The 72,089-nt window shown below is 36.6% G+C and overlaps 1 pseudogene; it reads left to right on the top strand.

Annotated features, from left to right (window-relative positions):
* The first annotated feature begins 62,553 nt into the window (after positions 1-62,553).
* On the top strand, positions 62,554-64,139 carry LOC101609786 (annotated as a pseudogene).
* Positions 64,140-72,089: the final 7,950 nt, after the last annotated feature.

Here is a 72,089-nt window from a genome sequence, read left to right as displayed (position 1 = left end):
AAGAGAGAGAGAGAAAGGACTTATGGTTAAGATGGCAGTGTAGGTACCACACCAAAGCAGCCTGGAAGGGGGGGGGAAACTAAAAAAAACTCAGCAAAATACACACTTTTACTAAAAAGTGATGTGTATAGGAAACTGAAGTGGCAGTGGAGAAGTAGAAAAGAGCCAGAGCATCCAGAGCATGCATAGGTTGGCAAAAGCGGCTCCGGCAGCTCCACCAACTGCAGCGGCGGTGCACCAGAAAGCTGCCAGGCTCAGCTCCAGCCACAGGAAAAGCCAGGTGCTGGGATTTTCTACTCACACCGGTGCTCTCCGAAACTCAAGAAACGTGAAGGGAAAGTGGCAGTGAGCAACAGAGGAGCAGATCATGAGGTAGAAGAACACATGGAGCAGCAAGAGAACTAGAGCAGCCGTGGCTCCCTCCCCTCCTCCACCACCTGAGCCCAGCTCCAGCAACAGAGCAGCGGTCTCGGGACCAGGCCACGCCAACTTGAGCTGACAGCGGGACCCAAGCAGGAGCAGAGTCCGGCAGCAACATCAGCAGCTCTGGCACCTGTAACAATGGTCCCAGCAGCAGCAGACCCAGTAGCAGCAACAGCGGCAGACCCAGCAGCAGCAGACTCAGGAGAAGCAGCAGTGGCAGATCCTGCAGCAGCAGCTTCAGTGGCAGCAGCAGCAGTCTACCCAGCAGCAGCAGTGTCAGCAGCGGTGGTGGCTCCAGCAGTGGCAGCTGCAGCAGTGGACCCAGCATCAGCAGCTTCAGCAGCAGCGGCTACAGACCCAGCAGCGACAGCTTTAGCAGCAGCAGTTCCAGTAGCAAGGGTGCTGATCTACAGGGCCACACTTGCTAGGCTTGGTTTGCCCCGCAGGAAAAGCCAGTGCCCAGCTCCAGAAATCAGAACAGCAGCCTGATGAACCAGGCAGCAACTTGACTGAGACCAAAATCATCCAAGGTAACTGGGTTTGCACCAGGGAAGGGTCTCACTTGGTCACAAGCTGACTTGGATCCCTCAACAGACCAGAAATCTTAACCTCTTTGTTGATAGAGGATCTGGTCATTATAATAACTACTCTTGCATACATACTTGGGGCTGTTTTTGATTGAATGTGTACAGTGTTTAGTTAAATTTCAGAATCTACCTGTATTTTATTCCACTCAGCCTACTTGAATACTCCCATAGCAGGGAAACTCAACCCCTAGGAACACTTTTGTAGGTACTCTGAAAGAGAGAGAGAAAAACAGAAACAAAAATAGGAGATTAAGGTCAGTCTTCATCATACCTTCTCCAGGACCTAGTGATTCAGGTGTTCCCTCTAAGGACCAGGGGAACTCAAAAACCTAAACAATAAAAAGCCAAGCAACCCACTCACAAAATGGAGAAAAGAACTGGATAGGGAGTTGTCAGAGGGAGAAATACAAATAACAAACACACACTTTAAGAAGATGTTCATCATCCTTAATTATCCGGAAAATGCTAATTAAAACAACTATTTGGTTCCACCTTACCCCAGTAAAGATATCAAACAATTAAAAAATCAAGTGAAAATAAATTATGGTGAGGATGTGGAGAAATAGGAACCCTCATCCAATGTTGGTGGGAATGTAAGATGGTACAAACACTTTGAAAAGCAATATGGAGACTGCTTAAAAAGTTAATATAGAGTTACCAACAGACCCAGTTATTCTCTTACTGGGCATGTACCCTAAAAGCTCCATGCCTCATTTCAGAGAGATTTGCTCAACCATGTTTATAGCTGCTCAATTCATAATAGCCTAGAGCTGGAATCAAGCCAGATGTCCATCATAGACAAACTGATAACTAAGATGTGGTATATCTACATGATGGAATTATGCACAGCAGTAAGGAACAATGACACAATGAAATTTGATGAAAAATGGTCAATTCTGGAACAGATCATTTTCAATGAACTCACCCAATCTCAGAAAGATAATTGCTACATAGTCTTATTCATCTATGGCTCCTAACCTGAATCTACCTGAGATGCCGACATACCCAGCAAGCATCTCTGGGACCAGAAACTAGGTGGGTGGGGAGGGAGGGGATAGTAAGGGAGAGCAAGGAGAACACAAAACTGGACCCAAATGGAAATGGCACCATAAAATTCTACATCCTAAGTGATAAGTTGTTTGTTTGTTTTTTTTAATAGAAAAAAACTTATTTAAATGGGAAAGAGGAATACTTTTCCTGCCATGATAGTTTATTTTGGTTATCAACCTGATTGAATCTAGAACTTCCAAGAAGACATATCCCTGGAAATGTTTGTGAGGGAATTTTAAGATTATGTTAACTGAGCTGAGAAAAGACCCCCACTAACTGTGATAACATCATTCTATGGGCTTGGATGGCATACTAACTAAGATTGAGCAGGTAGCTGAATACCAGTACTCCTCCCTTTCTGCTTCCTAACTGTATCTGCAATGTGCTCCTGCTTCTCCACCTTTCCCACAACAATGGATTCTATCTTCTTAAACCGTAAGCTGAAATACATGCCTGCTCTCTTAAGTTTCTCCTTCAGATATTTGGTCACAGCAATGAGAAAAATAAATAATACAACTATAAATCAAATTGTTCTGAAATATGTATGAGATGTCTACATGAATAAAAGTATAATACAAAATATGTATTATTTAGTATAACTTGCTTTGATTTCTTTTCAGGCATCTGTGAAGAATTTTTTGTTTGTTTGCTTGTTTTGTTTTTTATCAAGGCTATATTAACCAGTAAATTGAAAGGGTCATAAAATTCAATATCTGGTCATTACTAATGCAACTTTGAAGACCTTGAGAACTTATGCAAAATATATAAAAGTAATAATATCATGTTTTAAGGTATTTTCAAAAAAAAAAGAACCACAACAATAATATGACATTAAAATATACTTGGCTAAGATAGTGGTTGTCTATAAGTAAACAAGACAATGCTAATTTGCTTTGAATTATTTTTTGACTTTTTATTGACTATTTCCTTGATTATAGGCATTAAGCCATTTGAATTCCCTCCCCTACCCCACTTTTCCCTTCACAAATCCACTCTCCATCTTATCCTTTCCCCCTCTCAATTCTATGATGGCTAAAGATAGAGAAAGGCAAGCAAGAAACAGAGAATGGGGAAGAGTGCTATGGAATGCCATCGTCCAGACATAACCTGGCCATGGTAATCATCACTTCACAGTTGGTTTACCAAGCCTAGACAATATTGGTCCCATCAACATTACAACATGGGTGATGAAGGAAGAGTATGAATAAAAATGCAGAAAAACAGAAGAGGTTCAAGTTGCAGAGAAGCACAGGCTCATTAGAAGGAGAATAAAAACCCTAAAGAAGGTAACTGGCAGCGGAATTTGGTCAAATACATCTGTACATGTATGAAAATTGTCAGTGAAATGTAAGCAAAAGAAAAAAGGAAGAAAGGAACACTGGGAAAAAAATGATTGGCTATACACATGTATGTCTTCATCTCTATAGTGTTTTATTTTTTAATAATTATTTCATGTATTTATTTGAGAGAAAGGCAGGTAGAGAGAGAGAGAGAGAAAGAGATATAATGGGTGTGCTCAGGGTTTTAGCCACTGCAAACATACCCAGATGCATGTGCCACCTTGTGAATCTGGCTTACATGGGTGCTGAGGAATTAAACCTGGGTCTCTTGCTTTGCAGGCAAGTGAGTTAGCCATTAAGTCATCTCTCCAGATCAGTATTTTATTTTTAAAATATTTTATTACTTATTTATTTGAGAGATAGAAAAATAGGCAGGTAGCATGTGCATGAGAGAACCCATGTGCCAGGGCCTTCAGCCACTACAAACAAACTCCAGATGCTTGTGCCTTTTGTGCATCTGGCTTACATAGGTCCTGAGGAAATCAAACCTGGGTCCTTTGGCTTTTCATGTAAAAGCCTTAAACTCTAAACCATGTCTCCAGCCACAGTATTTTAATTTGTAAAGTGGCTTATAAATACAATTGCTATATAAGCCCAAGAATATAATAAAGTACAATGTTTTCTTATTTGAAAACAATTTGAGTGGTGTCTCTTTCCTTTGTTGGAACTTGCATTAAATAGGCTTAGTGTGGGTGGATAAGTCATTTTAGGAATAAATTATTGAAAATCTCAATTTTCTAGCAGATATAAAGTTATGTTCCAGTATTCTTGACTGCACTGTGAATATTACAATTGGATCTGAACTTAATTTTCAAACAAATAACAGAAAACAGTTACATACACTTGTTAATTTAAGCCTCCAAAGAATTGAAGTATGACTAAATGCATGCTAAAATTCAGGACTAATATAAAATATTTTTGATTCGATGTTCTTATGAACACTAGAATATAAATGATAAGAATACATGTAGAATATTGAGTGATGACAGCAAGACGGAGAATCAGGAAGCCAATTAGATCAACCATTAAAAAAATCTAAAATTTAAAGATGTGTTATTAAAAATTATTAAGGCCTAGGATATATTTTATTAATGAATAAGTGGAGAAATTCTCTAATGCTTCAATGAACTAAGAAAAACAAACCTAAGAAATAATAGAGTGAGCATTATGATTGGTCCCTCAGAAATAAAAATGTCCATAGGAAATGTATAAATAATAATCCATGAATAAATTAATAAAAAATAAAACTTTTGTGACATAGGACGTTTCTTGCAATTTTTAGTTTTGGAGGAATAGAAGTATAGGAAGAATATAACCATAACCACTTCAGAGACTGAATCCATAATTAAATCTTCCAAGCAAATGGCAGCTGAGTACAAGATGTCCACACCTGGACATTTCACCAAAATTTTAAAGAAGTGAATTTAAATAAATCACTACTTTATAAAGTTTAAAATAGAAGAGTTAAATCCATTTTTCCCAGATCTTTTAAAAACAGAAATAAAACAAATATTTCTAAACTCATTGGTGAATTCATCATCCCAAATCAAAGGAAGCTACTACTAGAAAGGAAAGGTATAGACTAGATTCCCAATGAATATAGATACAAAACTCCTCATGAAAAGAGAATGAATAGCTTTTTATTCAATGATGAAAACTGCATTTTTTTCTTTTAAAATTAAGAGTAATACCAGGGAGCTGACTCCTACCAATTCTAATTTATAGTATTGGAAACCAGTAGGGGAATTAGACAAAAATAAAAAATAAAAAAAAATCCAAGCTTTCCAAATTGGAAAGAATAATATTATCTATTTCATAGATAAAATGATCATATCTGTGGGAAATTATGAAGATTTTATATGAAATCTCCAATAATTAGTAAATGAATCCAGAAAAGTAGCAATAGATAAATATTAACTATCAAAAATCTGATTTGTATCTATAAATTAGCTATAAACTATCCATAAAAGAGATTTTATAAATTTTTATTCACAATAGCATCTAAAGAACAAAAACACCAATAAAAAAATGAACCACAAAAACAAAAGCTCTATATTCCTTAAACTATATATTATTTTTATAATAAATGAGTAGATACATACACAATATTCATTGAAAAAACAATACTAAAATGTCTATATTATACAAACCAATATGGAGATTTTACTAAATTATCAAGATGCCAATGACCTTTGATAAGCATAGAAAAAATTCTAAATATGATATTACCTTAAAGAACTTTGTATAGCCAAAATTATCTTCAGATAGAATAAAAAAGCTGAAAATTTAATTTCCTATTTTAAGTCTACTTCAGTGATGGAAAATTAGGAGCATCTAGATGTCTGAGTTATAGAAATCATGACACCATAGTACTAGAGGTAGAAGTGACAACTGATCAGAACAGAGATCTCAAAAATGAACCTAGATTAACAAATAGGTAGAAATTACTGATACAGACATAGATCTATGTTTGGTAAAATATTAAATGAAATAAACCACTTGAAACACACATAATGCATTATTTCATTTCTGTAACATATGTAAATATTCAAACCTGTAGGAACAGAATAAAACGGCTGTTGCCAAAGCCTGGAATTGGGGTTTCACAAAAAGGAACTTGTTTGCAGGATTTCAGATTCAGATTTGCAAGATGAAAACGTTCAAGAGGTCTGTTTCACACTGTTTACACAACTATTACTATTTACTTAATAATATTTACTTAACAAGGGTTATTTTTTCACAATCCATAAAATTAGTGTCTTGAGGAGTATTGTTGTTGTTTTCTTTCTAGATTATTTGCTGAGCCTCAAAACAAACTGTTATTATTCCTAAAACAGAGTTTCAGAAACTGGCAGAAATCACACAGCTGTCTATTAGGCTAACATCAAGCATTTTTTTTTTCCAGAAAGCTGTCCAGAGAGCCTTTGATATGCTTTGAAATTTTCCTGAAAATACTTGTGTCTACATTATTCTACAGATTTTTAACCAGCCACACTGTCCTGTGTTTGTGCTGTGACACTGAGCAAGAGTTAAGAGGCACACTGATTCCTCCTAGTAGAAATGGAGAACAGCCAAGACTAAGTAGCACGTGCCCTGCGAATGAGCCATGGAAGACAGAAGAGAAAATGAGGCCACTGGACCCATAGGAAGAAACAAAACAAAACAAAACTCTGAAAGGTTAATGACTCCATCATGGACAAAGAGAATCTGTGTACTGAAGAATAGCAGCAAAAGTCACTATTTTCTCTTTTTTATATCCTGATGGCTTATGAAGCTTTTAATCACAGAGAAGTATTTCTGGAATATTTTTGGAGAATTAAAAACATACAAACATTAAAAATATACAAACAGGGCTGGAGGACTTGCTTAGTGGTTAAGGTGCTTGGCTGCAAAGCCAGAGGACCCAGGTTCGATTCCCCAGGACCCACATAAGCCAGATGCACAAGGTGGTGCCTCATGTGTCTGGAGTTTGTTTGTAGTGCCTGGAGGCCCTGGTGTACCCATATTCTTTTTCTCTGTCTGAAATAAATAAACTTATTTTTAAAAAGACATTTTAAAAATATATACACAGAATATATGCAACAGTATTTGGAAGTAGTCTCTCTTCTCTCTTTCTCTCTCTCTCTCTCTCTCTCTCTCTATCTAAATATATATACTTGTACGAATATATGAATGTCACCTCATTATAAAACACTATGATAGGAAATGTTTAATGAAACAACTGTGTGGAAGGAAGAGATGTGAACAAATAATTTGAGCTAAATTAAGAAATGTATATCAAATATAAATAGTAAAATAATGATATAATTTATAAATAAAATTATATATGCCCAATAAGAGTAAATTGACATAAAGTGATTACAACTGCTATGAAGGAGAAAACCTAGATGAAAATCCAGAGTAGTTAAAATACCTTCTTATGCAGAATGTATTTCAGATATATTTCATGGGCCTTGATTCAAATGCATGTAAAACAGAGGAAGAAACAGTCCTCCCTAAACTACCAATCAGAGGAATCACTTTGCTATAACTTTGTGCAAATCAATGGACAGGTCAGCTCTTGGAATTGCAGTTCGTTTGGACCATGGTTATCTCTCACAGAAAAGAGTTTTCACCATTAGTTGCTGAGGAAAATGAAGCCCACACAAAAAAATCATGGTAGACAATAATATCTTTGATGTAAAGGTTGACTTTAAAGGAAGTCATTTCATCTTCTTTACTACAGAACAGACAATCTATTCAGCCAAGTGGATAAACTACAAAGAAAGAACGACTATTACCTATTATCAAATCAGAGAAATTCCATCTGTCATTTCTGAGGGCTTCATGTCTTTCTCAGGAAGTGGTGAGAAGGCATGAGTTTTTGGCAGCAAATAAAAGAAAATCCAACCATCTAATGCGCCATCATTGAAATAATGACTTAAGAAGTATCATTTCAGCCATTTCAGAAGTGAAATAGCTCAGTCGTTAATTGTGTAGCTACATTTACTTTTTCCACTGAACTTTCCGATATTTTTTTCATCATCTTTTACTTTGAGGTAGAAAGAAGTCTGCAATAATTCTAGATACAGGAAAATCATGATCCAACGAATGCATGGGCATAAGAAAGGGAAGAGGACAGGAGGGGGAAGATCCAAAAGGGAAGGAAGAAGATGATTTAATCTGTGCATCTCACATCATCAGCACCTCCCCCACAAGAAATACCCCACAAAAACAAAGCTATGATAAAGAAAATGAATATATATATATGTATATATTTGATATATACATTGGATATGCCAATTTTATGGTGCTATATTATAATTTTACTTGTTTTGTATATGTGTATATATGATGTATATCATATATATAGACACATACAAAATCAAGCATCATAACTTCCCTGTGCCTCACATAGAATGAGTACTCAGAACTGTTTCTTACTTTATGTATGCTGACCAACAAAGGACTTCTATGTCCTACAGAAGGTGTCCAAATGACATCTTACACTATAACACTTCCCTATGAGGATAAAAGTCAGTAAGCCTGTACTCTTAGGTGCCTCATCTATAAAATATATTACTTCAGCATATGTGTTATAGTATCAAATAATCACAAGTTTTTTTAAAATCTTTCAAGAGTTATAAAAATCACATTTAACATAACAACCTTTGTCCAAGTAAATTGCAGTCCATCATTATTCTCATAACATAACCATATACATCTACACATGTTCACACAGAGCTATTTTATGACTTTCTTAAGGGAGTAAAAATCACCATTATTTCTTCCTCCAAATGTATATGTCAAAATGAGCAAATTAATAAACAAGATTTTCATCAATATAGAATTGAAAATTGGCTTTGTTTTATTGGGAATATAAGCACAGAAAATTATTTGATACTTCCCAGAATCAATTACTTCACCACCAAAATAATGATGATGATATATATCTCAAAATAATTCCAGAAAACATGTAATATAAATTTACATCAATTAGCCTGTCCTTCTAGTAACAACACTTATCTTGGAGTGATAGAGATCAGGTGATTCTATGTAAAAGTAGTGAAGGTGTGAGATCATTTTCATATAAATGAAGAACGTAGTTTCTTATCCATTAAAACTTTATCTCTAGTTCATCACTCTTTCTGAAACAATATATGGCTTGAGATGCTAATATTCTAAACGTAGTGCATCATGGCTCTGTGCTGACTAAAGTGTAAGATAAAGCCATCAACAGATAAGGTCATTTGAGCATAAAGCATATATTTATCCTCCAGATTCTCTTCTCCTGACCTGTGAAGTCCTGTGTCAATATGACGTATCATATAAATTGTTTTCTGTTTAATGCTAGGAAACAGCATGCCTTTCCTCTCTTGACCTTGACATGTCACATCTATAGAATTTTGAGCACTGCTTTTTCAAAATACCTAATTAGGGCCTATGTCTTTTTTTTTCTTATAGTGGGTTTTCTAGTTGCCTCCTGACCATCACTGCTGGTTTGAATTTTTCAGAGTACTAACTTAGCCTGTACTTTTTAAAACTAACTTATATTCAAAGATATAATAATGTGCAATCTTTAAAAAGTATTTTTGTTTCTTTATTTGCAAACTGGAAAAGACAGAGAAGAGAGACAGAGAGGAATGAAAGAGAAGGAAGCAATCAGGGCCTCTAGCCCCTGCAAATAAACTCCATATGCATGAGTCATTTTGTACATCTAGTTACAGAATAATGGCTCACATAATTATTAACAGTTTAATTCACCCACTAAATAATCATTTGTATATTCCAGGGCAAAGACTATATACACTTATCCTGAGGTCCCAGAAGTACATGCCAAAAGCTGTGAAACCAGCAAGGTTTCACATCATTTTACAAATGATGTTTCTGAGAACATTGTGGATTAATTTTATAAGCATGATTATCAATAAAAATGTCCTTTATTGGAAATTGCTCTTATAATTTATTATCTAATTGAAAGACTTGAAAATAGAACGAGGCTATACTAAACAGTTATCTCTTAACATATCATTGAATTTATTCCAAAAACATAAAGTCAACTGGTTAATCACCAAGCTCATGTTCTTTCTACTGTGGCACATGGCCTCCACGCAAGTGTATGTTTTAATGCTACTCTTTAAAACACTGGACAGTATATGAGGGATGAAATGAATGTGTGTGTGTAGTAGACATTGCTTGGACAAAGGGATGGAATTAATAGTCCCCTGGTGAGCAGGGAATGTAGATTTTAGAAGAATCAGTTATGAAAGGGGTGCTCGTTTTAGTTTGATGACAGAGCAAGTAGCATATAAACATTTCCATGGCAATATATTTGCAAATCTGAAAACAAAACATTCCCTTAATCAAGTGACTACACTTTTAAAAAAAAGGTGAAAAATTTTCTGGGCCACAATATATTAGAAAAAAACTGCACTAAGTTCTCTGTGTGCTTGCTTGTCTGGGTGATTTTATTATCCTTGGACCCAAAATACTTGAATTTTCAGAAGTATAAGTGTGAAGATGAGACTTTGGGCTCATCTGAGACAGACGTGTAATGGAGACCATTTCCTGTCTCACTCTGAAGTGCAAATGCTCAGGAGTGTTTGTTCTCTTATGTGGCTGCTTTATTTTCTTGCTTTTGCAAATTAATGGGGGCACCATATATTTTAGAGAAATTATTACTTCATACAATGTAAAATAAAACAAACTGAAGTAGGGCATGGGGGATGGGCAAGAGTGCCTTTCAGAGAAGGATTGATTCCCCCTGAGTTCAATTTTCCAGCAGTTATTTACACAACTAGGTGCAGCTGTGCATGCACGCGACCCTAGTTCTGCAGGGAGCTGGGACTTGTGAATTTCTGGGGCTCTTTATTCTTCCAGTCTGACTGAAGAAATGTGCAGCACTAGGTTTAGTAAGAAACTCGGTCTAAAGTAAACACAAGGATAAGTTATAAGAGGAGAACATTTTAGGTTTTCCTCGGGTCTCCACACGTGTGAGCACAGGCACACATAACACACACACACACACCACAGAAAACTGAAATGTAAAGTATTATTTTAAAACATGAATATTAGAAATTTATTTGCTCATCAATTACAAGAATGGATCATAAAAAGAAATCCTTTTTAATTGTATGTGTTAATCACTATACACATGCAATTAATTATCAGTTTAAAATAAAAATTAGATATAATTGACTGGAGAGTTGGCTTAGTGGTCAAGGTGCTTGCCTGTGAAGCCCAAGGACTCATGTTAGACTCTCCAAGTCCCACAAAGTGATGCAAATGCACAATCCTGCATATGAACACAAGTGGATGCACAAGTCTGGAGTTCCAATACAGTGGCTAGAGGCTCTGGCATGCTAATTCTCTCTTTCTCTCATTCTTTCACATTAAAAAAAAAAAAAGTCCAGTCAGTCTGGCTTGCCTTAAAAACTTTACATATAAAATATTTAATCCCAACAATTCTTTATATTGTGTACATGCTTTGTATGGATACATGGTTATATCATGTGTTGGTACCATTTTTTCCTTCCTCCATGCCCCCATTCTACTGGGGGCACTCCTCAGTGGGGTTTCTGGTATTCTCCATGGGGTCAAAAATTTGCAGAAGTAATCAAATCCTAAAGCTCATGTGATAAAAGATGTATATTTTTATTAAAATATCTTAAATAATATACTTAAGAGACAAATGTATTTTAAATTTTAGCAACAATGCCATCTGTCCTTGAGAAGTTAAAGATAAGGGACTACAGAAATTAGCATATATCATCTGCGCTCTTTGATGTGTTTTTTTTTAGAGGAACATCTGTGGTATAAATAACAGCTCATATAAAAGCTCAGTCTGAGGTTCGCACTAATTAATATTCTGTATTCACAAAAATGTCAGCATTTTATTTTCTGCTTCCCTTTCTGGTAATCTTTATAATCCTCCCTGTGAATTATGTGTTAAATTTAATCATGAGAGAATATTCAGGGGAATTAATAATGGCATAGTGTTTGTAGTTGCACAAGTATCTGAGTATATAAAGCATGCCTGCCCTGCAGGATGGATCTACATACAGATTACCGACAAAGAATGAAAAAGATCTAACATGACCTAGGATTTCAGAATTAGTCTCTTACCATAATGATGCATCAGAATTTTGAAACTTTTATAGGTACTCATAATGTCTGGATATGTGGTCCATTTTGAATATGGCACACATCACAGGTAGTACCAGAGAACTTGTCATTTAGAGGTGATTGAGCCACTATGCACTGCATTTTTAATACTTTACTGTTCCCCTATGATTCCCAAGCTTCAGATTCTGACAAAGTTATTCCTCCTCTTCTTTCTCCTTGTCTTTCTTCTCCTCCTAATATTCTTTTTGTTTTGTTTTCCTCATCTTCTTCCTCCCCTTCTCTAACTCATTTGTAATTATTTCTATGAGTAACTTAACCTTTATTTCAGAAAATTGATTCCTTGCCATTGCAGAAGAATAGACTAACTTCAGGGAAATAATAAGACTTTACCAAGGTGATGGGTAGTAAGCACAGAATACCTGGTCTAATCCTATTTTAATATGTAGCATAAATGTCTCTTAACCTTTCTCACCAGCTGGATTTCTGGTTTGTCTGTTTACATTTCCCTGGCCTGTTTAACATATTTCCTTGTAACACTTTTCAAACATGTACTTTCTAGTTTTCTGAGTGTGGAGCACTAAAAGGAAAGAAGTCTGTTAGTCATTTTTTCTGTAACAATATTCTTTCTCTTCTAATTAATTCCAAACTGTAATTTGTTTCATTTATTGACTTTTGGGGAAGCAGTGTCTCACTATGAAGGACAAAGGGCAATGTAGCCCAACCTGTCCTCAAACTTGTGATCTTTTCTTCTTTCAATTACTTTATTTAATATATATGTGTGCATGGGTATATAAGTGTATATGTGCCATGATACCTGTGTGGAAGTCAGAGGACAATCTCAAGACATCTCTACTCTACCTTCTGAGACAGAATTTCTTGGTATACATTGTATATTGTCTTATGTGGGTGCTGGAGAATTGAACTTGGGCCATGGGAAATTGAACCTGGGTTATGGTAAAATGAGTATGTTCCAGCAGGCTTTGCAAGCAACACCCTATAACCACTGAGCCTTCACATCATAACCCTAAACTCATGATCGAATTGCCACAGTCTACTGAGTGCTGGTGTGCCCCAGTACATCAGCTACTTGTTGGGTTTTGCTATGCCTCTTTGGTCTGTTTGTCCAGGCTTGTCTTGCATTGAGGGACTATGCTACCCTTGAACAATACATAGAAACAATTTTATACTTTTTCTCAATTTAAGTAGGTTGGTAGTCATCCTGATATGATTCAAGTTGGATAAACTTGCAGAAATGCTCAACATTTAAGACAAGACTGTATCGATACCTGACAGTTACAGGATTTTCTTGGGACACACTAAATATGAGGCTTATATTCCTTTTTTTGCACAAAAAAGCATTGCTTTATTAACTGTGTTTTCCAACACATGAGGAGTACAGAGCTCTCTAAACACAGGCTCTGGAGGGGGCTGGGTCCAGAAACCCCCATGCATGAGCAGGACAGGTGGCACTGGGAGCCAGCAGCAGTGGCAAAATAAGATCATGCAAGGTGCAGTGGGCATTGGTCACATGGGGGCGATGATACATTTTATGCCAAACAAGGGTCGTGAACATGGACAATGTACAAAAGGAGAAATAGGTCTTTGCAGTGATGAATACACATTTTTTTTTTTACAAAGGAACTTTTCTAACAAAAAAAAAATGCAACATAAGCCAAAAATAATTTAAAATTGCTCTTTCCACTATATATTCAATATTTCTCTTGTATATTAACAAATAGCACCTCACTTTCTTTGACTAAAAGGCAGTGTCTCCTTGTGTGACATTCATATCACCTCCCCAACGCCACCCTCAAATGATTTGAAGCACAAAGGGTGCATCTGAGAAGGAAGACGGCAGGAAGTTCCTTAAAGAACAACAAAAGGTTTCAGAGTCCAAGCCTGGCTCTTCAGTCAATGTGGCCAATAGGGCCAAGGATACCAAAGAGGTGCCTTCTCCTCCTCCTCCTTATTCTCCTCCTCCTCCTCCTTCTCCTTCTTGTTCTCCTCCTTCTTTTCCAGAGCCTCATTACAGGGTTACAGACTGTTTGGCACAGCTTGAGGCATGGATGGGTAAAGGGTGGCCACAAGTAGCAAAGAGTAGGGAATTGCAAAGTCCAAGTGCTGCCGATGCTCTTCTAGAACTGAGCATGTGAATCTCTAGGCACTACCCCCACAAGCTCTATAGTAGTGTGTCTGTGCATGCACATGGATACAAGATATGCTCTGGTGCACACATGCACACACTCCAATGCCTATGTCTGAAAACCCTGGCAGCTTCTCCAAGGAACCTGAGGCCTTTACATTACAAATAATTGCACTTACTGTCATAAAGTCCAAGCTCATTTAATAACATAAATGAGCAGTCGACCTTTCTTCTCCTTATATGTTTCAAAATACATTTATGACACATAAAAATACTTTCCTTGGGGCTGGAGAGATGGCTTAGTGTTTAAGGCACTTGCCTGAAAAGCCTGAGGACATATATTTGACTCTCCAGAGCCCACTTAAGCACAAAGGTGAGGCAAAGTGCAAGGTCTCACATGGCCACTAGGTGGCGAAAGCATCTATAGTTCTATTGCAGTGGCTGAGGCCCTGGCTCACCAATTCTCTCTCTCTCTCTCTCTCTCTCTCTCTTTCTCTATCTATCTATCTATCTATCTATCTATCTATCTATCTATCTATCTATCTATCTATCTATCTATCTCTGTCTCTGTCTATCTCTCACTGTCTCAAAAATAAAATTAAAAAAAATACTTTCCTTGCACAGTATCCTCATGTCGTGTGATGAGAGAATGATGTGGGAGGCACCCAAAATAGGTGGACTGAGGAAAACTGTTAGAATTTTAATGGAAGTCTAGAAACATGTTTATCATAGTTGGCCATACAAGTTAAAAAAATATATATTTAGTTTATGTTTTATAATTATATTAATAATCAATGTAAAAATTACCTTCATCATAATATTTCTTATGTATTATTATGCAACATTTCTGTGATGATTAATGCTATCTAACTTTGTAGGGCAATGGCATTGAGGTAGGTGGACAAATATTAATGTGACAACTTGTATGAATATGTTTTTGGATGAGATCATAAAAATCATTGTACTTTTATACAGCAAATTGCCCTCCAAAATGTGGATAAACCTTACCCAATCAGTGGATAAAATGTGCCCAATCTGGGGAAAAAAAAAATGTAACAGGATGTAAAAAACTTCTGGGTGAAGGTAAATTGTGAAAAAGATAATGGCCCTGGATTTGAACTACAACACTGTTCTGCCACTTCTGCACTTGGCCTTCTATTTGACTCTGACACTGGCTTGTCTCTGGGTCTCCAGCTTGCTTAAGTATTCAGGGTTAATCTCCGTTATCAAACCACTACCTTAGAGAAATCAATATTGCATTCACATGTGCATGTATTCTGATTGCCTAGAACGCTGAACACTGCATTATATAATGTCTTAAAATAATAATTCTTCTTAATATCAGAGGTAATAGTTTAATAAAAGCTTGGCTTGCTAAAAACGTTTTCCTACAAGGAACAAATCTCTGCTCTTTGTAAACTTAGACACTGAATTCTCATTTTTCCATTGCCATAGAGAGCCATATGAATCTCTTTCTTTCAACAAAAGAAATTCCCTAAATGAAATTGCCATCAGATCCATGGAAAGAGGGTCCGCATTGCTACCTTACCCCCAGCAGAAGAGGCACCAACATCTGGATTCAATGAAAACCCACACAGTAAGCCAAACAGAACAAAAGAATAGAAAGCTACATCGAAACACTACCAGAGCCACCATTATTGCTGGGACCAACTAGAACCAATTTATGGAAGTAAGATGTTATTGAACTTAACAGTTTTAAGGGGAAGTTGAATTATGACTGGGGAGGAAAGTGTGGCAAGAACAGAGAGCCAGGTAACATATCTTGTTACTTTAGTTTGGAGGAAGTAGTGAGACTACACTACTAAATCTCAAGGTCTAACCCCAGTGACACACCACAAACAAGACTCCTCCTCCCCACCAGTTGAGGACTAAAGAAGAGATATAACCACAAACAATTAAGGCTATGAGGGAAATTTCACATTCCAATCACTATAACCACTCTCGGGAAATTTAAGAAAAATCGGTTTCCAGAAACATACGCTTCTGAAGGTCCCCACACTCAGCTCCTAATTTACCTTTTAGGGAATACTAGATCACCTAACAACTAATGGTATATTCTAGTTGGAAGATCATTTTTAGGCAAATATGTGAAGAAAATTGATTCATACACCAACTACAGAAGATAAAAAAGAGAGAGAGGGCATGGTTGGCAAGAAAGAACTGGAAGAAAAGCAAATTGACTAAGATGGGAAAGTGGAGAGGAGAGGTGCCCTGGCCTCTGAAAGGTAAGAACAATATACTATTGGGGAATGAACAAGAAAGATGTATGACATAGATTCTGTTGGAGTCACAAATCAATTTCAATGTCAAAAATGTAAGTTGGAGAATTTATAGCTCTTTGTGAAGACTTTTCTTTTCCTTGAATGAACATATACAGAGAAAGAAGAATTGCACTGAATTTTCTCATTCCTCATTCCATGTATAGAGACACACAGACTGACTAACAAATGATAAGACAGTTCAAAATAATTCTCGTGTTTTTAATGTGTTATAAGCAAAAAATTATAACAACAATAATGTAGGTATAAATAACAGCTTTTCCCATAAGATCTTACAGTAATGCAACCTGAATTTTAAAAAGTGTTTTTAAACTTCATGAAAATTAATTAATTAAATCCAGTTCTGATAGAATTTAATTCCCAAATTGTATTTTTTTAGGTTCATTCAAACATCCTTGAGTCTCAGTGAAACAAATGTATTACAGTTATATCTAGCTATGGGAAGCCTATTCATTGTAACACAAAGGCTCTAATTACTGTGTTTTTTAAACCATATTCATACCATGTAATGATTTTATCAAGCCTTCTTGCAAAGTGGAACACAAAGAAAAATCGTAATAAAGTGAATTAAGGCGTTTTCTTTTTCCTGTTTTACCAAGTATGTTTTAAAGTACTAAAAGAACATTTGACAAATGACCCACTGAGACTCTTATATGTGGTTCTTCAAATATATGATAAAAGGTTGAGGTTTAATTCCCTAATAACAGATCAAAAACTCAACATCATATGTATTGTATTTAGTCTTTGTGCTTTAAATAAAGTGGAGAAATAATGCCTTTTTTGGCAATTACAAATAAAGGAATTCATGTAATTATTCTGTAATAATGTAATTGCTGCCATGTAGACGGCAGACCATAAAAAAAGCATTAAGTAATTGCAGGGTTATTTATGCCTGAAAATTGTGTGGCAATTATTCTGGAGGTAATAGTAGCATAAAATTTAGAGCTTACTTGTTACTTGACTTTAAAGTGAAAATGTAGGTATCTTTTTATTATAGACCTAAGCAACTTACCACACAATAATATCACATGCTCCAAATAGACTGGGAAATTGGGAACGATCCAATAAAGAGCATATTATCCTACTTATTTTTGAGTTGAGTTCCTCAGAAAATTTGCTATTTTTTTTAAATGGCAATGCCAGTCAGTTCAACTCAGAATTTTAAAAATAAAAAGCTTGATTTAAGTGATTGTATTATACTGCTATTTGTGGTATGCTGAGTGTGTGTGGGGGGGGAGTGTGTATGCATGATGTTTGTGGTCTCAGGGGATAGAATATTCTGTTACTTAAAAGCATTATTGTGTGGGAGCCTGGTATTGTTCTAGACAAAATTTTGTCTAATAATTTAGTACACCCTATATGCCAAATTATCTGTACCAGGATAAACATTTATTTTCAGAGAATCATACATGCTTCTAATGGAAGACTTCTCTGAGAAAAGCAGAAAGAACTTAAATTTGAGATTCAGAAGTCCATGAGAATGTAGGGTTTGATGGCATGTGACTGTAATACCAGACCTCTAGAAGCTGAGGAAGGAAGACTGCAAGTTGAGGCCAACCTGGACTAAACATTGAAAGCCTCTGCCTCCAAAAACTAAGTACAATATGAAAAACACAAATGTGGGCTGGAGAAGTGGCTTAGTGGTTAAGGTGCTTGCCTGCAAAAGCTGTGAACCAAATTTGAATTGCCCAGTACTTGAGCTCCTTCAAGTAGATCCTGCTGTCAAGGGAGAGTCATTATAGGGACACCCAGGAGTCCAGCCTGGAGATGTGTCTGGGAGACAATTTTTATTCTGGCCAACAGGTGAGAAGAAAGTAGTTTGAGCTCTGGAGTTTTCTTGTGGTGCTGGCTGTTTTTGATATCTCTCTGCTTGGATCTATGAAAGGGAGCCTCCTTCTCCTGTCATTGATGGTTTCCCCTCGGCTCTCTGAGCCTAAAATAAATCCTTTCATCCTACTAACTGTGTTTTGTTGGAGTTTCATCTTAGCAACATGGAACTGATTACATCAGTTATTGGTATAAGTGGGGTATTGTTGCAATCAATCTGACCTTGTGGATTTTGGTCTTTTGTAACTTGCGTACTGGAGGAATGTGCCATATACTTGGTACTTGGAACTAAAGAAGTCTTAAAGAGCAGTAAGCCAATTTTTATGTGCTATTCTGATAAGAGTTTTAAAATGTTAAATACAGAGAGAATTGTGGACTGTGAAGACTTGGAATTGAAAGAGAACAGTGAGCTCTGTAGGTTTGTGCTTGTTCATGGGAACGGCTGTTGGTTTTCTTGTTAACAAGCTGGATTCTTCTTATCAAATTGCTATTCAAATGTTCCTTGTTACATAGGGCTCCAGATGTCCTGACTCTGCATAATGTGATCTTGACCAGAATTCTCTGTTTCTGCTTTCAGATGCATAGCTGGCAATTTGTCCTGTGGCATGAATTCTCTGATGGTCCAAGAAAACATGTTGGTTTTCAGTTTACTCAGCCCCTTTCTGCTTGTAATGATAGCAATGTTGACCTCTGATCTCCTCACCTCATGAAGAGCAGATTACATGGTGTTTCACTGGCAGTATGTCAATCTTTCTAAACTATTATTGTTGTAAGGAACATGAGAAGTTATTTTATTTAAAAATTATTAATTAATTTAATTCTTTATGTATACTGAAAGCCTAAGAGAATGCCTTGATTGGATGCATGTCATGGGAGATTTAAATCCAAACTCAATATCATTCCCACAATGTTTGGCTTCAGGAGTTTCAGAGAAAAAAATCATTAATTTTAATAGGGGGAGAGGGACAGCATCAGCAAACTAATCAAGTGACACTGTCAACATATTATTTAGTCACAATGAAGACTGTCAAAGCCCTGAGATATCTTTCTTGGAGCAAATTATTTACACACACACACACACACACACACACACACATGCATACTCACACCTTCCTGGAATATAACTCTGAACATCATGACATAGAAAATCAATCAAGAAAGTGGATTTGTGCAGACACTATCATAAAACAATGGTTACAGCTCTTTTGCCCACTACTATTAATTGTCTCAATACCTCATTTAGGTGGGTTGTCCATTAAGACTATAAATCACTTGCCACTTAGAACATAGTTAATAACTACAGAAAAAGCAGAATAAAACCTTTGTTATATTCATGTTAAATTGTGTTTATTATGTAGACTATCTTATTGAAATGTTTACTTTTTTCATTTTAAATACACATATATGTATATGCACATATATATTAATAAAATTAAGAAGGAATATGTTAATCAAAACCTATTTCATTAAACTAATGATTCATACCCACAACTAATTGCCTCATGCATGATTACAGGGATATTTGATAATGTGTACTGTAAAACTAGGCTATTATATTTGGGAGGCATTCTGAAGATCGACTCATAGAAAATATTTCTTTGTTTAAAGGTAAGGTTTAATGATGGGTCAAAGGTAGCTTATCAGGCATCTTGAATTACATTTTGATGCTTATATTTTGCATTCAGCATCACAAACTCTAATAAAGCATGTCATGGTTCTTTTGTATTAGTGAATATTGACAATATACTATCCTGCAAATTCTCAGATCTATCCACATCGGTATACACTAGTGGAATTCATTTATGAGCATAAAACATCACTTCAGTCCTTTCATTTGATTTGTTTATGCTAAGGGTGTTGTTCATTACAAAGAATCTTGGTTTGAAGAAATAACTTTTTTCAAAAGCTAAAATCTTCTTAGTGAAGTCGATTGGGGTCAAATTTAATGTCATTTTTGGATGGCCCTTTCCCAATGGTGAAGAGTATAAGTAAATATTCTTTTCCTATCAATGAAGTTGAAAATCAATGAACTCTTTAGTAAATGAGCACTGTGCATCATTCATTCCCAGAGGCTAACATGATAAAAATCACCTTATGGGTAAACTACATATATTCATTAATATATAAATAAATTAATGAGTAAATAATTTATCTAAAAGATATGTTGGTGTTTTTGGTATTCCTTATTGGTTGAGAATATGCACAAGATAATAGGTTAAATTTCTAGGACTCTACAAAATTGTGTGCGATATTTGAATCCCCATTCTATCATTATGTGGCATTTTACATTTTTTCACAAAGAATTTATGTTATTTTGCCTTAGTAAGTAAGGTTCATTCTGCAATATCTTTCTAGATTACTACTTCAATAAAGAATATGGAAATTTGAGCATATTGCTTGGACAATGACAACAATGGTATACTAAAGAGCTTATAGAACAGCAACATTTATTGAGCTGATAAGAGAAATAATCATTGTAAAGTAACTTGTCAAATGGATTTCATAGTGGCAAAGAGACTCTCAGAAGGACACTGAATCTGACACCTTTCCTGGATTTCATAAAGAAAAATAAGCACAAAAAGCACTTAGGGGTTGGAGAGATGGCTCAGTGGTTAAGTGCTTGCCTGTGAAGTCTAAGGACCCCGGTTCAAGGCTCGATTCCCCAGGACCCACGTTAGCCAGAAGCACAAGGCAAGGGCTAGAAGCCCTGGCATGCCCATTCTCCTCTCTCTCTCCCTCTGCCTCTTTCTCTCTCTGTCTGTCACTCTCAAATAAATAAATAAAAATTAAAAATAAATAAATAACAATAAATAAAATAAAATAAAGCATTTAGGAATGAAGTAAATGTTTTTTGATGAAATTTTAAAGGTCAGACCCAGTGAATGTGATCTGTTAACCTCTGGATGTGCCAAGCATGCCCCTACCAGCTGACTTATTGAATCTCTCATTTGGGTGCTCAGAATTATGGGAAAGACCATAGGTCTGATGGGCCATAAGATATAAATTTAAGGGCCATTGGTAGCATATTCTTGCAACATGCAAACCCAATCTCATGAAATGAAAGGTGTGTGTTCGTAAAGAAAGATTAGAATACTCTTCATATCCATACAGAGGAAAGCCTGACCACTTTTAGTGGAAGAAGAAAAGCCCAGTCATCTTTTTCTAGAGTAGAGTATAAGGAGTATCTCTGTCACCAAGGACTCTGCTCTAGAACAAAGCAGAGAGAGAGTGGAGAAAACTGCTAATCACCAAATACCTCCAAGTTCTAGTTTTTGAATATAGGAGGACAAAGTGAATAACTATCTTGGAAGTATGGGTTCATGGTGCCTGCCTGAGACTGAAACTGATGGAAAACCAAAATTACAACTGCATCTCTTCTACTGCCAACAGACTGCATCAGGTAAAACAAACAGCAACCTGTATTAGAAACAGGGTAGATGGAGTGAGTGCAGTTTTCCATGGCTGCCCCAACACTCCGGAGGATAAAGTAGGATTTTGTATTCGAGGTCAACCTGGCTACATAGTACGATTCTGTCAAAACAAAACATAAATGAAATAGAAAGTTAAAAAAAAAAAAAAAAAACCTGCCAAGTCTCAGATATGCTACAACACATCTGATGAGAAATTCTCACAGGTACTACTGAGAACACAATAAACACAAGTTAGAAGTAACCACTAATGAGAAATTTCAAGTCTGTTTTTATGGAAAATGACTTTAGCAACATTTAAAGCTGAACCTCCTCATGACTAGAAGAATATAACCACTCACAATAACAGCCAGATAAAAGGAACCATAACCACTACTGAATAAGACTAGCATGTTGCTCAATGTCTACTTAAGCTGAAAGCCTAAAATCTGACATTCAATAAACAATATTGTGTGTGTGTGTGTGTGTGTGTGTGTGTTTATTGTCAGAGGCCATCTGTCCTCAGTATTTCATTGTAACAATGATACCATGTCGTTGTAATATTACATCATACATATGTTCATGTCAGTTTTGATAAAGGTACTAAGATGCAAATGATATTTAACAGTTAAAAGACAATAATTTTAAAGGTACCAAAAATACTAGAAATTTTCCAGGCATGGTGGTGCACAACTTAAGCTCTAGCACTTTGAAGACAAAGGTAGGAGGATCACCGTGAGTTCAAGGCCAGCCTGGAACTACAGAGTGAATTCCAGGTTAGCCTTGTCTACCTTATAAAACAAAAATATATGCTACAAATACGCAATCATAAAGGTAATTATAAGTGTTGCTTTAACAACTGATAAAAATTTACTGAAATATTATCATAAAATTAAGTACCAAAGATAAAACTATGAGCCATTTGACCAGAAAATCTGACTTATGATTAGATATAAAACAAAGCGCAAATTTATTATTATTTAAGTAAGCATAACTAAAATTTCAATTGATACAATTCAAATTAATTATACTAAAAAATAAAATCACAGAATTAAAATAACAAATGCTGGGGATGACATGAAGAAATTTTTTTAAAAAAGCTTTACTAGTATAAATACACAGTTACACATAGGCTTAAGTTGTGTAATTTTATTATTTTTTAAAGTTAGTAGACAAAATAAGTTGTTTCATGATATCATTTCATACACATATATCATAATGTTTTATTTTCTTTTTTCTGCACTGTCTATCTGAAACTTTCTCCTCCAAAATAACACCCCCAAATGTCTTCATGCAGCACTTTTCCATTGCCTCCGCACCCCCTGCCAATTCACTTCCTTCAGATATCTTTCTCCCCTCTCATGGGCCTCTTTCTTGTTTCAACATACACACACACACAGATTCATACACATTCACATCTTGACTCTGCATATGAAGTAAATATTTGCATTCATCTTTCTGAATATAACTTATTTTTCTTAACAAATGATTTTTATGTGTGTTGTATTTCCAGAAAATGTCATAGCTCAGTTTTCTTTATGGTAACATAAATTTTTGCTATCTGTGCAAAAATATAAACATGTATTGTCTATGTAATCCAGTGAGTACCCTTCTAGTTATATACTCATGATGAGAATATATGGCAACACAACGACTTTCAAGTGAATAAACATATTATTTTTTGTTATGATAGCCCCAAATTAAAAGTTGTTTTTTACATTAAATGTAAAAAAAATATAAAACCTCAAAACTTGGAAACTTTAAATTCAAAGGAAGAGAAGGAAATATTGATAGATGAATCTAGTAACATGAATGATTCCAAAATCATTCTAGAAAGTGAGAGAGGTAGACACAAATTCTTCATATTAAATAGTTCAATTGTGTGCTATTTTGTAAAAAGGAAAATCTTAGGAAAGGAAGTAAATCAGTGCTTACCAATGCTAGAATAGGATCCAAATGACTTACATCTTGAGTGTAGAGTGTGCACCCCCTTTCTCTATATTTTTGAAAGGACCTGAACTATAAATTAAAAGATTTAAATTCATTGAGTAAGGCCTGGAGGGATGGCTTAGCAGTTAAGACATTTGCCTGCAAAGCCAAAGGGCCCATGTTCTATTCCCCAGGACCCACATTAGCCAGATGCACAGGGGGGTGCATGTGTCTGGAGTTCTTTTACAGTGACTGGAGGCCCTGGCGCTCACATTCTCTCTTTCTTCCCCTTACTCTGTCAAATAAATAAATAATAAAATATTTTAAAAATGTATTAAATTCATTGACTATGAATAACTACACGAAGAATTAGCTTTAACACTGACAAGGGTACATCTTATCACCCCATACTATTGTATCAGCATAGGAGAGTTTCATGTGAAAAAAGTTGTATTTTGGTCAATACTACTAAACACCTAACTAAAAACATCTATTGTAAGATATTTCTGACATAGGTTAGGTCATATTAAATATGGATCTGCGCCCTGTATATTATTTGGATTCTCATGCAGACCATTGTTTCATTAAGTTTAAAATGAATAGATATTTGATTTACATGTTAAATTATTTTATAAGTAAAAGTTACCAATGTATTGAAACTTAAAAGTTCTGATAAAGTAAGGTATATTATAGTCCAATGGTATATGGCATATATACTATGTAGATTATATATATTATATGGTATATACAATATACACTATAATTTCACAAAAATTATAATTGGTAAATATATAAGTGGTTGATGCTACATATTTTTAAGTATATACATTACTATATAAAAGATAAGTATACTGTGTGATAATAATTTTCATGAAAGTAAAAGGAAAACTCTTTTTCTTCAATTCAATTTGAAATTACTTAGTGGGTTTATAAAATGTGGATCTAACTCAGCTATTTTCAAAACCTAATAGTAATTTTACTGGAAGCTGAAATAATTTGTTTCAATTTTATGACAGATATTTAGGAATATTATTACAAAAACTGCAAGCCTAACTCAAATATGAAAATATTTTTCATAATTTAAAATGCTGGGGCTGGGGAGATGGCTTAGTGGTTAAGCACTTGCCTGTGAAGCCTTAGGACCCTGGTTTGAGACTCGATTTCCTAGGACCCACATAAGCCAGATGCACAAGGGGGAGCAAGCATCTGGAGTTCATTTGCAGTAGCTAGAGGCCCTGGCACACCCTTTCTCTCTCTCTATCTGCGTCTTTCTCTCTCTGTCACTCTCAGATGAGTCAATAAAAATAAACAACAAAAAAATTAAAATGCTGGTTTCTGCCTTTCTGTGTTTCAATGTAAATATTGGTCTAGCTCCATGTGCTATCTTGTTGTTAAAGGTTTGCTTAGTTTAATTCATATAGTTATTATTTTTATCTCCTCTCCCTCTAGTCTTTTGTTGTGTGTCTACTTGTTTACAACTCTGAGACTAAACAGGCCATCATGTATATGTTCATTTTCAGATATCTATGGAAATGGAAAAATAACTATAGAAAAGTTTTAAACCAGGAAGAGCTTTGAAGGTGAGTTAGTTACTATGGGGTCTTGTACATATGAAAGCTACTCCCTGCTTTTAGAAAAATTGGTCTGTCCATAATTTTATTCCTCTGTTCTGTTGTCTTCATTTTAACAATTATTCTTACCAGCTTCATAATAGGCATGAAATGAAACACATTATTAAGGCTCCTTGGCATGAGGCCTAGAACATATTTTATTCAGCTTTGCAGGTGCTGATTTATACTTCATGAAAAACTAAGTAGACTGAGTATTGTCTCTGACATTATAATTATTATCCATAGTATAGTAATGCCACACATCCCCCTCCCCTCCTGCGTGTTCTCTACTTTCTGTTGATTATAGATGAAAACCTGTGCTCTTTATGAGGTACACTACTTAATCCTAGACTCCTATTTCTCTGTTATAATTATATTCAGAAATACAAATTACAATGTGGGTACTTTGTGAAAAAGATAGATCTAAAACTAAGAACAAGGAAAATATTGGAAAGTGCACAAAGATCTGCTTTGTCTCTGCTTAGCAACAAGCACTAATATTTTAGCGGCACTCCCTAGTTATCTGTACACACTGCACTGTACGGGTTACTGATCCTAATACTCCACATGTATGCCATTGGACAGTGAAGACTATTTTCTTCATTTCTGTGTTGGTTTGTTTTTCTTCATGTATTTGGGTCGTGAGTTCCTTCAGATTATTTTTTCATTTCTTCCTATTCTTTCACCATATCTTTTCTGAGCCTCTGTGCCCCTAGATTAAAACCCTTGTCAGAAAGAAAGGGTGATAATTCTCTTCTGTCTTTAAAACTCCTCTGAGTGAATTTCCTCTTATTTGGTTTGGTGTTATGATATTTCCTTCACTTTGCATCATTAATTCGTTCTATATTGTTGAATCCTCCATTGTTGCATTCCATTGAATCACATTTATTAAAATCAACCTTATTTTAATTAATTAATTAATTAATTTAAGAGAGGGAGGAGAGAGAGAGAGAGAGAGAAAGAGGGAAAGAGAGAGAGAGAATGGGCATACCAGGGCCTCTAGCCAATGCAAGTTAACTTGAGACACGTGTGCCACTTCATGCATTTGACTTCAACAGATACTGGGGAAGGGAACATGGGTCCTTCAGTTTTGGAAGCAAGCACCTTAACCACTAAGCTATCTCTCTATCACTGAATCACATTTTTGAAGGTCTTTCCATAATGTAGTGGCTATCACACTCATAGAACATTTTTGAAAGTGATATTGGCTGCCTCTTTTCAAAGCCCATAAAACTACAGTAGGGATCCTAAAATGGAATGCATTTTTTTTCCATCAAGATCCAGATTACTCAGGCCAGGTTCAGTCAAAATTAGGTAGTTGTGTAACTGATGGATAAATGAGGAATCAACTGGCTTTCTAATACTATGTATGAACAAAGCACTGGTTTTAATGATGTCTTGGACTTTAATCTCATGTTGATCTCAACATTACTTCAAATATTAGGTTCAGAACCTGTCCCTGGGACCCCAACTCCTGAATCCCCTGCTCTAGAGGATGTGCTTGCTGAGTGAGTAGGGTAGAGCTCCTGCTTCATTCACCACTCCTCAATCCCCTGGTTCCAGTACTCCTGTTGCTGGCTTGGGGTGGCCTGTATCCTGCCTGTGTGTTGCAGAAGCAGGGATTTTCCTCCAGCTTCCTCACTTACTGGTTCCTGGATACCCAACTTCCTTTTCCCTGAGACTGAGGGTGCACATGCAACTGTGAGAGCTGGTCTCTTGTCCTTGGTTTTCAGCTACCCTGCTCTTGTTTCTCCATCCCCATTTCAGCTGTGTTAAAGAGTACAGGGAAGTGGAGTGAGTAGGCCTTAGCTCCCACTTTCATACTCCAGGTACCCTTGGAGCACTTGAATGAAACTTAACATTAAAAAAAAAAAAAACCTCACTGAAGATTCTACAAGGAGAAGTACTTGCTTCCTCCTCAATAAAATAAGACTTTTATCATGAGAAGAGTAGACCATATAACACACACAGCCCAAAACAAACAAACAAACAATGAAAGTAGAAAACAGAGATCTCTACCAAGGATGCCTAGTCCAACAATAGAAGCTGCCACTGACAACTTAGAGAAAACAACATAAATAGAATTCCAAAGTGAAAACAGGACAACCTGTGTGCTAGTGATCAAGAGAATTGATGAAACAGAAGCAAATCATCAAAAAAAATCAATGATCATATAAATGGAATTCTCTACAGAGAACACAGTTTTTATTATTAGGCTTAACATAATTGAAGAAAATCCAAGAAGCCACAAAACAGAGAGAAATTTAAGATGAGTCGATGCATAAATGATTCCAATAATCAATTTATTAAGCTTAATGAAGACATAAATTATGTAAAGATGAATTCCAGGAAGTATCAAGACAATCAGACCTTGTATTGAAATCTTACCTCAATAAAGTAGTGGACATGATGCATGGGGAAAAAAAGAAAGAAAATCAAATACAGCTTTAAAAAAAAAGAGAGAAAGTCAAATACAGATTACAAAAAAAAAAAAAAAAAACTCTCTAGAACCCCTCACTAAAAAGAGTCACTTATGTGGAAGATAGAGTCCCTGAACTTGAAGACAAGACAAAGAAATTGATCAGGAGTTCAAACACTGTGCTAAATTTAAAAGATCATGGGAACCAGATAGAAGTAAAGTATGGGATACCCTAAAATGACCAAGAGGGCTGGAGAGATGGCTTAGTGGTTAAGTGCTTGCCTGTGAAGTCTAAGGACCCCAGTTCGAGGCTCGGTTCCCCAGGTCCCACGTTAGCCAGATGCACAAGGGGGCGCACGTGTCTGGAGTTCATTTGCAGAGGCTGGAAGCCCTGGCACACCCATTCTCTCTCTCCCTCTATCTGTCTTTCTCTCTGTGTCTGTCGCTCTCAAAAAATAAAAATAAAAAAAATTTAAAAAAAATGACCAAGAATCTGAATCATACAGAAGGGGAAAGAATCCAGGCATAGAGAACATATTCAACAAAATTAATGAAGGAAAAATTTCCCAATCTAGCAAAAGTGAGGCTCATGCAGATACAAGGAGCTCAGAGAACATCAAGCAGAAGAAACTCTACAAGGCACATCATAGTTAAAACTCTTAATAATGAAAACACACAGAGTGCTAAAAACAGCAAAAAAGAAATAATGCACAATATACAAAAGCAATCCCATCAGAATTTCCTGACATTGCTCAATGGAAACCCTGAAAATGAGGTCCAGGAATGGAACACTTCTAAGTCTAAAAATCTATGGCTTCCAAACAAAACTATTGTACCCAGCAAAAGTATCCCTTATAATAGATGGAGAAAGGCAAATTTTCCATGAAAAAAGTCAACTTTATTTTAAGAACAAAAAGCAAACCTGCAGAGGATATTTTAGAGGGTAACTCTGTGTAGAAGAGGCAAATAACCAAACTTGAGACCCTAGACTAGACGAAGCTCAAAAATAAAAAAGGAAACACCAAACCATATACAACACCACATCATGGTAGGGGTTAAATCAAAGCTTACAATTATAATCTTAAATGCTAATGGTATTTAGACCTCTGGCTAATATGGGGGTGTAAGTACCATGCCAAAGCAGCCTGGGTGGGTGGGTGGGGGGAGCCAAAAAAACTACAGCAAAATACACACATTTAGTAAAAAGTGAGGTGTATAGGATATTGAAACAGCAGTGGAGAAGTAGGAGAGATCCAGAGCATCCAGAGCTCACACAGGCTGGCAGAAGTGGCTCTGGCAGGTCCATGGACTACTGTGGCACACACCAGCCAGCTGCCTGGCTCGGGTTGAGCTGCAGTAAAAGCCGGGTGAGGGGATCCTCCACTCACAACAGAGCTCTCCGCAAACTCAAGAAAGGTGAAAGGAGATCAGCAATGAACAAGGGAGGAGCAGACCACAAGGTAGAAGAACGCGTGGAACAGCAAGAGAACTAGAGCAGCATTGGCAAACACCTTCCCCCACCACCAATGCCCAGCTCCAGTTAACAGTGCAGTGGTCCAGGGACCATGTTATGCCTACTTGAACCAACAGAGGGACCCAACAGAAGCAGAATAACTGAGACCAAAATCAATCCAAAAGGTAACTGGGATTACACCAGGTCAGTACCTGCCTAATAAACCTTGTATATAGGCCTTAACCAGAAGTGCTAATTTCACGATCCATATCAAGATAAATTATATGTTAAATCTGATAGACGGTCATATTTGTCATTCTTAAATAAACTGTATTTTGGGCTTGTCATTTGTTACTTCTTGATTTATACTGGCTTTGTTTCCTCGTCTGTAGTACATTCAGGAAGGCTCTCACTGGTCACAAGCTGACTTGGAACCCTGGACAGACCAGAAATCTTAAGCTCCTTGTTGTCAAGACTAAGGGAGTGAGTGAGACACCACATAGCCTATGGGTCAGAGAGATGATCTAGTTGTCATAATACCTACTCTTGGACAAATACTTTGTGCTAATTTTCATTGAAAGTGTACATTGTTTAGTTAAATTTTAGAAACTATCTGTATTTGTTTCCACTCATCCCACATAAATACTCTCATAAGAGGTAATCCCAACACCTAGTGTCACTTTAATAGATACTCTGAGAGTATTGATAGCCACACCTAGTGACAATATATAACATCAGAATATTTGATACATCAAATAATAACCAGCTAACTAGAAATTTCCAATTATTAAATGATCCAGGATACAAAAATATATACATTATAACACAAGAAACACCAAAAATCAGGACAATATGATTCTGCCAAAAAGTATTAAGGCATCAGAAATGACCTCCAGTGAGAACGAGTTAAAGGAAATGCCTGAACAAGGTTTCAAAACAATGAAATCAAAGGAAACAAAAAAGACACAGGATGACAATTTAATGAAATAAAGAGGTCAATAGTAGATGTAAATAAGTAAATAGAAATAAAAAAGAAAAAACAGTTAGAATTGCTAGCAATAAAGAACACAGTTAATGTAATTAAAAAAAAAAAAAAAACCCTGTAGAAAATCTCATCAGTAGAATGGATGAAGGTGAGGAAATAATATCTAAGCTAGAAGGCTAGGTGACATATCTAATACAGCCTAACAAAGAGAAAGACAAACTAATAGAAAATTATGAGTGGGAATTTCAAGATATTTGTGACACTATAAAAAGATCAAACATAAGAATTAAGGACATAGTAGAAAGAGAAGAATTTCACTCCAAAGGCATAGTAGGTGTCTTCAACAAAATCATAGAAGAAAACTTTCCCCAAATTGGGTAAGAGGTGCCAATGCAGATACAGGAATCCTTCAGAACACCAGCTACACAAAATCTGGAAAGAACCTCTAATCACAATATCATAATCAAACTAACAAACACTAACCAAAGAAAAAATATTGAAAGCAGTCAGAGAGAAAAAGGCCAGTGGTAAGACCCTATTGCTGAAGACTCCATATGCAGCTGACACATAAAATGGAATGCCATGGCTGGAATCCAGGAGAGAGTCAGTCCCCAGAAAGTCAGCGTGTCTAGTGCCAGAAGGTGCGACATGGGTGGCTGGGGAAAATGACCAATATCGGTCCAAGCAACTCATTAATTAATTAATTACATTAATTAATTACATTAATTAATTAATAACAAATAACCTGATGTGAATCCCACAAAAGTGCAATAGTGGCACACATTCATTGTGGGGAACCAACTGCTCTTGATTTGTCTAACTGATCCCCTCAGCTGGAGCTGGGAAACAAGTCAGAACCATACCCAAACATAAGCCCACTCTCCAATATCAAGCTACCATCAATCATGGGGTACAAAAGGGCCTATACCTATCAAACTGTCTATCAAAAAAGTAAGTGTTACCTCAATTTTCCGGATACTAACTTACTCTCCATTGGAAAATCTGTTTCTCTTTTTCAGATAGATGCAGATCCTAAGGAAAGAGCTGCCCCAACATGCCCCAAAAAGGACCCAGCTGAAACTAAGGACAATTGGTGAAACAAGCAAGGGTGATGTTTCTCTGATGAACCAGATACCAGCACAAAGGGGAAGGAGACCAACCCAGAGAAAAATCAACTCCTACCAAATCAGAGAGCCAGAGTCTCAGAGGCCACCAACACCTCAGCACTGAAGCAGACCAAAAATGAACCCAACAAGGCTCAGGGAAATTTTGCGGAAGAGGGGGTGGAAAGAATGTCAGAGTCACATGTTGGGTCATGATATGCAGAGACATTTATTGTACCAATAACTGGGGGCTTACTCCACAATGCATGACCCATTTACATCAACAAGGAGGGTCTAATGGGAGGGGGAAGATCATAGATGAGCCTAAACAATGGTACCAAATTGCCTGTATTTGCTGAAAAAAAAAACTAATAAATTAAAATAAAAAATTATAAATCAGTAGCAAGAAAAGCTATAGAACATACATGAAATCATGGAAATTAAACAACAGACTACTAAAAGATGAATGGTTCAATGAAGAAATCAAGAAGGAAAGCAAAAAAAATATATATATATACAGTCAAAAGATAATGAGAACACCACATACCAAAATCTCTGGGACACAATGAAGGCAGTCCTCAGAGATAAATTTATATCTTTAAGTGCCTATATTAAGAAATTAGAAAGGTCCCAAGTAAAAAACCTAATGCTTCACCTTAAAGCCTTGGAAAAAGAAGAACAAGACAAACCAAAAATCAGTATATGGGAAGAAATAATACAGATCAATAATAAAGATTAGGGAAGAAATTAATGAAAAAGAAACCAGAAAAGCAATCCAAGGAATCAGTGAAACAATGACTTGGTTCTTTGAAAGGATAAGCAGATTGATAAACCTTAGCAAATCTGAACAAAAGAAGGAGAGACGAGACACAAATTAATAAAATTAGAGATGAGAAAGGTAACATCACAACAGATGCCAGAGAAATTCCAAATATCATAGGGACATAGTATAGAAGCATATACTCCACAAAGTATGAAAATTTGAAAGAAATGGAAGGATTTCTTGATTTATATGACCTACCTAAATTAAATCAAGATGAGATTAATCACTTAAATAGATGTATAACAGTTATGGAGATCCAAGTAGTTATTAAAAATCTCCCAACTAAAAAATACCCAGGCCCAGATGGATTCACTGCTAAATTTTACCAGACCTTCAAGGAAGAACTAACACCAGTGTTTCTTAAGCTTTTCCATAAAATAGAAAAAGAAGGAATCCTACCAAACTCTCTCTATGAAGCCAGCATCACCTTGATTCCAAAACCAGGCAAAGACAGAACAAAAAAGAAAATTATAGACCAATCTCCCTCAAGAACATACATGCAAAAATTCTCAACAAAATATTGGCAATAGAATATGTTGCAGTCCGGTTTGCATTGCTGGTAGAAATCACCCAACTGAGAGCAGCTTATGGGAAAAAGGCATTTATTTTGCCTTACAGGCTTGAGGGGAAGCTCCATGAGGGCAGGGGAAAATGATGGCATGAGCAGAGGGTGGACATCACCCCCTGGCCAACAGAAGGTGGACCACAGTAACAGGAGTGTGTGCCAAACACTGGCAAGGGGTAACTGGCTATAACACCGATAAACCTGCCCTCAACAATACTCTCCCTCCCGGAGGCATTAATTCCCAAATCTCCATCAGCTGGGAACCTAGCATTCAGAACACCTAAGTTTATGTGGGACACCTGAATCAAACCACCACATTCTGCCCCTGGCCCCCATAAACTGATATCCATACATGATGTAAAATGCAATGCATTCATCTCATTTTAAAAGTCCTCATAGATTTTATCAATCCCAATGATATTCAAATATCCCCATAGTCCAAGATCTTTTAACTGAGCTGTAATAACAAAAAATAACCTCAAAAAACCTACAATGGCACAGAATAAATATTCACACTGCAATACCTGGCATTGGGCATAGCAAAGAAACATTCAACCAATACAAGATTTGAAACAACCAGGGCAAACATCAAACTCTGTAGCTTCAAGTCTAGCAACTCTAACCAGTGACAAATCTTCAAGCCCGATAATTCTAACCAGCAATGAGTCTCTGGCATTCCAATTCCGCCCCTCTAGCTAGGCTACTCACAGTCCTGGAAAACTTCATCAGGGCCAGCAGCTCCTTGGCAGCCATCTCATGGCCCTGGCATCTCCACTGGGTCTCCACTGCAATCCACGGTTCATCCTCATGGCCCCATGGGGTCTCCATTCAGGCAACCAGCAAACCCACTTCACACTGCCCATGGCCATTTCCAAAACACAAGACTGAGTTGCAAACTCAATGACCTTCTTTCTAGCATTTCTTATACTCCACAAAACCAGGTAGGGTGACAATTTGTTAATCCAGGGGGGGAACAAAGCAGACTTTGAAGAATAGGACACTCCTTGAGCATTCAGGCCCCTTCAAAAGAGTCGACATTCTTTCTGTTGCCCCAGCACAGGTCAGCTAGCCCAGTCTCAAAAGTTGTAATCCCTCAGTTGCAGCTGAATGGGCAAAAATTCAGCCAAAGATTTTTATTTCTGTGCCATATTCCTCTGCTCACACCACTTCATTTCTATGCAAAGCAACCCTGCACAATTTCTCAGGACATGGGCACAAGAGCAAGCTTCTCACACAGACTGCTAGTCCAGTCCAAGCAAAGCTCTTTCTCACCCTCATAAGCCAAACCTCATAGTCCATAGTTCTTATTGCATTCAGGTCTTGCAGCTCAGACCAGAACAGTCCATCAAGCTGTACTTACAGCATGGCAAGGCATCTCTTAGGCCAAGGTTTCAAATCCTCCCACCTTCCTCTTGAAAATCAACTTCAAAAGGCTGAAGCCACATGGTCAGTTGCCTAGCATCAATCCCACTCCTCGGTACCACTTTACTGTTGCAGTCCCATTCGCATTGCTTGTAGAAATCACCCAACCGAGAGCAGCTTATGGGAAAAAGTGATTTATTTTGGCTTACAGGCTCGAGGGGAAGCTCCACAATGGCAGGGGAAAACGATGGCATGAGCAGAGTGTGGACATCACCTTCTGGCCAACATACAGTGGACCTCAGCAACAGGAGGGTGTCCCAAACACTGGCAAGGGGAAACTGGCTATAATACCCATAAGCCCACCTCCAACAATACACTCCCTCCAAGAGGCATTAATTCCCAAATCTCCATCAGCTGGGAACCTAGCATTCAGGACACCTAAGTTTATGGGGGACACCTGAATCAAACCACCACAGAATACCAGAATATATCAGAACCATCATTCATCCCGACCAAGTAGGCTTTATCCCAGAGATGCAGGGACGGTTCAACATATTCAAAGCAATAAAGGTATACATTATATAAATGGACTGAAGGAGAAAAATAACATGATCATCTCATTAGATGAAGAGAAAGCATTTGACAAAATCCAACATCCCTTCAGGATAAAAGTCCTACAGAGACTGGGAATAGAAGGAGCATATGTCAATATAATAAAGGCTGGTTGTGACAAACCTACAACCAACATATTACTAAATGGAGAAAAAACTGGAAGCTTTTCCACTAAAATCAGGAACAAGACTGGGGTGTCCACTGTCCTCACTTTTATTTAATATAGTACTGGAAGTCTTAGCCATATCAATAAGGCAAGAGACACACATAAAAGGGATAGCAATTGGAAAGGAAAAGATCAAGTTATCATTATTTGCAGATGACATGATTATATATGTAAAGGACCCTAAAGACTCTACCAGCAAACTGTTAGAGCTGGTAACCACCTACAGCCATATAGCAAGATACAAAAGAAATACACGGAAATCAGTATCATTCCTATATGCTAACAACAAACACAGGGAGGATGAAATCAGAGAATCACTCCCATTCACAATTGCATCAAAGAAAATAAAGTACCTTGGAATAAACCTAACCAAGGAAGTAAAGGATCTCTACAATGAAAACTATAAAACCCTCAAAGGAGAAATTACAGAAGACACTAGGAAGTGGACAAACTTCCCTTGTTTCTGGATTGGAAGAATCAATATTGTGAAAATGGCAATCTTACCAAAAGCAATCTACACATTTAATTCAATCCCAATCAAAATTCCAATGACATTCTTCATGGAAATAGAAAAAAAAATCCAAAAATTTGTCTGGAATTACAAAAACCTCTAATATCGAAAATAATACTGAGCAACAATATTGTCTGGTAGTATAACCATACCTGATTTTCACCTATACTACAGAGCCATAATAACAAAAACAGAATCGTACTAGCACAAAAGCAGACATGTAGACCAAGGGAACAGAATAGAGGACCCAGATGTAAGTCCAGGTAGCTATAGCTAAGTGATATTCAACAAAAATGCCAACATTACTCATTGGAGAAAGGACAGCTTCTTCAGCAAATGGTGCTGAGAAAATTGTATATGTATCTGTAGAAGGATGAAGGATTCATCTAATTTCCTTAGAAGTACGTGCTCAACCATGTTTATTGCTGCTCAATTTATAATAGCTGGGAAATGGAACCAGCCTAGATGTCCCTCAGCTGATGAGTGGATAATGAAGATATGGCACATTTATAAAATGGAGTTCTACTCAGTGGTAAAGAAAAATGAAGTTGTGAAATTTTCAGGAAAATGGATGGATCTGGAAAGGATTATAGTAAGTGAGGTAACCTAGGCCCAGAGAGCTAATTGCTGAATGTTCTGTCTCATATGTGAATCCTAGCTACAGATTAGTGGGCTTCTGTGGAGAAGGAAAAAAAGTCAGCAGCAGAGGCCAGTAAGCTAAAAAGGAGATATAAAGGGAAGAGAAAGGAAGGGAGGAGGGTATCTAATAGTTTGGTATTGTATATATGTAAGTAGAAGAATAGATTAATGGGGGTGAAAAGGCCCAAAGTGAGGTCAGCAGAAGATATTGAGTAAAGGAAAGGTCGAGGGACGGCTAATCAAACTCTAAGAGGATATAAATAGATCATATTGAATCCTCCAGATTTGTACAATAGAATACTCAGGAGCTGTAGATTGTTGCTGGAAAATTTTCAGTGCCAGGAATGGGATACCTTCCAGTGAGTATTTGGCTAAGGAGTTTCCTGATGCCCCCAAAATATTATAGGCCATTTCCGGAACTGTTGGTTTCCCACTAGGAATAGATGGTAAGACCCTATTGCTGAAGACTCCACATACTTGGGCTGCAAGGCCACTGGGAAATCCTGCTGGAACTGAGCTGATAATCTCCTCCATGTAGACCAGCTGACAGAAAGATGGAAGAAGCTATTCTGCATGCAGTTCAATATGAGAGAGAAGTACCACCAGTGAAGATACTCAACAGTGGACACTGCAATCCTTATAATTTGCCAGCCAGGCCAAATGAGCCAACGGGTACAATAGTGGCACATCTATAATGGTGGAAACCAACTTCCATCCAATTGGACTGGACACTCACTCCATGGAAAGGAATAAATCCTTGTTACTGAAAATTTAAAACAGGGCTAGTCATGAGCTCTAGGGGTATAACATATGCTGATTTCTGGATAAATGTATGTACTATGCTTATCAAACTGCTCAGTAAGCACTGCTCTTAATATTCATACCTTTATATTAATGCAACTCTCACTTTGAGTAGAGAATCTTCTCTTTTCAGATGGCAGTGACCTTGGGATGAGTCAGAAGGCATCATAGTGCTGGAAAGAAATGACTGGAGTACTGAGTAACATCTTGATCACACCTTCCATGGCTCAGGGTCTAATGTGAAAGAGGTGGAGGAAAGAATTTATGAGCCAAAGGAAGTGTAGGACTCCTTACAACGTGCTCCCTGCAGACATAAAATGGCCTGGATATCCATGACCTCATAATGCCTGACACTACCTATACGAAACCATAATAAGAGGAGGAAAAGATCATGACATCAAAATAAAAGAGAGACTCATTGAGGTGGGAGGGAATATGATGGATAATGGAGACTCAAAGGGGAAAATGGGGGGGGAGGGTATTACCATGGGATATTTTTTATAATCATGGAAAACGTTAATAAAAATTGAGAAAATAAATATATTAATGGTCTTAAGTCACCCATCAAAAGATATAACTTGACAGGATGGATGAGAAAAATGGACCATTCTCTCTATTGTTTTCAAGAAACACACCTCACCACTAAAGACAAGCACTCCCTTTGATAGGATTGAAAATAATATTCAAAACAAATGGAAATGAGAAACAAGCAGAGGCTTATTATTATTTATGGCATTCATATTATGATTATTAGTATTAATATATTACTATTAATATGTGATTGAACATACTTCAAACAAAATGTAATCAAAAAGGAAAAAGAAGGCCATTTCTTACTCACAAAGGGCACAATCCAATATGAGGTCATCACAATGATAAATCTATATGCACCAATAATAGGTACACCAGAGTTTATAAAACAAAACCTACTTGACAACAAAACAGAAATAAACACCTACACCATCATAATTGGGGACATAATTACTCCACTGTCATCAATAGATACATCATCCAAGCAGAAAATCAACAAGCAAATAATAAAGCTCAACACCACCCTGGATCAAGTAGATGTAATGGACAGCTAGAGAGCATTCCACCCTAACTCTACAGAATACACATTCTTTTCAGCAGATCACTGAACCTTCTCCAAATAGATTATATATCAGGGCATAAAGCATGCCTCTATAAATTCAAGCAAACTGACATAACTTCCTGCATATGAGATCACAATGCTTTGAAACTAGAAATTACAATACCACTCCCATTAGGAACTTCACCAGATACTGGGAACTTAACAACACACTTTTAAACAATAAATTGTTGCTGGAAGAAATCAAAAGAGAAATTGAAAAATTCCTAGAATTGAATGACAATGAAAACACAACTTACCACAACTTATGGAACATAGTGAAGACAATACTAATGGGAAAATTCATAGCACTAAAGACCTATATAATAAATACATAGAGATCTCAAAATAATAACTTAATCCAACCCTTAAAGGCATTAGAAAAAAAAAAAAGAAGAGTACAAATCAAAGAGCTCCAGATGGAAAGAAATAATCTAGATCATAGCAAAAATTAATGAATTGGATCTGGAGAAAACAATTTTAAAAATTGATGAAACAAATAGCTGGTTCTTTGAAAAAAATAAACAAGATTAATAAAACCTTGACTAATTTTATCAAACAAACAAAAAAGGAGAAGTCTCAAATTAACAAACCAGAAGTGAAAAGGGAGATGTCCCAAACAGACATCAATAAAATTGGAAATATCATCAGGTCATACTTACAAAACCTCTACTCCATAAAATTGGTTAACCTTGAGGAATGAATGAATTCCTATAAACATACCACCTACCAAAACTAAACTCAGACTAGATTTATATCCCAAACAAACCTATTGCATCCATTAAGATTGAAAATGTAATTGAAAAATCTAAATGGTAAAAAGAAAAGTATAAGAACACATGGCTTCTCTGCTGAATTGTATCCAACCTTCACTAAAGAACTGAAACCATTTTTTTTTCAAAATGTTTCTCACAATCACAGAACAAGGAATGCTCTTCTACTCCTTTTATAAAGCTCACATCACCCTAATGCCAAAACCAGACAAAGATACAACAATAAAAGAAAACTACAGGACTATATCCTTGGTGAACTTAGATGCAAAGATCATGAACAAAGTCCTTAAAAACCAAATTCATCAATGCATCAAAAGCATTATCCACCATGATAAAGCAAGATTCATCCCAGACATACAGTTCCACATGTTGAAAGTGGCCAATGTAATACATCACATAAATGAACTTAACATAAGAACCACATGATCATTTCAATAGACACAGAGAAGGCCCTTAATAAAATATAACATCACTTCATGATCAAAATGCTGAAGAGGGTAAGCATGGAAGGTTTACATTGCAATATAGTAAAAGCTACATATAAAGCACCTAAATCCCAAATAATACTTAATGGTAAAGACTCAAGGAGTTCCCATTGTGATTGTGAATAAGACATTGGTTCCCACTTTCACTGTTACTCCTTAACATAGTAGTCCTAGTCCAAGTGGTAAGACAGGAGAAAAACATAAAAGGCATGCAAGTTTGAAAGGAAGAACTCAAATTAGCCTATTTGCAGATGATATGATCCTATACATAAGTGATCTGGAAGTCTCTACCTCAAAATTTCTAAAGGTAATTAATTCCTTCAGCAATGGAGAAGGATACAAAATCAACACACAAAAATCAGTAGCCTTTCTCTATGTAAGGGACACAGATACAATAAAAGAATTCAGGTCTGTTAGTTGGGTGTGGTGGTGCATGCCTTTAATCTCAGCACTCAGGAGGCAGAGGTAAGAGGATCACCATGAGTTCAAGGCCACCCTGAGACTCCATAGTGAATTCCAGTTCAGCCTTGGCTAGAATGAGACCCTATTTCAAACCTGCCCCCCCCCCAAAAAAAAATCAGCAAGGCTGTCCTATTACCAATACCCACAAAAATTCACTTGTCTTAGAATAATATTAACCAAGGATGTAAAACACCTATATAATGAAAACACAGAAACAGTCTACTTATAAAATAAGGAGAATTTGAAAAATGGAAATATCTCCCATTATCCTGTATGGGCAGAATTAATATTTCAAAAATGGAATTTAATATATTACCAATATAACTTCCAGCATCATTCTTAATAGAGATTAAAAAATAATGATGTCTAAATTCATATGTCATGGCAGCAGACCTCAGATATCCAAACATATCCATAGAAAAAGATCCTAAAGAGAGAACTACCCCATCACACCTCAAAAGGGACCCAGCTCAAATTAAGATTAACTGGGGAAATAAGCAAGAGTGTTGCTTTTTTGGTAAACTTGGTACCAGCACAAGAGTAAAGGAAATAGACACAGTGAACAATCAGCTCCTACCAAACCAGATATCCAGTGACAAAGCAGCTCCCAAGACCTCATCACAGAAGCAGACCTGAAATGAACCCAACATGGCTCAGGGAAATTTGTGGAAGAGAGGGCAGAAAGAATGTCAGAGCCACACATTGGTCCATGATACACAGAGAAATAGGGAGAAGTCTCCATAACGTAGGACTTGAGAAGGACTTCCTGAATAATACTCCAACAGCCCAGGAAATTAAACAGCTTCTCAACCAATTGGATCTCATGAAGCTTAACAGCTTTTGAACAAGCATACCATAAGCAGAGGCAATAGATTGCCCACAGAATAGGAGATATTTTTGCCAGCTATACCACTGACAATGGATTAATCTACAGAGAAGTTAGAAAACTAAACAACAACAAAAAATATATCAAACAACCAACTCAAAAAATGGCATATTAAGATGTAATGTATATAGCTATCAAAGGAAGAAATACAAATGGCTAATACACACTTAAGAAAATGTTTAATATCCCTAACCATCAGGGAAATGCAAATTAAAACAACTATGAGATTTAACCTTACTCCAGTAAGGATGACAATCATTCAAATATCAAATGAGAACAAGTGTTGGTGAATATGTGGTAAAAGGGACCCGTTCACCATTCACTTTTGGTAGAAATGTAACCCTGTACAACCACTATGGAAATCAACATAGATATTAATGACATGATGAATATGGAATTACCAACAGACCAAAATAGGGTAAATAGAACATTTACCCTATTTGTTCCATGTTTCACTAAAGAAATATTGCTCAACCATGTTCATAGCTGCTCAATTCATAAAGCTAAGAATCAGAGTCAACCCAGGTGTCCATCATTGGATGAATTGATAAGAATGTTTGGTACATTTACACAATAGAATTCTACTCAGCAGTATGACAAAGATAATACAATGAAATTTGTAGGAATATTGATGAACTGAAAACAGTTCATACTCATCAAACAAACACAATCACAGAAAGACAAACACCACATGTTGTCACTCATCTGTTTCCTAGCCTAGATCAGCCTGAGTTGCTGGCATACCAGAGAGGCATCTTGAGATCCAGACAATATGAATGGATGGGTTTTGGGGGGAAGTGGCCAACAATGTTGCGAACAAGTAGGGGTCTCAGTTACTCAAGAACAAGAAGACTGACAAGAAGAACACAGCAGTGCAATGATGGCGCACCCCCTTGGTGGGTAACCAGTGATCTTCTGGATGGCTATAAGATCCGGTCCATGGAAAGGAACCTATAACTGGAACTGGGAACCAAGTCTGAATCCTATGGAGACAGCGATTATACCCTCCAATGTCAAGCTGCCACTAGTTTTTGGATAAATTAGATACATTCATCAATATCTCCCTAAATTACAACACTTATCCAATTTAACCTATTCTGACTTCACTCTCCATTGGAGAATCTGTTTTTCTCTTTCAGAAGGTAGCAAGAGCCAATGAAATAAACCACCCTTGCATCTCCACAAGATCCAGGAGAAACCACAGAGGACTTGGGAAGGCAAGCAAAAGTGCTACTTCCATGATGAGCCTGACAATCAGTGTCAGGGTGAAGAAGACAGACACTGAGAATACTATGCCCACTCCCCTGAATACCCTGGCACACATTTTGTTGCTCATGAGCTTCAGGCTACTATTAGTTCTCTAATAGTACCCATATGAGATAGCAACCACACAATTGGTCAAACCTGGGATATGCTGGCAATGGAGTTTTTTTCATACTTAAATTTTCTAGGTAACCATGTCTCTTTCCTTATAAAACTACAACACAGTAGAGGGTCTGGTTACTGTGCCTTACACACAAAATTTTCCGGAGTTAATTAGGAGACCAGGTAGTAACAAAACCTCTGTTCTTCAGCAGATTATTTTCTCTGACTGTTCTAAAAACTAGGATGATCAAACGGTATTTGGGCTACTGGGATAGTTGACATAAATAAACTGCATTCTCAGTTTGAGAAGAAAACACTAAAAAAAAAACTTTTTTTGTTGTTTGTTTTTTTCAAGATAGGGTCTCACTCTAGCCCAGGCTGACCTGGGATTCACTATGGAGTCTCAGGGTGGCCTCGAACTCACGCAATCCTCCTACCTCTGCTTCCCGAGTGCTGGGATTAAAGGCGTGCACCACCACGCCTAGCTTCATTACTACTTTTTTTTTGTGAGATATATTAGACATATGTGCCACAAAAACATGATAAAATTATTCAAATGGCTTTATGTTGTGCCTAACAGAAACCTAATGTAACTACTACCTAATGACTGCCCTGATAATCAAGAACTATTTATTTCAATCATGTTCTTTATTACCAGGAAAGAAGACTCACACCATTTATCTACCTTCCTAAAGTCACATGTTAAGAAGAAATAACCAACAGAATGTTATAGTCACAGTGTGTCCCTTGGGATAGACCCAGCATCAACTTTAAAACCCCAATTTTTATCATCTGAAGAATGCTGTCACTTGCATATGCTGTGCATATGCTATTTAATAAAAAAATAATTATCATTAAACAATTTGTGAGAGTTTCTTTTCCTTGGTGTGATTGGAAAGTTACTTATATTATTACCTATGTTAATTCTAGACTCCTTGTAATTAATGATGCATGAGCCCATGTATAGCATGTGTGGTTTGGTGTGGTGTGTGTGTGTGTGTGTGTGTGTGTGTGTGTGTGTGTATTCTATTCATGTTATGTGTGCAGAAGTAAATAGTCTTCTACTATTTCTGGAACTTGCCATTTTTGTGAGCCCCTGTGACTGTCAGTTCTCTGCTCCCCACAGGACTAACAGGTGTGTATGGCCATCCTACTTGTTTATGTGGTTGCTTTGAATAAAAGTCAGACAGTCTCAAGCTACCTTAAGAGCATAGGTTCTTACACACTGAGCCATTTCTTTAGACCTCATTAGAAGCTAGTAATTTTTCTTCTACCTAAAGTGCTTCTGTACAAACTTATATAAATGAATATAGTTTTTTATTTGAAATTTTATCCAGAAAATTCTGTAGAGATTTATAATTGCAGAAGCTCTATATTTTTAGGAAGTTCAGAGAGAACATTAGCATTTAAGTTAGCATAAATTTCACTCTAAATTATTATCCAATTTGTGATAAACATATGGAGTTTTGAGTAATAAAAAGAAGTTGAGGAAATATGATATATAAGTATAGTTTTTGGGCTGGAGAGATGGCTTAGCTATTAAGCATTTGCCTGTGAAGCCTAAGGACCCTGGTTCAAGGCTCGATTCCCCAGAACCCACATTAGCCAGATGCACAAGAGGGCGCACACGTCTGGATTTCATTTGCAGTGGCTGGAGGCCCTGGTGCACCCATTCTCTCTCTTTCTCTTTGCCTCTTTCTCTCTGTCTGTCACTCTCAAATAAATAAATAAAAATGAATTTAATTTTTTTAAAGTGTAGTTTTCCATGTTGTTTACAAATTGAGAATAAGTTTTCATTTATTAGGAAAGAGTTGTTTATAATGTATTCATTTATGCTGAAAATTGAGATTTTTCTACTCATAATTAGACTATGTGCTAGTAAAGGGTAAGAATTAAATTTTAATTTCTTATTAAGCAATGAATGTTCTCATGAGTGATTTCCATGGGAATTCTTAAAGTTTAATTATAAAAATTGTTCTCTCAAATATATGACATAAATGCATATCTTCATCTCATTGAATATTGTACAAATTTGATGGTTTTAAACAGTCATATGGATATATTTAGGATATAACATATTTAGGTAAAGTGTTCATTCAAAAATACTTGAGATTTGATATTCAACTGGCTAATTACACTATACCTTATTTATATAGTGCTAAGAAAAGGAATTTAGAGGAGAGTGTGAGTTGTCCTAAGGAGGTAAATGGCATAAATATCTAAGAATAAACAGATTTTCTTATGATAATATGAAGATCTGGCTAAATGCTTCCTTTAGAAATTATCAAATTCATTTTTACAAGTAAGAATAATTGTCAAATATGGACAAAATCTGAGTAAATTGAATATGTGTTATATTGTTATGAATAAATATATGCTTATTCTGGATGTTGGAACATTTTTCAGAAAGGAAAAGAAGAAATCACTCTCTCCATATTTCCTAAGTAAAGTTTCCTCCAATCAAATTTGTTTTCTAATGTCATAGTAAGACCATATAACTTAAGAGAAAAATCAATAAATAACCAAAAAGGCCATTTCTCAAATAGATTCTAGGAAAATGATGACTCATAAGCATCTTTTTTTCAGCCAAACATTATCTCTGCCAGCTATGCTAAGACAGCAATTTCTGTGAGTAAGAAGTGCTTTGGCTCCTCAGGAACTGAGAGGACTTAAGGGGTGCTCTGTGCCTATGATGAGGGCTAAAATGAGAGGGCACACCTCAAAAGTAGTATACAGAAAATAAACAATGTTGTCATGGATAGCTTCATGTCCTAGAGAGAACAAGTCCTATAGAGAAGTAAGTACCACATTAGTGTTAGGTGAGTTTATCTAATGTATTTGGTTCCCATGGAGCAAACAGTGTTTAAATCGTCCTTGTCAAGAGGCCTAGAACAATTAGTGGGCCGGGGGGCTGGTGCAATGTTCCTCTTACTAGCTCATGAGCTGTGCAGGTCTTCATCATGTCCTACTTGCAGAACTGTCACCACATGAGGCAGAAAATCAGAAGACCTGAGCCTCACATGTACCACACTCCAAGATGTAAGGGGAAATATTTTCTTCAATAGAAAATGGTGAGAGTTGTATTACATTGTTCACTTGTCACATGTCAAGCTAAAATGTATGCAAGAACATTAAAATAAAATGATTAATGCAAAATGCTACACCCATCAAGGTTATTAACATCACTCTTTGAAAAAAAAAAAAGGTTTGTGTATTTTCCTGGATCTAACATCTATGGCTGTGATCAAAGAGAAATACGTGAATGAGGTCTCTTAATAATATTTAAATATGGGGCTGGAGAGATGGCTTAGAGGTTAAGGCACTTGTCTGCAAAGCCTAAGGACCCAGGCTTGATTTAGTACCCACGTAAGCCAGGTATACAAGGAGGCACATGCTTCTGGAGGTTCTTTGCAGTGGCTGGAGGACCTGGTGTGCCCATCCTCTATCTCAAATAAATAAATGAAAATTGGATTTAAAAAGTATTTAAATAAAAATCTGCCTATGAGGAAAAAATATAACCAGAAGAAAATGGTGAGTAAGAAATATATAATTTAGGAGCATATAATTTATATAAATGATAGCATATATATATATATATATATATATATATATATATATATATATGTAATGTGAAAGTGTAATGTAAAGACATATTTTCAAAAATAACTGGGGCTAACTCCACAATGCACCACCCATTTTCATTAACAAGGAGGGTCTAATGGGAGGGGGTAGATCACAGATGAGCCTAAATAATGGTACCAAACTGCATGCATTTACTGAAAAGAAAACTAATAAATTAAATTAAAAAAAAATAAAATGTAAAGAAAAGAAAATTCACAGACTGCACAAAATAACATTCTATGTAGACACTAGTACTGAGAGAAAAATAGGAAAGCAAAAATCCCTATGAAGCTCTCATGTTGAAATATAGAAGTAATACCATTAAAGTGCATTTGTGGGAAAGTACTTGGTTACTTTTTATGATTAAAAGGAAATTTATGTTTTATTATTATCAGAAACAATCTGAGAAAACTTCCATAACTATAGCAAATAATAGACATGTTCAGTATCCAACTTTTCACACGATTTATTATTTTGTTCTTTATGACATACCTTACTTTGCCACATTGAGCAGAGTCCATGGAATGAATATTTGATACATCTCAACAGAATGTTGGTAGTATCAGTCACCTTAATTGTACTCTGCACATGCTCTGCTTCTCTGGACCACAGAACAATTGATATCCAAGCTGCAGCCACACTCTTTTGCATAAACAGTATCCTGTTGCCACGAAGGGTAGAAGACCATGTTCCTCACTCATCAGGCATTGGTACCCAGGCATAAAAGTTCAGTGATGCATTATTAGTGGATGGGAATTAGAGGTGCCTTCTGAGCATCTCTGATGTTTACCTGGGTAGAAGGAACAGTAAAGCCTCATTAGTACTCTCACATTCATAGGAAGGGAGTCTTTCTTACATTGTTAACACTGTGAACAGTTCGAAGCACTGACTGACTTTGTATTTCTGCATGCTCACACCTCCCCAAATAGAAGAAGGAGGAATGTCACATTGCCACCAGGTACAAGTGGAAGCTCACAACCTCATGTCTTCTTTGTTGACATAATGAAAAAGAAGTTCATTCAGTATCACTTAGCAGTACAACTTTCACTCCCTAATTTAGCTTCTATCTAGATGATGCTATAAAATAAGTCTCAATACACTTCAAAATGCCAAAATATCAAAGTTAAGAAAAGTATTTACTTTAAGATCTGAATTAATCTATTGAAATCTAGTTCTTCATGTTATGACTTATTTGGATATTTCAAGCTAGAGTACCTATTCCTATTGTCTTGAATTCAATGGGATGGTTAGATCATGGATGAGCCTAAACAATGGTACCAAACTGCCTGTATTTGCTGAAAAGAAAACTAATAAATTAAATTAAAAAATAAAAATAAAAAAAAGATGTGAGTGTACTTTGACTATAAGTGAATAGCTTTATACTGTACAATTCCACGTTTGTTTGAAATTTCAATTATCCTGAGTAAACTCCTTTCTAGCCCACAGTTATCCCCAGTTACTTCTTCTGATAGCATTTCTCTTATAGCATTTTTTTATTTCCTAAGATTTCTCTTCCTGAGAATGAACTACTAACATAATATATTTTGATTCTTATTCCATTTCTTTTAAATTTTAAAATATTTACATCATATTTAGTATTTAGAACCACTGTAAAGGTAGTACTGATTTCCTAACTACTGATATCCAGTTTATCTTACCATTAAAAATACATACCAACATCTGCCATTTTTATTACTATTGCCCATAACTTTACTCAAATAGTCTTATTGCTCTGGATTACTCTAGTTTCCTTACTGTGTTTCTCGTGTTACATTTATGGTGTTTTAATTTTGTGTGGCCATATTGTATATATGGTGTGGTATGTGTGATGTACATGCATATGTATGTGTAGATATAAACACTGATCAGGTATGTGAACACCGGAGAAGATTGTCATGTGCTCTCCTCTGTTTCTCTTATATTATTTCTATGAGATGGATTCTCTCACTAATCTGAGGTCCTGGAAGCCCTGTATATTCTTCTGTCTCTGCTTCCTAGAGGACTGAGGCTACAGGTATACAGGTATAAAGAATTTGAAAAACTCAATGATGAAATAAAAGTAAAGGAATACTAAATTACTCCTGCAGGACTTAAGTATGAAATAAGTAACAATGTACTCAATCAAGCAATGCACAGAGGAAGGAATGAATCAGTGAAACTAAAGATGAGGCAACAATAATCACCAAAACTAGAAGATACAGGGAAAATAGCTGAAAGTTATTTGATCAAAATCTCAGGAATAAGATATTAATGGTTTTGATATGACTGAGACTGTCCCCACTTGGGGTGACCTTTGCTTGATGGTTAGAGCCCAGCAACTCAATGCTCATTAAAAGCCCTCAAGCCAGTGGCTGTGAAGTTATTTCTCTCCCACTTATGGAAAAGGGAAACCAAGACAAAAGCAGATCATGCAAAGAAGAGTTTGCTGGCAAAAAGCCATGGTTGGGGGAGGGCACAAGGGCTGGGTTTCCAAAATGAGTTGCTTAGTGGTAGTCAGGATTGCAGTGTTTTTGTTGTTGTTGTTGTTGTTTGAGGTAGTGTCTCAATCTAGCTCAGGCTGAACTGGAATTTACTATGTTGTCTCAGAGTGGCCTCGAACTCATGGAGATCCTTCTATATATGCCTCCCCAGTGCTGTGATTTTTTTTCTTGAATATGTCTAAATGGTGACCCTTAAATAAATTAGACTCTGACATGATAATCCAACTGCTTGTTAGTATCCACAAGACTAAGCCATGAAAGAACAGACCCAGTAAGATGGGAAAAGGCAACATTGCCACAGGGAAATGCAGGTGCAGAGCAACTATCATAACCAGAGGACTGTCCACTCTATTGTTGTAATAAGCGTTGGAGATGGCCAGGCATGGTGGTGCATGCCTTTAATTCCAGCTCTGGGGAGGCAGAGGTAGGAGGATCACTGTGAGTTTGAGGCCTCCCTGAGACTACATAGTTAATTCCAGGTCAGCCGGGACCAGAGTGAGACCCTATCTCAAAAAGAGAGAGAGAAAGAGAAAGAGAGATGGAGGTGGAGGAGGGAAACCTGGAAGTGGTACAGTTATTGGAATATGTGGTGGTGGAATCAGACAGTCGGAGGAGGTGGGAGGAATGGAAGAAGAGAGAAAGACCAAGTCAGAGACCTACAGCAAGAACAGGACCCTGGACTGAGAAAGAGAACTCACCAGAGAGAGAGAGGGAGGGAGCAAGATCCCAGCCCCACCGCAAGTGTTTTCAACAGTGTTGCAGAATGCACAGATCCAGGGAATATGCTGAAGGAGGCTAGAAAGCAAGTATCCAGAAAGAAGAACGACATACAGTAAGACTACACTGAGAGAAAGAAGACCAGGCACAAGTCATCCCGCAGTCATAGTAGATGTGGCATGAAAGTGAGGATGGTAGTGTAATCCTTTAATCCCAGCTCTTGGGAGGCAGAGGTAGGAAGAGTGCATTAAGTTTGAGGCCACCCTGAAAATAAAATAAAATAAAATAAAATAAAATAAAATAAAATAAAATAATAAAATAGAAAGTGGGGAAGGAGACAGTCGCTGAGGCACAAGCACAAGAAGTCGAAGAGAAACAAGGAGGGGAAAGAGACTGGCAGTCCCCCCTCCTCACTAAAATAAAATAAAATAAAATAAAATAAAATAAAGTGTGAATTTTTCATGTTAAAAAAAAAGAAGAATTTAGGCACTGAACAGTTGCAGATCATGGTAGGTTTACATAAACACATCTGGTAGTCCTTGATTGGTGAGGAGGTAAAGTGAGATTCACAGGCAAAAGGGAAGCCCACCAATATTCTAAGGAAATCAGGAAATGGAAATGGCCAAAGCCATGAGTCAGCAATCACCATTATGAATCTAAGTTCATTTAGAATTTCTACCCCCTTCCTAGGACTGCATAATTGTCAAATGACAAGGCACATTGATGTTTATTATTTTTTATTATGTTTATTATCAACCATGTTGAGCCACTTATCTGCTAATCTCTATTAGGGGGATTGGAATATAACAAAAGAGCTAAGACAGTATTCAAGTATGGGAAGGAGGAATAAAGCCTGAGGTGAGAATGAGGTATGGGGCTAAGACTATTATGAGTTAGTCATCACACACTAAAAATCTTGAATTTGTTATAACCTATAAACCCACAAACACAAAAAGTTGAGTTAATCCTATATATTGAGCCTGAATTTTAAGCCTGAAACTGATTAACTACTAACCCAGAATTTTAAATTTTCATTCAAACTAATGCAATTTTGCCCCCAGTAGATATAATAGATTATAATTATGTAATGTTAAGACTAGAATAATCATTAAAATATGTATAAGCAGATTTACACAAAAACTCTCCAGGTAAATGAAAATGGAACTTGAAATGTTCAGGTCACATCTCAGAAAATGGAACAGACAATGGAGATATAAAAACATGAAGGATAAATAGAAAACAATAAATGCAGCAGTAGGTGAGCTATGCCAAATAAATAATTTAGGGGTTCTAAAATGCTCTATAAACATCATTAAAATTCAGAAGTTGGTAGAATGCAAAAAAAAATAACTTTATGATTTTAATAAGAAACCCATTTCAAAGTTAGTAATTAATCTAAGTTAAATAAATCATGTGAAAGATGTACCACTTAAAAATTAATAGCAGTAAAGGAGGCATGGCTATTGAAACTAGGATAGAATGATGTTTACTGGAGACATAAGCAAAAGTCTATTCATCTCATACAACACACTGATTACAGGCCAAAGAATAATTCAACCCTAGTGTATCTCAAAGACCCGGGTTGTTCACTAGGACCTCTTACAGAAGCATGGGTGAATCAAAGGCAGCTGCATCACCAAATCATATGCTACAGCATGAGTGAGCACCCAGGAAAGCTATATGCCCAGAGCTTTCAGCAGAATGTGGGCCAGTCTATTGGAGCCTCCTCTCACCAGCCACTATACTGCTTTGAGTAAATTTGAAGAGGAGCCTTTTGAAACTTATAATTTCTCTCTGAACTTTCTGAATTTCTCATTTTTTGGGGTTCCTGAGTTTCCCTCTCCATCTGGGCATTATGTTGTAGTTCAAAGGAAACTTTTTAAACTTATAATTTCTCTCTGAATTTATTTTATTTCTGAGGTTCCTGAGTTTCCCTCTCCATCTGGGCTTTATGTTGTAGTTCAAAGGAATTAGCTGCACAATGACAGAATTTTATGCAAAAAGCTCAATATACAAACCCCCAATTTTGTGTGTATTCTACCTTAAAACTAATAACCTAATATAAAATCTCAAAACATAAGGAAACAAAGCAATACATTTATAAAATCCATGATGTAAAATAAATTTTAAAGGGAAATTAAAAATGCATAAAAGTGAAAAATTATGGGATTTCATTTATCAAACTCTGTTAGGTTAGCTAAGTTTTATAAAAAGCCAAATATATCTCTGCCTTCGGCTTGTGCTTCCCTAGTAAGGATGACTGAATTAGGCCATCCTGGAGCTGATTGTACTCCTAATCCCAGACATGTGTGAAGAAGACTGTCCAGCTTTGAATAGGCTACCCAAGTCCAGAGGAGCATTCCTCCTATGCCCATTCAGTCACCCAGGCATAGCCTCTACCTTGCATATATGGATTGGGAAATAGTCAGGATCAGGCCTATTTGGTACGACCCTTACTCATCCATTGCATGTCAGCCCTAATCCTGAATAAGACCAAGTAGACTAGGCCCTCTCCTCACCTTACTGGTTGAACTGATCATACTCTCTAGGACACCCAGTCTAGACACCTGTGGAAAATTCCCACACACAAGAGCAGGTTGCTTAGCTTCAACTATGGTTGGACCATCTCCATACCCACTGGGATCAAGACTGAACAAGCCACTAAATACAGAACCCACTGGAACCACTATTGCTGCATTTTCAGCAAGACCAAGGGATTATCTCCATATAAGCAAACCCCAATGCAAAACAAACAACACAAGAAAGTGAGGCAAGATCCTCACAAAAAATGCCTAGTCTTACAGAGGAGGCCTCCAACTGAAAGCATTTAAAAGAAAGTAGGAAGAACATTCCAAAATGCAATCAAATAAGCATATTCAACCGTGAGCAAATGGCTGAATGAAATTACAAAATCAACAAAACCAACTTAATAAGCAGGGGCATGAACTCAGAAAGGAAATAATAAAATCATTAATGAATAAATTATAAATGAATAAAATCAATGCAACACTAAAAGAAAGTCAAACAAGGAATGAAAATGGAAGTCAATGAAGAGATATAGACATTCAAAAGAAACCCACTTGACATTAAAAATGAAATAACTCAATGAAAAAGCTCCCAAGAAAGCTTCATGAACAAAATATGTCAGTGTTTGAGGGTAAGAGAGAGGAAATAGATTGAAAGGCCAGAATCAATGACAAGTTAAAAAAAAACAAACCATAAAACATAAAGGAAATGTAGGATAACTTAAAAATAGCAAAAATTTGAAACATGGGCATATAAAAACCAGAATATAGGCCAAGGGAATAGAGAACAATTTCAATAAAATTATAGTAGAATATTTTCCAAATCTCATAAAGGAGAGGTCCATCCAGGTACATGAAGCAAACAGAACACCAAATGAACAGAGCCAGAGAAGAAATCTCCCACATTACATTATGCTAACAACACTAAATACAGAAAACAAAGAGAGTACTAAGAATTTCATGTGAAAAAACAGATCCTTACCTATAATGGTGTAAGCCTATCATAATTATATCCAACTTTTCAATGGAAACACTAAGAACCAGAAAGGCTTGGAATAGAGTATTTCAAATATTAAAAGAATGGGGCTAAAAGCCAAAACTACTATTCCTAGCATGGTACTGGGAGAAAAGAAAGAAGAAGACACCAGACACACAGATCAATTTAATAGAACAGAATAGCTGTCTATAAATCCAAGCAACTACTGCTACCTGATCTTTGACAAAGGGGCCAAAAATACACACTGGAGAAAAGATAGCATCTTTAACAAATTGTGCTGGAGCCATTGGAAAACCACCTGTAGAGGAATGAAATTAGACCAACTTCTCTTACCCTGCATATATGTCATCTCTAAGTAGATTAAGGACATCAATATAAGACCTGAAACATTAAAACAACTATTAGAAAAACAGGGAGAACATTCCATGATAAGAAGTAGGGGAAGACTTCCTGAATAAGACCCCAGTAGCACAAGAAATAAGATCAACACTCAATCACTGGAACATCATGGAACTAAAAATCTACTGTACAGACAGACAAACCATCAACAGAATCAACAGACAAACCACAGAATGGAAGAAAATTGTCACCAGTTATACCTCCCACATAAGTTTAACAACTAGAATTTATAACTCAAATAAAATTTATAACTCAAATAAAAATACCTACACAATGAAAACAATAAACAATGAAAAAAATCAAACAACCCAATCCAAAAATTGGATAGAGAATTGAACAAAGAATTATCAAAGGAAGAAATGCAAATGACCATTACATATTTAAAGAGATGTTCACCATTTTTCATCATCAGAGAAATGCAAATCAAAATACTTCAAAATTTTATTTCACTCCAGTCAGGATGACACTCATCCAAAAATTGAATGACAACATGGGCTGGAGAGATGGTTTTAGTGGTTAAGCACTTGCCTGTGAAGCCTAAGGACCCTGGTTCGAGGCTCGATTCAAGACCCACTTTAGCCAGATGCACAAGAGGGAGCACACATCTGGAGTTCGTTTGCAGTGGCTGGATGCTCTGGCATGCCAATTCTTTCTCTCTATCTCCCTCTTTCTCTGTCTGTTGCTCTCACATAAATAAAAATAAGTAAAAGAAAATTTTTAAAAAGATTGAATGACAACAAATACTTGCAAGCATATGGAGAAAAGTGCACACTCACCCACTGCTGGAGGAAGTACAAACTTGCACTACTACTATGGAAATCAATATGGAAACTTCTGAAAAAGATGAAAATACATCTACAGTTTGATCCAGCTATATCACCCATGGGCATATACCGTAAAAGATCCAATATTAACTAAGAGAGATTTGGCCAGCCATGTTTGTTGCTACTCTGTTCTGTAAGACCTTATTGCTGAAGACACCACAGGCTGTAGCCACAGTGCATTGATATCACACCAGGACTGAACTGTAAATAGCTCCTTCCTAGTTAGCTCTCATAGTCCTGGAATGCCTTAAGAGAGCTACTAGGAATAGTCACCAGAAGCATGGATACTCAGTGGACCTTTGAGGGGTTGAGTTACATTAGGAAAATGCATTCATTGAGAATTATACAAAAAATAATAAAGTTAGCACTTTTGTGGGAAATGTAGTGCCAAAGAAACATGAAGTACAGATTAAACTGCATTTGATGATTAGAAAGCTAAAAGAGTCTTGATCTGGCATTCTCTGGGTAGAAACCAGTTTCCACAGACCAGCACTTCACATGGAACAGCAATATGTGTGTAAAGAGGATGAGTGCAGCAGCCTGATCAAGAAACATCATTTCCTCAGAGTGAAGCCAAATATAATATAGACATTTCCCTGTAGAGCCAGAGAGAAATATGAATATATATATATATATATATATCCTCATTCACAGCTTTTTTTAAAATCACGATGCCTTTCATATATGATTGTTTTTGACTACTTTATTATTTAATAGCAGTAGAACCTCTAGAATATGGAATAAAAAACATATTCCCTAAAATAGCTTAATTTTTATTTTTATTTATTTATTTATTTATTTTAAATTCCAACTCTTTATTTTTTTCACAGGAATATAATTTCACAAATTCTTCAATGAACATGGATTGTTTATGACAATGCCCACCTCACTTAGAGATCAATAAGCCTTTGGGAGATATCTAAATGGTTCCAAAGATAGAGACATATATTTCCACTCCAATAACTGCCCCTAATGCCCACAATTTCACAGGACATGTGTGAGGGGCCATCATTCATAAGAAGAAATGGACAAGTACCTGTGCTAATCATACAGAACTCAGCTTTTCTTTATTCTACACATACCAATGGCCTGCTTTGTTGTTGTTGTTGTTTTGTTTTCTCAAGGTATGGTCACACTCTAGCTCATGCTGACCTGGAATATAGTCTCAGGGTGGCCTGGAACTCACAGCGATCCTCCCACCTCTGCCTTCCAAATTCTGGGATTAAAGGTGGGTGCCACCACGCCCAGCTCTAATGAATTACATTTTTTTTAATTTAATTTATTAGTTTTCTTTTCAGCAAATACAGGCAGTTTGGTACCATTGTTTAGGCTCATCTATGATCTACCCCCTCCCATTGGACCCTCCTTGTTGATGTAAATGGGTCGTGCATTGTGGAGTTAGCCCACAGTTATTGGTATGATAAATGTCTCTGCAAATTTTTTTTGTTTTATTTATTTATTTTTATTAATTAGTTTTGTATCCAGCAAATACTGTCAGTTTGGTACCATTATTAGGCTCATCCATGACTTACCCCCTTCCCTTGGCCCCTCCTTATTGAGGTATATGAGTCATGCATTATGGAGTTAGCCCACAGTTATGGGTAGAATAAATGTCTCTGCATATCATGACCCAACATGTGGTTCTGACATTCTTTCCACCCCCTCTTCCACAAAATTTCCCTGAGCCATGTTGGGTTCATTTTTGGTCTGCTTCAGTGATGAGGTGTTGGGGGCCTCTGGGACAATGGCTCTCTGTTTTGGTAGGAGTTGATTTTTCTCTATGTTGATCTCCTTCACCCTTGTGCTGGTATCCAGTTCACCAGGAAAACAGCACCCTTGCTTGTTTTGCCAATTGTTCTTAGTTTCAGCCGGGGCCCTTAGGATCTACATTTATCTGAAAAAGAGAAGCAGATTCTCCAATGGAGAGTAAGTTAGCCCCCAGACAAATGAGATAAACCTTAGTTTTTTATATAGAGAATTTAATAGGGGTAGGCCCTATTTGAGCCCACGATTGAGTCCACCATGGAAGGTAGCTTGATAATGGAGAGTGGGTTTATGTTTAGATATGGTTCTGACTTGTTTCCCAGTTCCAGCTATGGGTCTTATACCACTGAAGGGATCAGTTAGCCAAATAAAGAGCAGTTGGTTCCCCACCATGGCTAGGTGCCACTATTGTACTTGTGTGGGCATCACAACAGGTTATTTGCTGTTACATAGGTTAGACCATGAGTTGCTTAGACAGATATTGGTCATTTTCCCCCAGTCACCCATATAGCACCTTCTGGCACTAGACCTGCTGGCTATCTGGAGACTGACTCTCTTTCAGCATCCAGCCATGCCATTTCATTTTATGTGTCTACCACATAAGGTGTCTTCAGCAGTAGGGTCTTACCACTAATTATTGGTGGGTCATCAAGTACTCAGACAAAATCTGGCTTTCATTTAGGAAACCTTGTAGGTCTCTCTGATCAAAAGCTCATTGTGGATGATAGCCACATGCTGGTACTGGGAGTTACAGGTCAGTGCCTACTAAGAAAAGGAAGAAAAAGATAACTAATATACAAGAATTAGAGAGAAGGTGGGGGAGAGGGAGGGAGGAAGCTGTAGAAGATTAAGGTTGGTCTTCATCATACCTTCTCCAGTGCCTTGTGGCTCAGGCATTCCTTCTAAGGGCCTGGTGAAGGTTCAGCCATTTGGTCTGCCTTTTAGGGAGTAGAATTTTATGGTACCATTGCTGTTTGGGTCTATATTTGTGTCTCCCACCACTGAGATGTCCTCCCCTCCTTCCCCACCCATCCTATTGTCTAGTCCATGAGATGCTTGCTGGGTATGTAAGGCATCTTGGGTAGATTCAGGTTAGGTGCTGTAGATGAGTGAGACTATGTGGCAGGTTTTTTTTTTTTTTTTTTTTTTTTCTGTGATTGGGTAAGATCACTGAGAATGATCTTTTCCAGGTTCAACCATTTTTTCCTCAAATTTCATTGCATCATTTTTTCTTATTGCTGTATAGAATTCAATTCTATAGATATACCACATTTTAGTTATCCATTCTTCTAGTGATGGACATATGGGTTGATTCCAGCTCTTAGCTATAACAAATTGAGCCACTACAAACATGGTTGAGCAAATCTCTCTGGCCAGTAGTTTGAAGGTTTTAGGGTAGATGCCCAATATAGGAATAACTGGGTCTGTTGCTATCTCTATAATCAGCTTTTTCAGGAGTGTCCATATTACTTTCCAAAGTGGTTGTACCATCTCACATTCATTCCTACCAACAGTGGATGAGTGTTCCTACTTCTCCACATCCTCACCAGCATTTATTTTCATTTGATTTTTTGATGTTTGCTATCGTTATTGGGGTAAGGTGGAATCTCATAGTTGTTTTAATTTGCATTTCCATGATGATTAGGGATGATGAATATTTTCTTAAGTGTGTTTTCCATTTGTATTTCTTCCTCTGTGAACTGCCTGTTCAGATCTTTGCCCCATTTTGTGAGTGGGGTTTTGGACTTTTTACTGTATAGATTTTTGAGTTCTTTGTAGATTCTAGAAATTAGGCATACATCAGTTGGATAACCTGCAAATATTTTCTTCCATTCTGTGGGTAATCTATTGGCTTTGCCTATTGTATGCTTGTCTGTCAAGCAACTCTTCAGCTTCATGAGATCGCATTGGTTGAGTGACTGTTTAAGATTGTGAGCTACTGGGGTTTTGTTCAGGAAGTTGTTTTCCATTCCTATATCATGGAAGGTACTTCCTAAATTTTCTTCCAGTAGTATTCGAGTTTCTGGTCTTATATTGAGGTCTTTGTTCCATTTGAACTTGAGGGGTGTGCAGGGTGAAATGTGTGGATCAAGTTTCAGTTTCCTGCATATGGTTATGCAGTTTGTCCAGCACCATTTGTTGAAGATGCTGTTTTTTATCCAGCCTATATTATTAGGGCCTTTGTCGAATATCAAGTAGCTGTATTTTCTTGACCCAAAGTCTGGATCCTCAAGTCTATTCCATTGGCCTATACTCCTGTTTATATGCCAGTACCATGTTGCTTTTATTACTATGGTGTGTAATATAGCTTTAGATCAGGTACGGTGATACCTCCAGAGGTATTTCTTTTCCTGAGGATATATTTGGATATGCAAGGCCTTCTGCCTTTCTCTATGAAATTTGAGATTTTTTTTTTTTTTATCTCTGTGAAGAATACTGTAGGGACTTTAACTGGAATTACATTAAATCTACATACTGCCTTTGGTAGGATTGTCATCTTCACAATGTTAATTCTGCCTATCCAGGAGCATAGGAGGTATTTCCATTTTCTCAAGTCCTCCTCAATTTATTTTGAGTGTTTTTATGTTTTTGTTGTATAGATCTTTCACGTCCTTGTTTAAAGGTATTCCAAGGTGTTGTTGTTGTTGTTGTTACTATTGAAAATGGGACCATGTCCCTTATTTCTTTTTCTGTATCTTTGTCATTTGCATATAGAAATGCTACTGATTTTTGTGCATTGATTTTGTATCCTGCTACTTTGCTATAGGAGTTGACAACCATCAGGAGTTTTGGGATTGAGTCTCTTGGGTCTCTTACATATACAATCATGTCATAGGTGAATAGAACTAACTTAACTTCTTCCTTTGCAAATTGCTTCCCTTTTTTTTTTAATTTCCCTTTCCCCTGTCTTATTGCTTGAGCTAGGACTTCCAGTACTATTTTCAAAAGCAGAGGTGAGAGTGGACAACACTGTCTTGTTCCTGATCTTAATGGGAATTCCTCCAGTCTCTCTCCATTAAGTATTATTTGGGCCTTTGGAGCTTTGTATATTGCCTTTATTATGTTAAGATATGAACCAGCCATGCCAATTCTCTCCAATGTTTTGATCATAAAGTGATGTTATATCTTGTCAAAGGCCTTTTATGCATCTATTGAAATGATCATGTGGTTTTTATGTTTACCCTTGTTTATGTGGTGTATTACATTGACAGATTTCTGTATGTTGAACCACACCTGTGTTCCTTGGATGAATCCCACTTTTTCAAGGTAGATAATGCTGTTGATGTGTTGTTGGATTCAGTTTGCTAGGATTTTGTTCAGGATCTTTGCATCTATGTTCATCAGGGAAATAGGCAGGTAGTTTTCTTTTCTTGTGGCATCTCTGCCTGGTTTTGGAATTAGGGTGACACCAGCTTCAAAAAAGGAGTTGGATAGCTTTCCCTGTTCTCCAATTGTGTGGCACAATGTGAGGAAGATTGGTTTGAGTTCTTCCATGAAAGTTTCATAGAATTCAGCTGAGGAGCCATCTGGTCCTGGACTCTTATTTTGGGGGAGGATTTTTATTACTTTTTCAATATCCATGAGTGTGATGGGTTCATTGAGGTGATTAATGTGCTCTGAGTTTAGTTTTGATTCATGGTATGTATCCAGGAATATATCCATCTCCTCCACATTATCCAGTTTTGTTGAGTAAAGGTTTTTGAAATAAGTCCTGATGATTCTGCCAATTTCACTTATGTCTGTTGTGATCTCTCCTTTTTCATTTTGAATTTTGTTAATTTGAAGCTTCTATTTTTTTTTTTCTTCATCAAATTGGCCTGGGGCTTGTCAATCTTGTTTATTTTTTCAAAGAACCAGCTCTTTGTTTTGTCAATTGTCTTAATTGTTTTTGTGGTTTCCAACTCATTAATTTCTTCTCTGATTTTAATTATTTCTTTCCCTCTGATGCTCTTTGGGTTGGATATTTGTTGCTTTCCCAGTGCCTTTAGGTGGATGGATAGGTTATTGATTAGGGATCTTTTTGTCTATTTATGAAGGCATTGAGTGCTATGAATTTTTCCCTGAAGACTGTGTTCATTGTGTCCCATAAGCTTTGGTATGATATGTTCTCATTGTCATTTAATTCCAGGAATTTTGCAATTTCCTTTTTTATTTCATCCACTATCCATTCTTTATTTAAGAGTGTGCTGTTCAGTTTCCAGGTGCTATTGGGATTCTTGGTGGTCTTTTGTTTTAGATTTCAAGCAATATAGACTTGTGATCTGACATCATGCAGGAAATTATGTCAATCTTTCTAAATATGTGGAGGCAGTCTTTGTGACCAGTATATGGTCTATTTTAGAGAATGTTCCATGGGCTGCTGATAAGAATGTGTAGCCTGTGGATTTTTTATGGAATGTTCTGTAGATGTCCTTTAGGTCTAAGTGATCTATTGTTTTGTTGAGGTCTCTTACTTCCATGTTGAACTTTCTATATGGATGATCTGTCTATTACTCATAATGGTATATTGAAGCTATGATGGTGTTGGTGGTTATTTATGATTCATTGTCAAGTAGGTTTTGTTTTATGAACTGTGGTGGCCCTGTGTTTGGTGCATACAGAATTATGATTATAATATCCTCTTGATGGATCATTCCCTGGATAAGTAGTAAGTGGCCTTCTTTGTCTTTTTGATTATTTTTGGTTTGAAGTCTATTTTATCCAATATTAATATAGCTACACCTGCTTGTTTCTTATTCCCATGTGCTTGGAATATTGTTTTCCACCCTTTCACCCTGAGGAGGTGTGTGTCTTTAGTGGTGAGGTGGGTTTCTTGAAGACAACTGATTGAGGGGTCTAATTTTTTGATACATCCTGTTATCTTGTGTCTCTTGATGGGTGAATTAAAGCCATTAATATTTAGGGTAATGACTGTGAGATTTGATTTGATCCCCGACATACTGTGATGGTATATGTGGGTTGGTGTATTCATGGACTTTTAAGTTTTTTGTGCCTACTCTGAGTTCAGTTATTATGATCTGCTTCTTGTAGGCATTTTTTATTGATTATTTGTTTCTTCTGTGTGGAGAATTCCCTGAAATACTCTGTGTAGGTTTGGTTTTGTGTTCATATAATTGTAAAGCTGAGTTTTGACATGGAAAGTTTTCCTTTCACCATCTATTATGAAGGATACCTTTGCTTGGTAGAGTAGTTTGGGTTGGAAGCCATAGGTTCTTAGACTTTGCAGTGTTTTATTCCAGGCAATTCTAGATTTCAGGGTTTCCACTGAGAAATCTGAAGTAATTCTGATGGGGTTACCTTGAAAGTGGTATGTGTTTTTCCCTAGCTACTTTTAGGATTTTCTCTTTGGTGTCAATATTTAGAATCTTAATGACAATATGTCTTGGAGAATTTCTCCTTTGGTCCAGTCTGTTTGGAGTTCTGTTGGCTTCTTGTATCTTGATGGGCCTTTCTTTTAAGAGACTGGGGAAGTTTTCTTCAATTATTTTGTTAAATAAGTTCTCCATGTCTTTGGTCTAAATTTCTTCTCCTTCTGGTATTCCAGTGATCCTGATATTAATATGTTTAAGTGTATCCCACATTTCCCTAATGTTGTATTTATAGAAACTTTTGAACTTACTGAAAATTTTGAACTCTCAAACTCTTTCTTCCATCTTTTCTTCAGATCAGAGTTTCTATCCTCCACATGGCTGACTCTATTCTTGAGAGCTTCTAGAGAGTTTTTTACTTGTTCAATTAGATTTGTATTTTCTACTACCTTTCTATGTATAATTTCCATCTCTCTGTCAAACTCCCTTTTCCTATCATTTTTCTGATTTTCTTGATGATTCCTGGAATTCATCCTTGCATTTCTTTATGTCTTCATTTAGCATGGCCAGCTGATTTTTGAGGTCTTTTTTTCAGTCTCCCTCAAATCTCTCAACTCTTTCTGAAGTCCTTCCATTTTCTTATCTATTAGTTCTAGTTTAGTGATAGCAGCTTCCACATGATTATCGGTCCTTTGTTGCTTTTCTGCAAGTTCTTCCAGGAGCTTGGTCAAGGTTGCATTGCTCATCACTTCATTTTGGTGTTCTAACCCTAATGACTCTTCTATGTTTTGATTAGAGGTGTTCATTTTAGGGCTGGGTGATCTAACTGGATTTTCTTGCATTTGATTTTTCATGTTATTTCTTTTGTGCTGTGGTCTGCACATCACAGGGTATGGGCACTTAGATGGGTGGGTCAGCCTGGTCTCAAGCACAGGGAGAACCTGAGGCCACCTGAGGCAGTTGCCACACAGCCTGGGCTTTGGCTTTCTCTTGCCAAAGCTGCCTGACCTACTGCCTGTCTGGGGTGCCAATGTTGCCTTATCTCTCAAGTGTTAATGTGGCAAAGCTGCCTGTGTTCAAGGTAGGAGGGACACTGAGGCACCAAGCACTAAAGCACCCCAAACTCTGGAGTGGGGACACAGAAGCAGTCTGCACTCCCCCATCATAAGACAATGGCAGATGGCTGGCATGTCATATGGGTAGGGGATGGCATCTGAGCTGGTGCAAGCCACAGACACTTTCTCAGGTTGTGTGGCAGTTGCTGTGGGCCTAGATTAGATGAATGTGCAGTGGCAGGAGCAGTAAGTGAGCAAGTGAACAGAGCAGTCAAAGCTTCCACATGTGGGTTTCCATAGATGCACAGGGGTGTTGCCATGGCTACTGCAGCTACTTTGGGGGAGAGGTGGGCTACCAGCCCCTGAGGGAATCAGTGATTCCCTATTTATGCCTGGACCCACTGAACCTGTGGAGGTGGGAGCAGTAAGTGGGCCAGTGGGCGGAGCAGTCTAAGCTTCTAGTGCAGGGATCAATTGGTGCATGGAGGTGTTGTGGATATGGCAGCTACTTGGGGGGAGGGGTGGGCTACCCGCCTGCAAGGGAATCAGCGATTCCCTGGTTTCCCCCCTCTGTGCCCTCTCACTGGCAATCTTTTGGAGATTGCTCTTCCCTAAAAGACCCAGTGAACCCTTAATGTCTTTCCTTTCTTTCCCCAGGATCTCTAGTACAGCTAGGCAGTCACCATCTTGTCCGGAAGTCTTAATTTTTATTGTATTAGACTAAGATATAAGCAAAAAAGGAAAGAAGAAAGAAAGATTAAAATCCTTGCTTTATATGAAGAATGTGTTTTGAGAAATATCAGTCCTAATTTTGACTGGTGTGTATTCATTAGTGTAAATGATATTTAAATATGTGAGATTTAGGGGAGTTGGCTTAGCAGTGCTGGGCGCCAGGATCCTTAGTGTATGTAGTTTGGGAAGTCGGGATGTGGGGTCGCCCCTCCTGTGTGTCTGCTCCCGTGCTTCCGGAGTGTCCGCCCCTTGGCGTGGGGCCTCATGACCACTCCCAGCACTCCGGGCCCTTTCGGGCCACAGCTTGAGCGGTGCCTTTTTTGTTTTCCTTTTTTGCGAGTTACTCATAAGTACATCTTAAAGCTTTTAAGATGGTTCTAGCAGCCCTTGGAAGAAAAATATAAGCATTACACTCATTGAGCAATGCCACCATTATCAATGAAGAGGTATTAAATGCTATGCTAAAAGAAGTATGTACAGCACTATTGGAAGCAGATGTTAATATTAAACTAGTGAAGCAACTAAAAGAAAATGTTAAGTCTGCTATTGATCTTGAAGAGATGCCATCTGGACTTAACAAGAGAAAAATGATACAGCATGCTTTATTTAAAGAACTTGTAAAGCTTGTAGACCCAGGAGTTAAAGCTTAGACACCCACTAAAGGAAAACAGAATATGGTTATGTTTGTTGGATTGCAAGGGAGTGGTAAAACAACATGTTCAAAGGAGCTTTTGACCAACTAAAACAGAATGCTACGAAAGCAAGAATTCCATTCTATGGAAGCTACACAGAAATGGATCCTGTTATCATTGCTTCTGAAGGAGTGGACAAATTCAAAATTGAAAACTTTGAAATTATTATTGTTGATACAAGTGGCCGCCACAAACAAGAGGACTCTTTGTTTGAAGAAATGCTTCATGTAGCTAATGCTATACAACCGGATAACATTGTTTATGTGATGGATGCCTCCATTGGGCAGGCTTGTGAAGTGCAGGCTAAGGCTTTTAAAGATAAAGTAGATGTAGCCTCCGTAATAGTGGCAAAACTTGATGGTCATGCAAAAGGAGGTGCAGTTGCTGCCACAAAAAGTCCAATTATTTTCATTGGTACAGGGGAACATACAGATGATTTTGAACCTTTCAAAACACAACCTTTCATCAGCAAGCTTCTTGGTATGGGGGATATTGAAGGACTGATAGACAAAGTCAACGAGCTGAAGCTGAACATGGTCAGTTTACATTGCGAGACATGTATGAACAGTTTCAAAACATCATGAAAATGGGCCCCTTCGGTCAGATCTTGGGGATGATCCCTGGGTTTGGAACAGATTTTATGAGCAAAGGAAATGAACAGGAGTCAATGGCCAGGCTAAAGAAATTAATGACAATAATGGATAGTATGAATGATCAAGAACTGGACAGTATAGATGGTGCCAAAGAGTCGCAAGAGGATCCGGTGTGTCAACAGGAGATGTTCAGGAGACTTTGACCCAGTATACCAAGTTTTCACAGATGGTAAAAAGATGGGAGGCATCAAAGGACTTTTCAAAGGTGGTGACATGTCTAAGAATGTGAGTCAGTCACAGATGGCAAAATTGAATCAGCAGATGGCCAAAATGATGAATCCAAGAGTTTTTCATCACATGGGTGGCATGGGAGGACTTCAGTCAATGATGAGGCAGTTTCAACAGGGTGCTGCTGGCAACGTGAAAGGCATGATGGGATTCAACAATATGCAAAGAAGATGCCTTAATGTAAACTGACTTAGTTGATTACATTATTTGCTGAGACCTCTGATTTTTTCCTCCTTTTTGCAACTGGAGGGAAAAAAGTATTTTCTTGCCTGTCTTGCCCTCATACTTTTTCTTCTCTTTTTCCCTTTTCTTTTTTTGTTTTCCTTTCTTTCTTCCTTTCTTTTGATATAAGGGAAGAATATATGGTTTTTGTGGAAGTCATTATATTTCTTTCGATTTTCTTTTAGGCTTCACCATCATAACATTTTCTTAAGTTAAACAGATCATGATGTAAAATTTTAGTACCTGAAGATTTTTAATTATCTCAAAGGCCAAACATTACATTTGTAAAAAGTCCTGGTCAGTAAATTACATGATGTCTGAATAAAAGTGCTGTAAAATAAACTCCAAAGTGGTTAAAATAAACAAATGAATATGTGAGATTTAATGATATAAGGGACGGAAAAAATTAAGCAGACATAGACACCTCAGAGTTCTCAGAGTTGCCATTATTTCACAACAAATCTTAAGTAAATTGCTTTCCAGAAAGTACTGGAAGCTAATGTTTGCTCAACACAATTGAGTGCTATTTCTGATGCTAGATACCCCAGATATTTCAGGGAAACATGCAAATAGAAACACTGGGATTGGGCTTAGACTAGTAAAAGAATAAAGAAAAAAGTAAATCCATTAAAGTTATTTGTATTATAGTGAACTCCTGGAAGGAACAGATGAAAGAACACATATAACGTGTAAACAGAAGGGGCCGAGGGCTGGATATCTCAGTGGTTAAAAGCATTTGATTGCAAAGCTGATGATCTTGGTTCAATTCCTCAGTACCCACATAAACCCAAATGCAACACAGAGTGACACATGTGTCTATAGTTTGTTTGCAGTAGCACTAAGCCCTGGCATGCTCATTCTCATTCTATCTCTGCTTGCAAATAAGTAAAGTATTTTTTGAAAAGAGTGGATGAGATCATACTAAGGGAAAAAAGAAGTTTGAGGAAGAGTAGGAATGTGGAGAAGAGGAAAAAGATAAAATCAACTAAAACAAATGGTGTTTAAAAATGCCCAAGTGAATGATACTGAAATTTCTGTATGCTACTTAAAGCAGCATAAAATTAATTTAATAAACAAATACATTATCTCATTTTATAGTACAATATTATGTATGAAAGTGCCATGTGTACTTTGTTTACTAAATTAAAAATATAATTGTAAGTATTACAATAAAACAGTAACTTGGGTAATTTCCATATTACTGATAGGCAGTTGAGATTTGGAGAATCAAGCACATATTTCCCACTACTGTAACCCTTATTGTCCTTACATGCTAATTAGCAACATAAAGGTAATAAATTATAGACATTTTTTGAAAACCAGATTACCAGATATTTTTTGTTCATTTTATTTATCTAGTTTAATTTTCAGTCCAATAAGTATGCTTATTTTTTTTTCCAAGACAAGTGGATAGGCAAATTAAGGGAAAATGTGAAGTTGGCATATTATTTTTCATACTCTTTATCTCTGCAAGATAATAAAGGATAAGAAAAGATGTTAGGGTGATAGCATTAAAATTAAGAATGGAATAAAAGCCAATTATATTTTATCTGTATTTTTTAGACTCCAAATTAACAATTTTTGATTAATATATCATGAATTTAGATAATAATCTGCCATAGAATTTTAGTATGATGAGAAAAAATTCTTACTGACAGATTTAGCATAACTAGAGACTATTCCATGTTTCCAATTAGAAAATCAGACACACCATGTGTTTAAAGGAATATTGGAATATTTTAATGTGCTCACAATCAGTGCTTATTTTAAAATTTCATCTTGAAAGCTATAAATGCTGATATCTTCTATTTTGCAATTTTGCACAATATAGCTAATAATAGGTGCTTCAATTCAAGAATAAAAAATTCTTGTATCGGTCTTTATTCTTCCATTTTCCATTATGTACATAATTTAAGATTGCTACTTTTTATTTAATTTGACTTACCAAGTACCAATGACAACATACTCATTTAAAATTGTTGAATTAAAAGTGATATAAAATTTGAAAAAAATGCCCTATGATTTATAGTTAATGGTTAGGGAAATCCACTCTCCATTTATGTTGGTATGCAGATTATATGCAGATGAGTATATATCCTGCCTTGATTAAAATTTCTACTTTAGGCTTTTAGAAAAAAGTGATTCCCAAAGATATTTTAAAACTGTTTTTCTTCAGTTCTCATAAATTGGAAAGTGATTTGTGCTTCCTTCTCCTCCTGCTGTTCTTTCCCCAATTGTGGATCAAACTCTCTGGAAACTCACCTGAACATAGAAAAATCAAATACATTATCAATTCCTAAGAATTGTGTGCATTTATACACTTTTTATAATTTACCTATCAATACTTTATGTTCTTCCTTTTATTCTAGCTATCTGGACTGATAATACCATGATTAATAAGGATATAGAAAATGACTGGCATAATTTTAGACTTGTTCATTGTCACCAGGCAGGATTCTGTATAAACTTTCTTTAAAAGTTATTAATGTTGATAAAATAAGTCTCTTTTATTCTTTTATCTACAAAATTAGATGGTCATGACTTCTATGATCAACAACTAGCATTTCTTTCATAGTATGTTTACATGGTTACCTGTTTTTTTTTTTTCTTTTTACCTCTTTTGAAGGTTTATATTCATTAAGGCCATGAGTGAGTCCGCACCTTTACTTTTATGAAAATATTTATGAGGTTTGTGGTATTTAAGAAAAAAGTTATATCTGAAAACAAAGGTATAGGAAAAAAAGAGAAAGTTTTAGTTGTATCTTAGAGACTGCAGTGGTAGGTGCAGTGGATGGATCATGAGCAGGGGCTTGTCTGATGGAGGAGGTGAACTTACTCATTCAGATACTCACAAGCAGAATGCAGTCTGATTAAATGCCTCACATGAACCTTCAGTACTGACGCATGTGCTGCGCACTTCATAGTTACCAGGTAATTTCAATCACGTCTCTGTTTAGTTATTTCTAAAATGCTATAAATGAACTGCCAAGTACTTCATTCAACAGATATTTTGATTTGCATGTTTTCTTCAGTTTGTTTCCAGCCCCAAATCTACTTAGTCTTCAAAAAATACAAATATGTCACTGTGTTGTTACACAATTATGGCATTACATAGTTTAGTTATTGTTTTTAATCTTTTTTATTGAAAATTTAAACGTGTTAAGGCCTTCAGGGCATATTTTACACCTAGAAAGTTTATTAAGTAAATGTGACCTATATGCCTACATTTTGTGCAGTAAATTTTCAAATGTGTTTATTTCATATATATTTAAATTCATGTATTTACTATTATGCTTCTTAGTTTTTTGAAGTAGGGTCACATGAAGCCCAGGCTGCACTTGAACTTAATATGTAGCCAATAGTGTTTTATACTTCTGTCCTCTTGCCATGACCTCCCATGGATTAGAATTAGAGGCATGTGCTACCATGTCCAGTTGAAATTTTATGCTGACTTTAATGAATTATGCAAAATACTATGTGGATATGTTATGAAACCATAAAAGAAAAGATAAAAAACATGTCAAAGATTTTGTCAATATTGCTGAAATTTATATGAAACAAGGTAGTAATTTGGCATGCTGGGAATAAATATTTAGTGACATGTGTCACACTTCATCCATTGGATGGATGAATTACATGAACTTGTCATGGTCATGATTTAGACTGTCACAGAGACAAGGCCAGTCAAGAAACAGATGTTTTTCAGCTTAGTAAAAAATGCTTAGTGTCTTGGTGGTAGCTTCATAATGCATTAATAAGAAGTAATCAGCAAGCGTCTGAGGGAGCCAGTAGTTATCATACATGTCTCTAGTTTCTCAGAATCAACTACCCAGAGAGCAAATGAGTCATCCAAAATATGAGTGTATTAATATAGAATTAGAACGAGGGAGATAAAGAGTTTTAATAAAAGCCAGTAATAGTAACAGTAGCTTTTAATGATTAAGCATTCACTATTCACTTGCATATTTATTATCTCCTTCAAATTTAACAGCGGTTCTGAAATTAAAAAAACAAAAAATCTATTCCCTAAATTGAGTTAAAAGAATTGAACAAATTAACTAGTCTGTTTTACTCACTATAGGATAATTTCCTTAACAATTCATGACTTCCTATTTTACCTCAGTTATTTTAGGCATGATAAAATTACTTTAGTATTTATGTGATGAAACAGAAGAGACAGATTCAAGAATGTCCATAACTAGTGCCTTGATATAGCTTTAATTTTCATGTAACTTTATCAGTCAATGCTTTTTTTTAAATATTTTTTTTAGTTATTTATTTATTTGAGAGCGACAGACACAGAGAGAAAGACAGAGGGAGAGAGAGAGAATGGGCGCGTCAGGGCTTCCAGCCTCTGCAAACGAACTCCAGATGCGTGCGCCCCCTTGTGCATCTGGCTAACGTGGGACCTGGGGAACCGAGCCTGGAACCGGGGTCCTTAGGCTTCACAGGCAAGCGCTTAACCGCTAAGCCATCTCTCCAGCCCCAGTCAATGCTTTTGAGGTAATACTTCCTGGGATCTGGATACTTACTTGCTTCCCCCATGCAGATGGTTAATGGGAAATATGAACCAGTGTCCCCTTAGTAAGAAATGTTACCTTCTTTTGAACTTTGGGTCTTTCCAATCCATTGTAAATATTTTCTGGCATTACTTTCCCCATCTGAAAGAAGTAGAAAGTAAGTGCGTGCTTTCCCGAATGTGCAGTGGTGATGCAGAACTTACACAAGTACACTGTGAAGAGGAAGCAGCAGTGCATGAGGGGTTGGGAAGAAAGAGTAAGCAGAGGAGAATGTGGAGTCAGTTTCTGAGTAAAAAATGCAATCTTTTTTTTTTTTTTTTTTGTTCTGTGGAGAAAGTATTGAGACCTAAAGAAGCTGAAAAAATACAAAGGAGTAACTGCCAATTTTAAAAGCACTGAAACTCAACTGAAGCTACTATTCACATAAACATAAACATAAACATAAACATAAAGGTACTATTCACATAAACAGAAACTCACTTCACTGTACAAATCTATGCTCTCTTGGACAGTTCACCAATGGATATTATTCTTCTCCAGAACCCAAATATCACTTCCTCTGTTAAGTTGTTTGGATGTTTTTATACTTCTGCCAGCAAGATGATGACAATGAAATTGCAATCATTCAAGTGTCTCTCTCTTAATTTCCAGGGTAGTCTCTCTTTACAGCCTATTTATTGCACTCCTTTGAAAAGGGGCACAGTGTATGCCTGCTTGTATATGATCAATGCCTCCACTGTGAGCTTATGCAGCAATGCTTAATTTGCTCTATTAGACTGAAATTCTATGTCTCTACTTTTTAAACAGATTCATTTATTTATTTGAGAGGGCAAGAAAGAGGCACAGAGAGAAAGAGAGAGAATGGGTGTGTCAGAACCTCCAGCCACTGCAAATCAACTCCAGACACATGTGCCACCTTGTGTATCTGGCTTATGTGGGTCCTGGGGAAAGAAACCTGGGACTTTTTGGCTTTGCAGGCAAGCACCTTAATATCTAAGCCATCACTCTAGACCTCTACTTCTTCTTTCTCACCATAAAAGGCTTAGGTCATTAAAATCTTACAAAAAATAAATTTAATTAGAGCACATTCTTGATTATAGGCAGATAATCTTGGAACTATGAATTTCAGTTTTACACTTCTCAAAATGTCCTCAGTTTGTATTCTCTTCCAGTAATAAAACCACTTTACTGGAAGTGCTCATTAAATAAAAAGAGTAGGATATCAGTAACTTTTCTTGAGTTTGTGATTTCAGTGTTAATATAACGAATATATTTAAATATATTAAAGCTTCAATTAAAGATTTGTTTCTTTCTATGTATATATATTTAATATTTTGTCTTCTGACTGTTTTCTATTATGAGTCTTGTTTTCCTTTTAAAACACACAGACAAAAGTTTTATCTCCCCATCTATGTTCTGTTTATGTATTTTTTTTATTAATTTTCCACAAGGGATTTAATTTTTTATTTTTCTAATATCAATAACCCCAAACCTCATCTTCAGTTTTGGAGATCCTTTTATTCCTGTATGCTGAATTTCCTTTTATATTATCCTGTTGATATGCTGTTAATAAAACAGCCTGTTAAAAATGAACTTATAAGCCCTTCATTATAAAATTCATTATTTTCAATAAAACTACTTGAGATTTCATTAGTATTATACTGAAATTATCTCTTTATTTTAAAACTCAAATGGTCCCTGGAATTGTTTTGCACACTGCTACAATTTAAATGAATAATCATATGAGCATGTTGTAACCCATGAATAAATAATCCTCTCCATCAATGCATTGCCCTGAGTGTTGGAATAGTGCGGCAGATGCATAACAAGAGACCAAATGCCATAAATCAGAATGCCCTGAATAGTCAGGTGAAGAAGTGATGGTGGAGGGAGCTGATGTCTAGGTTCAGTTTGCCTGGTCCTACTATTAAAAAAAAAAAAATGGAACCTGCTTTGTACAGTAATGAGTTTCTATCCTGGAGGAACACCTTCACTATTATTGAAAATAAAAGAGACCAGTATCTGGAACAAAAATTGTTTATATTAATTTATACAGGACACACAATGCTGTAGTGGTAGACATCTCTGCTTCCTGTGACATGTCACTTTGGCCCACCTCAGAGGCAGCCACAGTCACATGAACTGCTCTTGTAAGAGCTGAGGTACTTGCTTTACCAGGTGCTTATCTCAATGCTACTTCCCAGCCTTTTCCTCTGATTCCAGGGTTTTTGGCACAAATTACAAACATCATAGGCAAGAAGTTAGCAATCCCCAAACCACCTTCAATTAACAGGGAATGTAAAACGTGAGTAAAAATTACATTTTAAGCAGGCAATTCTGAGAAAAGTTTACCATGAGCTTTGGAACTCTCAGGCTGCCTACAGATGAAATAACAACATGCCTCACATTGACTGTTTCTCTTTCCTGTACTGCTTCTTCCATACTAGTATTCCTGTAACTAACCCCCTACAAGACAATTTTGAAGTTCTTTTGTGTCTACATTTTTGATAGCCCTAAATTAAGTAAATTCTGATAATACTTTTGCCTGTAATTCAACAAAAAATGTGGAATGACAATTTATGCAAATGGTGTTTTTCTCTAAGCTACTTTAGTTTAATTTTCTTCTAAATTCTAATTTCACTATGGCCTGTTTTGAGGCTTCAGTATTAGGAATACTGAAATTAGACTCGACACTGGAGGCAGAAGCAACTATGGAACTTTACTTTGTCTTTAGTCTACTTAGCCTCTTTTGTTGTTTGCCTTATTCATGTGCATTTTCCATTGCTGTAGTATCATCTGCAACATCTTTAAACTTAGTCATGGAACTTACACATGGAACATTTTAAAGAGACTTCATTTTATATCAATCTCTTTCCTCTCTAAGGGACTAGGTTTTTTTTTTTTGTAATTTTTTTTATTATTTATTTATTTGAGAGTGACAGACACAGAGAGAAAGACAGATAGAGGGAGAGAGAGAGAGAATGGGCATGCCAGGGCTTCCAGCCTCTGCAAACGAACTCCAGACACGTGCGCCCCTTGTGCATCTGGCTAACGTGGGATCTGGGGAACCGAGCCTCAAACCGGGTCCCTTAGGCTTCACAGGCAAGCGCTTAACCGCTAAGCCATCTCTCCAGCACCGGGGACTAGGTTTTTAGCATACACATTTTGTTTTTCTTCAGCTATATTTACTTCTGTCATAATCAGTATGTCTCAGGCTGTGGAAATAAGAAGAAAATTGTTGACATTATCCTCAGAAACGATTCACTTTTTTGTGTGTCCTGAGCTGAAAATGTACTCATTGTTGCGAACTGAAGCAGGATAGAAAGACAGAGACAATTATGGGAGCATTAAAAAGAGCCCGTCAGTCCTCTGACTTACTTAGTTGGAATCTTCCAGTTTGAGAGCCATGATCTCAACATAACAAATGATCAAGATTTTCCAAGACTGATGACAAAAGAACTGTACTCTGTTTTATTAGAAATATCACAAACCAAAGTTGAAGACAGATAATGAAGTATGTTTGATTGAAAAAATACATGTTAAACCATTGTCATTCTTATGGTTTAATCTTTTCATACTTGTAGACCTGTAC

Source organism: Jaculus jaculus, chromosome 5 (genome assembly GCF_020740685.1).
Source record: "Jaculus jaculus isolate mJacJac1 chromosome 5, mJacJac1.mat.Y.cur, whole genome shotgun sequence".
In the NCBI taxonomy this organism is placed as follows: Eukaryota; Metazoa; Chordata; class Mammalia; order Rodentia; family Dipodidae; genus Jaculus; species Jaculus jaculus.
The sequence above is the reverse complement of the archived record's forward strand: the minus strand, read 5'-3'. Positions and strand labels throughout refer to the sequence as shown.